Consider the following 72,089-nt stretch of genomic DNA (forward strand, 5'->3'; position numbering starts at 1 on the left):
TTTCAGTATTTTTTTTATGACTGGAATGCTGCCTCACCCTGCAAGTATCTTAGAACATCGGTATCCTGCATGTGCACCTTTGGAGGGCACCCGCCAATATATCTCCCTGCATTTTTCTTATGCCAGCCCCCTGCCTTTTCCAGGCATATATAATTAGTTGAAAGTATTTACACAAATACAGACACACCCATGAGCAGACCACCCAAACAGAACACTGGTCACGCCCCCACATTATTAGGAGCTGGCCACAACCCCTATTATTGTGCATAATAGGCCATTGATAATTTTCAGCTCCAGGCCCATTTAGACCTTAATCTGGCTCTGATTACAGGAGACTCATTTTTCAAGAGTCTCACACCCTAACTTATGCAATTCTAGATATACAAAAGCATATTATACAGTATCAGCGCGTTAAGAAAAAAGGGAGGAGTCGCTATCCTTATCCAAAAAGATCTTAATTTTGAGGTAGATTTACAAGTAACAGATAAGGAAGGAAGATTCATAATAATAAAAGGTAAATTTAACAACAAAAAAGTTACAATAGCTTCAGTTTATGCCCCCAACACCGCCCAAATTACTTTCATAAAGACTTTTTGGAAAAAATTCGATGCAGGAGCAGAGGGATCAAGATTTGTACTTGGAGACTTTAATATGGTAAGAGACCCAAAGATAGATAAATCAGATGTCGGAAAATTGAAGTCTTCCCGAGAGATCAATAAATTAGCAGAGGATTTCAACGAGGTTCTTCATAGGGTTGAGATGTATGATATCTGGCGAGTCCTTAACCCGACCGCCAGAGATTATACTTTTTTTCAAACACGCACAAAACATATTCAAGAATCGATTTCGTGTTTACAGATAGGCTTACCCTTCAGAATGTAAAAAGAGCAGATATTTTGCCATTGACCTGCTCGGACCATGCTCCCCTTGTAGTTAATTGGCAACAGAATATTTTTAAGGGGACCCCTAGAATTTGGAGATGTCCAAATGCACTGTTTTCTTCATTGGAAACCAAGAATCTCTTAAAAGAAGCATTAGATGAATATCTGTTACATAATAGCGCACAACAGACCAATGCAGTTAATCTATGGTGCGCCTTAAAAGCAGTGATACGCGGTAAAATCATACAGATTAGCGCTAGAATAAAAAAACAGGAAGCACAACTCTTTACAGATCTAGAAGATAAAATTAAGGCACTCGAAAAGGCCCATAAAACTTATCCTACCAATGAACAAATATTAAAAGATCTACGTAAGGCCCGGGAGGAACTAGATGCGGTAAATATGAAACAAATAAACCAGCAACTGGAGAGATTTAAACAAAAATATTATGGTGAAGCCAACAAAGCTACAAGCTACATGGCCAAAAAAATTAAAGGAGCCAAACTCAAAAACTCAGTAAAAGCACTTTATAATCATAAAGGGGAGAAAATAACGAACCCCGCAGACATGTCGAATATTTTTTCGAAGTATTTGGGGAAATTATATAAATTAGCTACAGATGATGATATTCCCCAACCTACCCTCTCCGATATTGACCAGTTTTTGACCAAAATAAACGTACCTAAAGTAACCGAACAACAAATATAACACAAATTTAAAAAACACTATTAGAGTGGCCATGAGCCGGTCGGGTTCAGACTACATGCTGGGATTATTGAAGCCAGTACTGTTTTACAATGGCTGGCCCCTCCCCTGGGACCAGCCACGAATGAGTTGAGGTCTTTTTATAGTTGACCACTCTCTGGCTCCCATGCTCCTACCTTCTCTATCCAGCTCATCTCCTCTCCTCAAGTACTGCCCGTTATGTATTCTATCTTCTATACTCCACTCCTCTTCTCTAGTATTCTATACAAATTGTGTTCTAGGGAACAATTCAGACCTGTTTGCATGGGCTGCAATTTCTCAGCTCATCCAATAATCAAACAACTGAGTATGTGCACAGTTTCTAGCCTTCACTTTCTGCTCCCAGTGTGATTGACACCCTGTGGGTGTTTGTTGGGTGTGCTGCCGTCTTTTTCCGGGGCGATAACCAGAAAATGCAGCCAATCCTCGGCTGTCGGGTGGGAAGGTTGCTGATGTCATCAGCGTCTTTCTTCTCCCCATGTCCTTCACGGTGCCCATTGAGTCAGTGGTAAATAATTTCCCCCCATGTACACGGCTGCGTTGGCGTTCTCAGCCATACACAGGGGCAGGGAAGTGTGGTAGCTGCAAGAAATGATCCCCGGGGGTTGGTGAGTATAAAAATCAGTGGAGGGGGGTCACGTCACGCAAGGTAGATATTCACAATGGGGATGGGCAGTGCTGAACTTCCCATTAGGCACATGCCTGGGGGCGGCACTTGGATGCTTGTAATAGTACTGTCAGCCTGAACTGTACCATATTCTGGGCAGGATGCACTATCATCCCATTACTGGTTACCGCATAAATAATTTTCACCTATGCATTAACATATGCGATAATTATTGCAAAGGACAGCTCTTGTGTTAAGAGCTGCCCTTTGCTATGTGCCCGGCGATGTGGCAGAGGCTCCCCTTCCTAGCTTACTTGGCCGGCTGCCGTAGGAACCAGGGACTCTCTCCTGTCGGGGTAACCCGGGTTTTAGTGCATTTCAAAATCCAGTAAAAACTCAGATAACTGGGTTTTACTGCATTTTTGCGTTAGTGCATTCCGCCTTCCATCTTGCATAGAGTGTAAATGGATAGGACATGCATATACTGCCCCTGTAAACTGTCCTACATAGGAAATATGTATACATAATAAAATAAATAAAAATTGTCACCGTTAGTGGCTTTTTTTTATTAATCCATTAAATTTGCTATTATCAGATGAGGGCTTAGAAGTCATCAATAAAAATAATACAATTAGGGGTGGGGGGCTGCCGTTATTGTTGTGCATAGGGGTGCCCTCACCCCTAAATCCGCCCCTGGAGATGGGGTTGCCGGTAGTAGCAGTAGCGGCGCATGCACAGTACAGCATCAGGGTATTTTGGGGGAAAAATATCCTGATGGTGCTGCGGAAACCCATCGCAGGGACATAGCTTTATCGCAAGCTCTGTCCCTGCATGCGATAATTGATACATCCACATGGTTTATCCAATTATCGCATTGCCAGTTTGGCCGATATTATTATTACATCGCATCGCATCCTCCTATCCGTACACGATATCTACTAATGAAAAGATAAATAAAATAATACCAATATTAAAGGAGTCAGTGAACAAATAATGCACACTGACTGCTCCCAAATATACTCAGGGGGTTATTCTGGTTGATTTCGCAAGGCTGCAAATTCACAGCCTTGCGAGTCCACCAAACCCCGCCTTGCAAACGGTGGCCTGGTCGCCACCCATTCCCAAGGGTCATTCCCTCGCAGGGCCTGCGAATGGATGTTACACAGTAACATCCATTCTCAGCCTAGTGGGATCCAGCGAATGATGGCGAAGGTGCACGCATATAAAAGTGACTCTGAAGTCACTTACATATGCGTGGATGCTCGGGAAGTAGTGGGTGGGCAGCTGCGATCCGGTGATGTCAGCTGGCCGACTCCCGCACCCGCGTCATTTGCATGAGTACTCCAATGAAACGCTGGGCATTACCATATGCAAATAGCCCTGTCTGCCACCCCCCGCCCGCACACTAGGGTGCATGTGCCCCGCCTACACCCTGTTCGCCGTGGCCGCACGCACCCGACGTATGCACATGCGCAGAAATGACCCTGCGCATGCGCACACGCCCACCATCAGACCCCTTGCGAATGACGGGGTCCGGACGAACAGACCTGAATAAGGCCCTTAGATTCCCAAGCTCAGATAAATTCCATGTATGTCTCTGCAGTTTCTCAATCACATGTATTCAAGAAAAAGAAAGACCACATAATGTAATACTGTATTGATTCAATATTTCATCCCGTGGCATACATAATCACCATATGGACACTAAAAGGGTTGTAGAAATAAATAATATCCCTTTATTGTAGTATAGAAAAGGAAGCCCAAAAGGCAGAGGAAAATAGATATTCCGTGTTCTCAGTGTGGGTATACTTCCCTCTCGGTAATCTGCTTACTCTTTATCCACTTATGTTGGAGCTCATCAAATAAACCCACTGTCGCTGTCAAAGATATGGAGCGCCTATCTTTCTCCGTCTAGATGTTCACTCTCACATGTAAAGAATGATGTACTGTATCGATGGGAGAAGAAAGGAAATGAAGAAGAAAGCAAAAAAGGAAACTAGCCTTTTATCCTTTTTCTATATCGCAGTATTTTAATAAGATTTACAGTAAAACATATAGTATGTCACAAAATACACAAATATCTGGAACCCCTAATTTATACCAGATAATATAATAGATGTTTTAACTAGGGATGTGCACCGGCCACTTTTTTCACGTTTTGGGTTCTGATTACCTTCAGGTTTTGAGTTCTAATGGGTTTTGCCAAAACAACTCCTAAACGGTTTGGGTTTTGGGTTCTGATTTAAAAAAAAAAAAAGCATAAAAACTGCTAAAATCGCAGAATTTTTTTTTTTTTTTTTGCTCCTACGCTTTAATTAACCTCAATAACATTAATTTCCACTCATTTCCAGTCTATTCTGAACACCTCACAATATTATTTTTAGGCCAAAAGGTTGTACCTGTTGGCAATTGAGTTTTACCCACGCAGTCAGGATCACCTTCTGTATCAAGCTTCATTCAGTAGACACACACTGGAAAGGTCTTTGTGGTATGATTGGTTTTATATAAACTGGAACTGGTCATAACATGAACTTGTAATGAGAACAAGGTAACTGTACATGAATATCTTTCTCTGCATGCTGCATCTGTCTTTCTCCTTCATGTAACCTTCAGACACAGGAAACAACAACAAACAAGTATATACATACATCACAGACTGTAAGACACACAAACACAAATGTGACAGCACCGCCTGCTGTCCCTCCAGTGTAATTGCAGCTTAAATCTCATCTGATGCATTTATTCTCAACACCCCTTCTCAACAGATGAGGCTTGATCCACGAGACCCATCTTTCTGGATAGTCTGTGATGTCTTTCTCCAACCAATGGCTTGGTGAGAATGTCCGCAGTCATCTCTTCTGTTGGGCAATATTCCAAGTTAAGAAGACCTTGTTCCTGTAGATCCTTCAAGAAATGGTATTTCACATCGATGTGCTTGGTCCTTGGATTTACCCGTTCTGTTTGAGCTAATGCGATACATCCTTGATTATCTTCAAAGATTTTTGTAGATTCTACTTGTTTCTGTCCCAAATCAGCTAACAATTGTCTCAGCCATATTAGCTCTTGACTTGCTTGAGCTGCTGAAACATACTCTGCTTCTGTTGAAGAAAGTGCAACGCATGATTGCTTCCTACTTGTCCAACTGATCGGTCCTTCACCAAGTAGAAATATGTGTCCACTTGTAGACTTTCTGTCATTAGAGTCTCCAGCCCAATCTGCATCCACATATCCAATCAGATCACAATTTCTGCTTGCTGGAAGATTAAGCACTAAGTTAATGGTTCCCTTTAAATAACGTATTACCCTTTTCACAGCATTCCAGTCCATCTGACTTGGCTTGGAGACCTTTCTGCTTAGAGTTGATACTGCTGTAGCGATGTCAGGTCTGGTAATAGTGGCAATGTACAGCAATTTTCCTATTGCCTTTCTGTATTGGTGATTATCTGGTAATGATGTACCTTCATTGTACATTTCCTTTATGTAATTGGTTTCCATGGGAGTACTTGCCGGTTTTGCATCTTGCATCCCAAACTCTTCAATGGCTTCCTGTATCTTTTGTTTCTGGTTTAAGGTAAAGTCGCCGTTTTCTTCTCTTGATATTTGAATACCTAAATAGTGTGTTATATTTCCTAGGTCTTTTGTTTCAAATTCCTTATTCAGGATCTGCAGTAATTCCACTTTATCCCCTTCTTGCTCGAAACATACTAGAAGATCGTCCACATAGATTAACAGGTAGATCCACCTGTCAGTTATCTTCTTGACATATAGGCAGGGATCTGCTTTGCTTCTCATGAAGTCTTCCTGTATGAGGATTTCGTTTAATTTTGTGTTCCAGGCTCTTGCCGCCTGCTTCAGACCATATATACTTTTCTGGAGCTTGCACACTAGGTCTGGACTTTCAGGGTCTTTGAAACCCGGTGGCTGTTCCATGTAAATATCCTCTTTTAGCTCGCCATGTAAGAACGCTGTCTTTACATCGAAGTGTCTTACTTGCATATCCTTTGCGGCTGCTACTGTAAGCAATGTCCTGATGGTTGTGTGCTTTACTACTGGAGCAAATGTCTCATCATAGTCCTCTCCATATTTTTGTGAGTATCCTTTGGCTACTAGTCTGGCCTTGTATCGCTCCACTTTTCCATCTGTGTTGTATTTAACTTTGAATGTCCATTTGCTGCCTATGGTTTTCCTTCCTGATGGCAGTTCTGTTAGTATCCATGTCTGATTGTCATGCATGGATTTAATTTCTTCTTTTGCTGCTTCTATCCATTTCTCAGCTTCCCTTTCTGGTAAGTTAGATATTTCTTCCCAGGATGTGGGTTCACATATACTAGTGGTGCTAGCTTTATATGAGAGACGCACTGGTGGTTTGCCTTTGTTCTCTCTGCTCGAGCGCCTTACTTCACCTGTTGTGCACTCTTCCATACCTTTGGTAATTGGTTCCAGACCGACTTCAACCTCTTTGATGGTATCTGTTGTGGTGGTGTCACTAGAGTCAGCGTTGTCTTCTTTATCCAGATCGGCTGGAATCATTACTTAATTTCTTAGTTCCTCCACAAAGGTCACGCTGTTGCTTATGGTTATCTTATCTGTCTTTGGGTTCAGAATTCTGTATCCTTTGGAACATTCACTGTATCCAACGAAGATTCCTTCTACTGCGCGATTCTGCAGTTTACTTCGTTTTTCTGCTGGAATGTACATAAATGCTTTACATCCAAAGACTCTTATGTGTTTCACATTTGGTTTCTTGCCATGCCACAACTCATATGGTGTTTTCTCCACTGTTCTTGAGAATAATCTGTTTTGTAAGTACGTGGCTGTCATTACGGCTTCACCCCAGTATTTGTCAGGTAGTCCTGAATCTGTTAACATGCATCTGATCATTTCTGTCAGAGTCCTATTCTTCCTTTCAGCTACCCCATTCTGTTCCGGTGAATAGGGTACGGTCTTGTGGTGCTCTATACCGAGCTGTCTCAGGAAGTGTTCTATTCTGTGACCTGTGAATTCACCTCCATTGTCGCTACGAAACACTAGTGGATTTCTTTGAAATTTATTTGTAGCCATTGTTATATAATCCTTTAACTTGTCCAGTACTTCATCTTTGCTTTTGATGAGATAAGTAACTGTGTATCTGGAGTAGTCATCAGTGAAAGTCACTATATATCTGTTACCGCTTGGTGTATGTACTTGCATTGGGCCACACACGTCGCTGTGTATGAGATCTAGAGGTCTCTGGGCTCTGTTCTCACTTTGTTTGACCTGTTGGCAATTGAGTTTTACCCACGCAGTCAGGATCACCTTCTGTATCAAGCTTCATTCAGTAGACACACACTGGAAAGGTCTTTGTGGTATGATTGGTTTTATATAAACTGGAACTGTCATTCTTGTGGCTTTGGATTTTATACAGCATTCACACCTCATGGTTGTTGAACAGTCTGATACTGTGAGATCCTTCGTTAGACCTCTCTTTTGTAGTTCCTTAATGCTGTCTGGATGCCTATGTCCTAGTCGTCTGTGCCACATGTGAATACAGTCGTTGTGTTCGTGTGTGCTTAATCTCACCTGTTGTACTGTCGTGTCTAGGCGATACAGGTGTTTCTCTGCTTTGGCTGTGGCTACTGTTTCTGTTCCATTCTGGATAAGACACATCTTGTCTTGGAATTTAACAGTAAGTCCTTTATCCGTTAAGCACTTTACAGATATTAATCCGCCTTCCAATCTGGGAACATATAGTACATCTTTAATTGGTATTGTTTTGTCACTTTCATTAGTACTGGAGCATATGAGCATACCATGCCCTTTACCTTCTGCAGTGATATTGGTACCATCTGCAAGATAGATTGCTTCTCTATGACTTGTGTCAATCTCGGTGAAGAAATCTCTGTCGCTTGTCATGTGACTTGTTGCTCCTGAATCTATGAACCAACTAAAGTTTGTATGTGTTACTGTCGCTTTAAAAGTTCCATTCCACTTATCTGTGCATATATCTGTGAGTGCAGCTTTCACTTTCTGCTTGGACCCTTTTAAAAGTAGTTTCTGCTGTTCTTCTTTCCATATGGAACACTGTCTTTTTAAATGCCCGATTTTCTTACATCTAAAACATGCTCTTGTTTCTTTGTTATGCACCCTGATGTCTGTAACTTTGAGAGATTTTTCAGAGTCACTGTCCATACAATCCTGTGTGATTTCTTTCCTGCGCTGATATTCATCTATAAGCCTATTTTTCACAAAGTCTAGTGTGAGTTCTGTTTCAGGTCTTGTTTCCAAGGCATTTATCAGTGCACTGTATGTGTCTGGTAGACTGCACAGGAGTATGGCTACTATGTGACTGCATTTCAGCTCTTCTCCTATAGATCTGAGCTTTGCTACCATTTCCAGCAATTTACTTATATGCTCTTGCATAGTCTGCCCTTTGCTAAGTCTCATCTGGTACAGTTTTCTTAGCAGGAATAATTTGCTGTTTAAACTGCTTCTTTCATGTAGCTTCTGCAATGTCTCCCACATGCCCTTTGCAGTGTTTTCTCCATTTAAATGGACTAATTGATCATCCTCAACTAATAAGCCTATAGTTGCACGTGCTTGTCTGTTCTTCTTGTCCCATTCCTGGTAATTATCACTTGGTCTGTCTGTAGTTATGACTTCCCACAAATCATCTTTAGTCAGCAGCATTTCAACTTTAAATTTCCACAGTTGGTAGTTATCATTAGACAGCTTGGTTACTGCAAGTCTAAGATCTGTGCTGCTTGCCATCTCTTCTGCTTATCTGCTATTCCCCTTGAGTTATACTGTAACACTGGGTTTACTCACAGTTGCTTTGCAGATCTCTCAGAGATGTTTCTGGTGCCTTAATCCTTGTAAGATTTACTCCTGGTAACTGGGATCCTCTTGTCTGTGTCTGGGCCCATAACCTGTTGGCAATTGAGTTTTACCCATGCAGTCAGGATCACCTTCTGTATCAAGCTTCATTCAGTAGACACACACTGGAAAGGTCTTTGTGGTATGATTGGTTTTATATAAACTGGAACTGGTCATAACATGAACTTGTAATGAGAACAAGGTAACTGTACATGAATATCTTTCTCTGCATGCTGCATCTGTCTTTCTCCTTCATGTAACCTTCAGACACAGGAAACAACAACAAACAAGTATATACATACATCACAGACTGTAAGACACACAAACACAAATGTGACAGCACCGCCTGCTGTCCCTCCAGTGTAATTGCAGCTTAAATCTCATCTGATGCATTTATTCTCAACAGTACCGAGGTAGCTGGATAACTATGTTGAGCCACACAAGTGTGCGGCACAAACACTAGACTGATATGGCACACTTAGCATCACCCCTGGACTGATACTGAACACTTAGGATCACCCCTGGACTTATACGGAACACTTAGCATCACCCCTGGACTAATACAGCACATTTGGCAGCGCCCAGTGAATTATACGGCAGACTTGGCTCACCCCTGGAATTACACCGCACACATGCGGGCGCTCCTGGACTGATACAACACACATAGCATCACCGCTGGACTGATACAGCACACTTAGCAGCATCCCATGAATTATACAGAAGACTTGGCAACAACCCATGAATTATATGACGGGCAGTATGGATGGTGTAATGGTTAGCATTACTGCCTCACAGCACTGAGGTCATGGGTTCAATACCCACCATGGCTCTAACTGTGCGGAGTTTGTATATTCTCCTCGTACTTGTGTGGGTTTCCTCTGGGTATTCCGGTTTCCTCCCACAATCCAAAAATATACTGGTAGGTCAATTGGCTCCCAAAAAATTAACCCTAGAATGTCTGTGTGTGCATGTACATTTGGTAGGGAATATAGATTGTAAGCTCCACTGGGGCAGGGACTGATGTTCAAATATTCTCTGTAAAGCGCTGCAGAATCTGTGTGCGCTTTATAAGAAACTGCTAATAAATAAATAATTTGGCACACTTGGCTCACCCCAGGAATTATGCGTCACACATGCGGGCACCCCTGGAACCGTCACATGGAATTATACGGCACAGATGGCGGAACCCCTGAACCAACTTCTGACCAACTTTTTTAAACCCCTCCACACCTCCAACCATCCAACTTGACAGTCCAACTAAAAACAGTTCCCCACACATCTAACCAACTTTTCTTCCAAACAGCAAACTTTTTTTTTTTAATAAAATATTATTAATATGGTTTTAATTCGCAGAACATAGTTTAACTGGTAATACACAATCTTTCCTGGACATATTTCGCATCTATATGTTCCGTCTCTCATGCGCAGCACTCCGGTCCTTGTTAAAAGTTCGCAAGTCCTAACGGCCAACAGTTATGGATTAATTCCATAATCAATGGCCATTTTGCCATGTGCTCTGAGAAACCTTAGGAAATCAGGCTTGTAATCTGTATTCTCTTATTTCTGTAAACCCCCTGTTGTCTGCTAGTGGCCTAAATATATGATACTGGGACTAAATTCCTTTATTTATCATTAAGTCTTGGTCTTTATTCGCATTAAGCGACAGAGGGTAATAAGGAAATTGTCCTTACATTTGTACTCAAGTTTGGGTGCTAAGTACAGCGAAAGGATACCGCTTTATTGGTATCGGTAAACATGTGTTGTAAGGTTCACTACGTTGCGTTACGCTTTGTACGCTCGTAGCTAGGAGTAAAAGGTTATCAGTTTACGGACACAGTACGTAAAGTTCGCACTTCACTTATTATCCAACTGGTTATATTTTTATCGGTATTGATTATTCTCCCACTCCTCCTCTCCCTGGTAACAGGTGTCACAGGCAGCCCCCTGGACAGGACACCACCGGACAGGACACTGGACTGCAGATTTTGATGTCCGGGGGTCTTGTCCTGGTCCAGTTTTTATCCATATCCATAGAAAACTATCATAACTTTTTTACATCATGCAATAAGCTAGCGCCTCGTGCAGATGTACTTTTTTTTTTATTTACGACTGGCCAAAATCATTATGGACTTTACAGTGATGTCCAATCATTCCGTACTCATCATTTTCCTCTAATGCTTATGTTTCCTCTTTGGAATTGATAGTTTGTAGAAGTAAAAGTTACGGTTAGTTCTCCATACATACCACCATAGTCCCAATATCATACAAATCAGCACAACTTTTATTGTTAAGGACATGTGATCTTGAATGATATAAGGAAGCGCACTACTATGTATGATAAGAATATGCATTCTGTATGGATTTTCCAGTTAGAAGCTAAACAGAATCGCAGGTGGTAATGGAAAAGACCTGTAGGGATGTGCCGTTTCTGGTCTTGCTCCCACACACATGCGCAAGTGTCCATTTAACCTGACAACATTATCTAGACTAAAAAGAGTCGTCTGTCTTTACATAATGCCATGGGAAACTTGATACTATTCATTTAAGAAGCCAGGCAGCAGTCATCATTGCGGTGTAGGCGCAGCGGCTGGAAGGAGCGGCGGCAGCTGGATTGGCGGCGGCAGTGAGCATCTGGACCACGCTGGAGGCTGCAGAGGTACCTGGAAAAGAAGGCGGACACTGCTGGTTAGTGTCCGCCTACTTATTGGGTAGTTGATGAACAGTTCCCCCACACATCAGTATGATCAGCTGGGAAAAATCAAACAGGTTTGATTTTTCCCAGCTAGTTGGAACGACAGTTTTGGGCTGTTTATCAACATTTTTGGCCGTGTGGGAGCAAACGGCTGATAATCGTTTGCTTCCACACACATAGAAAGATTATCATTCCAACCAGCCAAAAGTTGAACGATATATTTCTGATGTGTGGCCGGCATTAGCAACACCCATTGAATTATACAGCACTCTTGGCTCACCCCTGGACTGATACAGCACATTTAATAGCCCTTGCAGTAAAAATAAAAAACACACTTTTTTTTTTCTTTTAATTATCATTTTCATTCATCTGATCTGATACGGGACACATGGGGGCATCCATATAATTATAAAGCACACATGTGGGCACCCCATGACTGATAAGGCACTACTAGGCACCAGCAGACAGGTAGTATATATAGAGAATGAGATACGACATTACTAGGCACCAGACAGGTAGATACGGCAGTACTAGGCACCAGCAGGTAGATACGGAAATACTAGGCACCAGCAGAATGTTATTATAATAATAATTATATTGCAGTAGGTACTGGTTGGCAGGGCACCAGCAGTCTGGAATTTATTAGTTACAGCACTGCATGACAGGTATTATTTATTAATTAAATATAATAGCCTAGTAGGTACTACTAGGTAGGCAGTAGCACTGGCAATGGCACCAGTGGACTAAGTAGGTACTGGCAGCCTCTATTCAGTGCAGGCTCTAGCAGGCAGCACCAGTGGACTATATATATATATATATATATATATATATATATATATATATATTGGACAGAGCAGAAATCTTGAAAAAAAAAACAGCCCAAAAGATGACTAGAAAGCCATTGATTGGCTGAGACCTCTCTCAGCCAATCAGCGATTGGCTGAGAGAGGTCCCAACCAATCAATGGCTTCCTAATGGCGTTTTTTCCCCCCAGGTTTTCTGCTCCTCCCGCCGCTGCCCGGCAGCCAGCTTCTTCTACTGCCTGGTGCCCTGCTTTCGCTGGCACCACAACAGCTTCCTCACCTGCCCGGCTTCCTACACAGCCTGACCCTGCTCCCTCTGCCTGGCTCTCTATTAGCCGGCATCCCCCGCCCGCTGACGTCCCCCGCACAGCTCCCTGCTGCAGCTCCCCGGGGACTGCATATGATAAATCCATGCAATTTATCATATGCAAAACTTGGCACATCAAGTGCCTAATCATGTGTCCCCCTCCCGGGCAGCTGCAGGGGAAATCAGGTCTGATTTGTCCCTAGGACAAGTTGGACTAATGTATGGGGGCCTTTAACCTATCTTTGACTAAATCTTTACTTCTAAGAGCAGAACTTTTGAACAAACTGTTCTGAATTAATTGTATCTGGGAGTGGGAGCCCATTTCGCTTGGCCTGGGAGTGGTACGCAGAAGAGCTGCTGTCGCAGGGAGAAGGTTTCACTGAGGAAACCCTGAACTGTACCTGCATGGCACCATATACTGTACACCCTTACCCCACAGGCTTATTAAAGGATACAATTAGGCATCTGGAGGATGTCTTTTAATATTATTATTTATTATTGTGGATTTGGGGTAATTTACAGAAGGTGGACATTTTGGGGACAGAAACGAGCAGGAATTCATATACTCCTTTAGTAGTGACCTATGCTACAAGACAACCTCAAAGAATCTTATAAATTCTTGTTTTTTATTTTTGGAAACTGTAAAAAAAACTGTTGTTTTTTTGGGACATTGGGCCTGATTCAGAGAAGTACACAGTATGCAGAACTGCTGTATACATATATACTACTGCTGCTTGAGGTGTGTGTGCCTCCTGCAAGCTTCTATGATTCGTTGCCGTAACCAAGGATGCAGCTGACCAAGGATGTTCACTGTTTAGTAATGTATGAATGAGCAATATTGAATGCTCACCATTCACTCTGGGCCCATGTTACAACTATACTGGCCTTGACCTTCGTTTGCTTAATACACTCTGGGCCCAATTCCCTTCATCCTTTTCTGGATCATAGTAAGTGGACAATTGTCATTGTTAGTAGACCCATCCTATATACATCCCCTTCTTTTAGTCAGTAAAACCAAGAGGAATTAATGACATTTCTTCTTTTTGGTTTCCTAATTAAATTTAGTTCTCAATTTTACAAAGATGAAGATCTTAACATCAGGGTTATTTTCATTTAAACTGATCTTGAGGGTAGCCATAATGTACCATTGCCTAGAGTAGCTCTATCTCAGTTTAATTAAGAATGTGATGACATCCAGTGAGCATATAGAATTCCCATCTTGGCATAAATGTATTGTAATTATTCCATCTAGATGGGGCAAGGTGAATATACGAGCCCCTTGGGACCATTTTGGATGTAATATTATTCCCAGATAGTATAATTGTATTGCACATATGACTTTAATTAGTTCTAGTCCTGATGTCTTACTCCATGTTCTGTATGTAATTATTTTGCAGTTGTTTTTTATTTTTTTCACTTTGGGGGGAATTTACTTAGAATACAAATAAGACTCAGTCAAATTTGTTTTCTTAATACGACAAAATACGACTGGCATCGGCCGTATTTTGTCTAAAATACGATTCATAAATAGGGTGGATTTACTAATCTGCCAGAATTGCAGATGAAAAACATTGCTCTACAGCATCTGACATTTCCTCTTTGGTGACTCAGAATCAGGCCAATAGATTGGTATAGTGCCAAATATCTGACATCATGGAGGGGGACCCAACACAAGCCACCAAGGGATCAGGAGGACCGTTTACAAAGCTGGGGTGGACCGCTGAGATGTGGAACCTGCCAGATCCCCTCTTTAAAGTTATAGTCAAAATTGAGTTGCATGCACAGTCTATTTTGTCTTGCAAGAATGACCTGGCAGGGCCATGCATCGGCATTGCAAACTGTATAGACACTGTGTAATATGCACTAATGTTTCTTCCGATTGACTATATAGTGAAAATCGAAAGTACATATTGCACAGTGTGTTTGCACCTTTAAACCGACATACAGTTTGGGCCCCATGGCTGCGGCGGTGTAAATGGGGTCAAGCCGTGTCCATTTACACGGGGGGGGGGGTTGTGTGGAGAAGCTGTCATGCTGCTGAGGGGGGAGACAGAGGGGATGCTGGCCGCGGCTGCTGCTGTAACTCCCCCCTGCAGCCGCGGGGTCCCTACGGCAAATGGGCTATCAGTGGCGGGGTCCCTGCGGCGGATGGGAACTATTAGTTCCCATCTGCCACAGGGACCCCGCGGCTGTACTGGGGAGTTACAGCAGCAGTCGCTGTCAGATGCAGCACAGATGTCAGCGGCGCTGCCCGCTCGGCTCACTGTCTTACAGCCTGAGCTGCGCCACTACCCGGTGCCCATTGAAATATACACAGACTACTGGCTGCTGTGTAAAAGGGTGTGCAGGGGAGCCAGGCACAGTGCGCTTCTGCTTCCAAACACAGCCCCGCATCAGCCTTCTCTGAGTCCGTCCCATCCACAATAATGCCCATCCTCACCTCCTCCTGTTGCCCATGGCTGCAGTCTTCCACTTCCCTACACGCCTCCCCAGCCCGCATCGGCAGTCTCCCCGGCCCTCGCCAGCAGTCTCCCCACACACACTCCTCTCGGGCCCACGGGCACAGTCTCTCCCCCCCTGCTCACGGCTCTGATGTGGGTGAGAGCCACCCCAGGATCACCCCCGTGTAACCTGGCCTCCTCCAAGACACCTCCATCCAGGTAACTGCTCTGGACACTTTTGCTGCTATGTGTATAATGTGTGTGTGTATATATATATATATATATATATATATATATATATATATGTGCAGGTTTGTTGCTCGGCACTCAGTTACTTCAATTATAGGTAGTAGGGTGCCGGGTGCCTTCCCCAAAAGGATAGATACATGTAGGGTGACAGGCGGCACTCTCGGACCTTCAAATGTGTGAGGTATCAGAACAAAGACCTCACAGTCAAATGATGATACTATGTTTTGATGTTTAATCATCTTCAGGTACCTGAAGACGATTAAACATCAAAACATATCACCACTTGGCTGTGAGGTCTTTTTTTCTGATACCTCACACATTTGAAGGTCCGAGAGTGCCGCCCGTCACCCTACATGTATATATATATATATATATATATATATATATATATATAGTATATATATATATATATATAGTATATATATCACCATACTAGTATGTTTCCTAAATACAACTCTTTTTGACATGTTGAAGAATAAAACTTGAAAAATTATTTTATCAAAATCTGACTTTATTTTGATAAAGTGGCGAGTGCCTGTGTCTCTGCACTAGAGAAAATTCGGTACTCTTTACTTAGCACGGCGCCCACGATTTTGATCGCGGGCATCGCAGGTAAAAAAATCGCGGGCATTGAATGCACTAAAAATCGGGTGGGACGCGACCGACGCGATGCCCGCGATTTCCCATAGGGAACAATGTTAAATGTCTCAATTGACCCGATTTTCCTGTTCAGTGCCTCAATTGACCTGATTTTTCCATAGGAAACAATGTTAAATGGCCCACAGAGGCCAAATAGCCACCCTGAAGTGTGAAATGGCCCCCACAATTGTTAACGCCACCCCATGATCAACGTCAACCCGAAGTGTGGCGAGCTCAGCGAGCCCGCGAGGGGCGGCGGTACGCGTCCTACGACCTTTTCATACCCCCACTATCCACGTCGGCGTGGAGTTGAGAATAGAATAGTGTGGCATGTGCAGCGAGCCACCGAGCCCGAAGCGTGGCGAGCGCAGCGCGCCCCGCGAGGGGACGCGGATACTTTCACAGGTAAACGCGTCCCTTCGCGGGCTTCACAGGTATCCGTGTCCCCTCGCGGGGCTCGCTGCGCTCGCCACGCTTCGGGCTCGGTGGCTCGCTGCGCTATTCTACTATTTACTATTATTACTATTTATTCTACTATTATTATTACTATTTATTCTACTATTCTACTATTCGCTGCGCTATTCCACTATTCTATTCTCAACTCCACGCCGACGTGGATAGTGGGGGTATGAAAAGGTCGTAGGACGCGTATCGCCGCCCCTCGCGGGCTCGCTGCGCTTGCCACGCTTCGGGTTCACGTTGATCGTGGGGTGGCGTTAACAATTGTGGGGGCCATTTCACACTTCAGGGTGCCTATTTGGCCTCTGTGGCCCATTTAACATTGTTTCCTTTGGTAAAATCTGGTCAATTGAGGCATTGAACAGGAAAATCGGGTCAATTGAGACATTTAACATTGTTCCCTATGGGAAATCGCGGGTATCGCGTCGGTCGCGTCGCACCCGATTTTTTTTGTGCATTCAATGCCCGCGATGGCGGCGATGGGCGCCGTGCTAAGTTAAGAGTACCGAAAATTCCTATAAATTGGAGTTCGGAGCATGCTCTGCACCCCTTCACAGGACACCCCACCGTTGACTGTAATTTCCCTTAGTGAGAGTGCGGTCCACACCCACAGAACTATATATATATATATATATATATATATATATATATACAGCAGAGTTGGATTGAGGGACCTGGGGGGACCCCCAAAGAAACAGGCGGCACTCGATTAGCTGGATGAGTAGAATCCAATTTTTATGTGCAGATTTTCAAACGAATACAAGCATGTTTGCCACTTGTATTCGTTTGAAAATCTGCACATAAAAATTGGATTCTACTCATCCAGCTAATCGAGTGCCGCCTGTTTCTTTGGGGGTCCCCCCAGGTCCCTCAATCCAACTCTGCTGTTTGTACATCCCTTTGAGGAAGGCACCTTGGCATATACCCCAGTGAGGAGAGTGCCAGTCAAACCAATATATTATAATATATATATATATATATATATATATATATATATATATATATATATACCAAACCAAGAAAGAGATGTCACTCCGGGTCTTTTGTAGAAAGTGCAAAAAACTTTACTGTTGAATGCCTACGTCGTTTCGGGACTCGCCCGTCTTCAGGACATGCACAGTACATAATGAATAAACTGACATATTTATACGTTACCAAATCAGAGGCTGCCCGCTCTCTCATCCGCCCTCCGGTGTGCACGCTGTGTGACTTCCGGGTTCACCTGCCGGACGTGACGTGGCGCCTTCCCAGGGGGGCGTGATGATTGACCGGCAACTCTGCAAAAACAAATGTGCAAATTTTACATAACATACAAGTTACATATATTAATACCAATATTACTCTATAATGCAAGTTATATTGTTAATAAAAACAGTGAATTATCACCCTGTGTGAGTGTTTTGCATTATCTATGCGTCGTGCATTGAGTATGGCAGTGACCACTAGGTGGTATCTGCAAACCGTGTATTCCACTATCTTGTGATTATGTGCAGACACCATCGATATCGATGTTGAAAAATATATATATGCGTTTAGATTCTGCTTGATTAACGTTTCTTTATACAAGTCCCCTTGTATAAAGTCCCCTTATAATGACATCCACAAGGAAAGGCAGGGCTGACCCAGGTCCAGTGTAAATGGTGCATACCCTGGCCCAACCCAGGTCGAATTGCTGTGTAAATGGGGTATGAATCAGGTTCTGACCCTGGAAACACCCGTTTTCAAAGACCAGGGTTTTTGGTGTAAAAGGGGTATTATTCTCTCTGCACAAGTTACCAACATAACCCTCTCCAGGAGGGACACAATGCTCTGTTCCTGGACTTCCCTGGCAATGTACGATTACCATCACCTGTGTTGAAGCATTTTTCTTATCCATTAACTTGTTTAAAACAGGCAATCGTACATTAAGAGGTAAGTCCAGAAGCAGAGCATTGCGTCCCTCCTGGAGAGAGTCATGTTGGGAGCAATCACTTTACTTTACACATTGCAGTAACAGGCTCCTACTAGAGCAGGGTAGCTAACTCTAGTCCTCGAGAGCTACCAACAGTTCACGTTTTCCTGGTCTCCTCACAGAATCATAAGTGAAGTAATTATCTGCACCTGGGGATCATTTATAATGTGTCAGTCAGTAATGAGTGCACCTGTGCACCTGCAAGGTGATCTAGAAAATGTGAACTGTTGGTAGCTCTCGAGGACTGGAGTTGGCTACCACTGTACTAGAGCTTCTTTTCTGGATGTGTTTCTTAATGCATGTCGGCGGTCAGAATGGGGTCTTCGGCAAGATATTGATTTGATCCATTCCTGCAACAACAACAAAAAAAGAAATAATAAATGAACTGCAATTGATTGCAAAACTAAAAATCACCTTCTCCACTACGAATGGAATAAAATCTATATTTATATCTGGAAAATAATATAAATAAATATATATGCTGAGCCGAGCAGCGAGTGACAGGGGGGACTCCACACCATGGGACATTACCAGCCATGGGTGGGACAGTGGTGCAGTCCCAAAAAAAATGGGACTGTCCTACAAAAATTGTGTCTGTTGGGAGGTATGTGTTAGCAACCTTAGCTATGCATTCTTACGCGGAGCGATAAACTATGTGTTTTGAACTAGATTGCATTGCATCTAGTTCAAAATGCATGCAATGGGCTAAAGCACCGTGCGTTTTGTACTAGATACAATGCAATCTAGTTCAAAAAGTACGGACAGCACATACTCTATGTGATTTGTGATGTGCCCATGAGTGCGCATCGCACCGCACATGTCTGTTGCACCGTGTATGGGCGGCATTACAGAACACTGCAATATTTTTGTACATACAAATTTATGTCAGTATTCATCACTGCTACTTTCAATATATACCCCTAAATATGCAATACAAAATTGCTGCTACCTGTATTCAATGTACTTGACTACTTCATTATGCACAGCACTACCACAGCTACTGCATTATTATGAACAACACTACCACAGCAACTGTATTATTATGCACAGCACTACCACAGCTACTCCATTATGCACAGCACTATCACAATTACTGCATTATTATTATGCACAGCACTACCACAATGACTGCATTATTAGGCACAGCTCTTCCACAGCTACTGCATTATTACACACAGCACCACAACAAATTCATTATTACACGCAGCACTACGATGATATTATGCACAGCACTACCACACCTATTGATTGATTATGCACAGCATTTACACAATTACTGCTTTATTATGCACAGCACTACCACAGCTGCTGGATTATTGCACACAGAACTAGCACTCCTCTCATTCTATAACATACTACCCAACTTCTTCCTTCATTGAAGATGGACACACACATCTGAAAAGGTGTTTTTCTCCCTCTACATAGCTTAATAGACACTCCATTCAGGCTTGGGGGGCTCCCAACCATAAGAACAACCCCCGCCCCCCCCCCACCACGGAGGTTGGGATCATTAGGTCTACAGCATGATGGTAGACACCATTAGGTCGACATGGGAAAAGGTTGACATAGGGCTATGTCGGCTTGGGAAAAGGTCAACATGGTTATAGGTCGAAAGGTCATTAGTTCAACAGGTCGTTAGTTCGACAATGTCTAGGTCGACAGTCAAAAGGTCGACGGGGTTTTTCACTGTTTTTTTTTACCTGAATGTCAACACAGTCGACATGGACACAGTTTAAGGTGCAACGCATCTCCTCGCATCACTCGCTGTGCTCGCAATGCTCAGCACACTACTTTATTCTCCCAACATGCCCTAGTGGATGGTAGGGCATAAAATAAAACCTGTTGGCACATATCGGCTCAAAAACGGTGAAAACCCCACACGTTGACCTTTTGACTGTAACTCAGGGGTTCCCAATCTTTTTCGAATCACGGCACCCTAGAGTATTAGAATTTTTCCACAGCACCCCTAGGCCCAAAAAATATATATACAATCAAGTAGATTATATTTATATGTGTTTCTTAGGTTCTGTTATGTGGTAAAGGGCAGGATTTGGTTCTGATTGTACACATTTTATGATTGGCAGCCACCAGCACTGGTTTTGTCCATAAATAATTGATCATAAATAATTTGAATTGGTCCTGGACCACCAACCCGTGGCACCCATGCAAGTGTCCCGAGGCACCCCAGAGAGCCACGGCACACAGTTTGGGAACCACTGCTGTAACTAATGACCTGTCGAACTAACGACCTGTCGAACTAATGACTTTTCAACCTAGAACCATGTCAACCTTTTCCCATGTCGACATAGACCCATGTCGACCTTTTCACATGTCGAACTAATGGCGTCGACCTAATGACTGTCGGCCATCTTGCTGTAGACCAAATGACCGCATCCCGCCACGGGACACTGTAGTTCGGAGGTATGATATACAAACTCTGCACAGTTAAGCTGTGTACACACGGGGGCGATAGGGGCTGAAATCGCTGGAAATATGGTCACAGGCGACCATATTGACAGTGATGGGAGTGTGCCCCGGCGATAAATCACCGGGTGCGTGCTCCCGTTTTCAGCCCCATTCTAATCGCTGGTCGCAGGAACATGCTCCTGCGACCAGCTGATTTCCACTGCCGGGCTCCCCCCGGCAATTTTTTTTTCATCAGCGACCATCTCTGGTCAATGATGAAAAGGAGAAACTGAGCAATATATTGCTCAGCCATATATTGCTCAGCAATATATGGCTGAGCAATACATCTCCCCCGTGTGTACAGGGCTTAAGAGCTATCGAATAAATGACCTCAATGCTTTCCAGTTGTCTATTAAACTCATAAAAGACCCTCATTATTTTCAACTCCTTATTTGTTACACTGGAACAAACCAATATAATTTACAGATCATAATGGACACAAATCTTGGATTTGTCTATATGCATGATTGAAATGAAATATAATTCTAGATAAAAATTGTTAAGGTGCCCATACACCACACTTGCCTACCTGACCCTCTCCATGCGGGAGAAAATGCTCTGTTCCTGGACTTCCCTGGTAATGTATGATTGCCATCACCTGTGGTGAAACGCCTTTACCTAGCTCCCCACAGGTGATGGCAATCATACATTACCAGGGAAGTCCAGAAACAGAGCATTTTCTCCCACATGGAGAGGGTCAGGTAGGCAAGTATGCCATACACATTGCAATAATTGCATGTGTTTTGAGCTAGATCGCATTGCCATCCTAGATTCTTTTGTTATGTGTTTTTTATTAGTTATACCACTTTCAGACATGCAACCCGGCAATTACCCAGCATTTTGAGTGCCGGGTCATTTTGCTGGGTGCAGTCTCACCCCCTTTCACACTGAGCAGCAATTTATACAGTTGCTAAAGACTTTGATTATTAGCAAGTTCTTAGCCTGAAAGGATGCAGCTGAGTAGCCATGTGGGTAGAAATGGGAATTAGACCCATTAGCCATTGCTTACCTTGCAAATAAAGCTTTATATGACAAGTTCACTGGCGTAACTAAGCTACCGCAGCCCCCGCCATGGCGGGGAGGCGCAGAGTAACTATGGGCGCCTGGGGGGCTGCGGTGCTATAGTTACCCGCTACGCTGCTGCCCGGCCGCATCTGCGGTCACTGCCCGTCACTCGCTCCCGGCGCCGGCTCCTGCTGATAATGAAAAGTGACACTTAGAAAATGGCTGCCCCCGTATTGCAGACAGTTTTGGCAGCCATTTTCTAAGAGTCACTTTTCATTATCAGCAGGAGCCGGTGCCGGGAGCGAGTGACGGGACAGTGACGCAGATGCGGCCGGGCAGCAGCGCGACAGGTATGGGTATGAAGGGGGGGGGGGTTTCGCAGTCGCGCCGGGGGGGGGGGGGGCGCGCCGGGGGGGGGCGCCGAAAAAATTTGGCGGGGGGGCGCAGAATATATAGTTACGCCACTGGACAAGTTTGTATTTTTCTAAACAGATGTTTTTCCAATTTTTTTGTTGAATTTCAAGGAATAAGAAACAGGAAGTTAATAATATATATTACAAATTTCCTGATTCTCTGGGTTGAATTCCTATTGGATTAATTACAAGAAATAGATGGAACGTGGATCCCTCCCACGGCCATAACCAGCCCCAGACTCACAGAGCCGGTCCTGGTTGCAAAATATCAGGGAACAATTTGTGTAGGGTTCCCCTTCTTTTTTACAACCAACAGCAAGCCCAAGGGCCAGTCCTGGTTCCAAAAATATGGGGGTTAAAACTAGTATGGGTCCCCAGTATTTTAAGACCCAGCAACAGGCCCAACCAGCCAGCAGGGTAATGCCACAGCCGGGGGGGAGACTTTTTATACAAATCCCCCCGGCCAAAGCATTCAGCCCTCTGACGACTTGTGGCCTAGTGGCATTCGGGAGGAGGAGCCACCGGAGGTAAACAAACATCCTCCGGGTGCTCCTCCAAAGTTCGTTATGGATCGCGTTGTCGTTTTACTTTTTGCCAAGTCCCCATGGATGCCTACTTGGACTGAAGAGGACATGATCTACGCCGGAGGACTCATGTAAGTATAATTTGCTTTCACAGGTACCCCTATGGATTACTTCAGGACCAGACCACGATGGACAGAGGGCTACCTACGGGCTCAACATAGGTAAGTATCTGTATGTAAGGGCTCTGTGTGTAATAAAGTTTTATTTTTATTGGGTGTCTGTCTGTTTATTTAACTATTTGTCTTGCCGTGGAACTAGAAGTTCCAGAGGGCCCTTTAATGCCCCACATGCTGGGACTTGTGGTTCTCCAAGTCCCTGCATGGGAGGCTTGCTGGGACTCCTAGTTCACAGCAATATACAATAGGTTTATTCTATTTTTACACCATTTTATCAACCCGATGCCCACCGCTCCAGGGGCATTGGGGACAGCCCCAGGCTTCAGCCTGGGTAAGGTAATTCTGGGGACCCCTTCATTGGGGTGTCCCTTACCCCAGGACCCCTGCCCAGGCTAACCTGTCAGGGGGTGAATGCTTTGGCTGGGGGGACTTGTATAAAAAGTCTCCCCCCGGCTGTGGCATTACCCTGCTGGCTGGTTGGGTCTGGTGCTGGTTCTTAAAATACGGGGGACCCATACTCGTTTTGTCCCCCATATTTTGGGAACCAGGACCGGCACTTGGGCCTGGTGCTGGTTGTAAAAAAGAAGGGGAACCTTACACAAATTGTTCCCTGATTTTTTACAACCAGGAAGGGGGGGGGGGGGGGGGGGGGGGGCATGCCGGTTTTTAAAAATAATAATATATTTCTTTTTTTTACACTTAAGCCGATACAAATTCATATTTTTAAATACGAATTCTATCGGCTAAAATAAAATGGATACGCCATCGGAAAATACGAATCAGTTGTTTCCTCCGGAATAGTCGTATATTAGAGTTGTCTGATTAACTACATATTTTGCGTGCGTATTAAGTCGTACGCTAGAGTTGTCTGATTAACTTCATATTTTGCGTGCGTATTAAGATTACGAATACGATTTTTCGTATTTGTATTCTTAGTAAAGTTCCCCCTGTAACTCTAGGCAGTTCTATATATGTTACCAAACAATGGTTCTCCTTAATTTTCTTATTTTGGCATACCATGCAAAGAAAGACAAAGGGCAGTTTTCAATGCAGCCGGCAAGAGGGTTAAATGGCGGGAATCGCCAAAAAACAAGTGAACCTCGCAGTTTAACCCCTGCGCCGGCTGGAGAAATCGATGGGACACCCTCAATTTTTAACTTTTGCTATTCTGAGGGGTGCCGGACAGTTTCCCGACAGTCGGGATCCCGACAGTTATGACCCCAACAGCGGGATCACAACAGTCAAAACCCCGACACTCGGGGTCCCGGCGGCCACCAGCTATTCTCCCTTGTGGGGGTCCACGACTCCCATAAAGGGAGAATAGAATAGGTCTTCAGCTTAGTGAGCCACCGTGCCTTCAGCGTGGCGAGTGCAGTGAGCCCGCAATGGGCTTTGTTGTGCTCGCCCCACTGTCTGAGTCCGGCCAGTCGGGATCCCAATGTCGGGCTAATGACTGTCGGGACCATAAACCACACCCATTCTGAGAGCCCACGCAAAATATGAAGTTAAATAGACAACTCTAACCCATGCCCCAAGCAGCACAAAATCTTATGTTTTAGGTGACTTTTCTTAAAATTGCTTCAAATGCTATTTAAGTGAGTGCACATTTTTTGTTGCAAAGGTGGGAATTGGGATCAGTAGCAGGGCATCTGAGCAACATATTACTTCACTGGACATTATGGGTTATTCAAATTCAATCCGTCCCCTGAGTGTTCACTGCAACCGTCTGCAACCCAACCGCTGGGCCCTGACCGTTATCTGCACGGCATGCAGGGCTGGCGCCATTACTAGGCAGCTTTAGACATTTGCCTTTGGGGTGCCGCCAGGTGAGCGGCTGCATCCCACGCCCCGTAGAGCGAGTGAGCGGTGGGTTGGTTACAAATCCCCCCACACCCCTCATGGAACATGGCGGCCGCAACTCTCCCCTATGGAGCGTGTGTGCTGGTGAGTGGTGGGGCAGCCGGACTCCATGCCCCCCCGGTGGAGCGACTCACCGTAACTCTCCTCCCACGCTTCGAAGGCCGCATCACACCCTCCCCCCCCCCGGGGTACTGCAATACCTTGCACCAGCCCTGACGTGCCAGCTTCTGGCCGTGCAAAGTTTTGCCATCCGGCGTCAGCCGTATAGTGTGAAATGAATAACGTAATGGCTCTCATAGGAATGGAGTGAATGAAATATCCAAAGCTGCGTGTACCTAGGGAAGAATGTGACTCGGATCATCCAATAAGGAAACAGGAGAGGGCAGAGTTAGCTGGGATATTAGGGACAGGGAAGGAGGAGTCATCCTCTTTTCCCTGTGGAACTTTGGGGACAGCAACACCACCTGGAAGGGTGGCGGTCAATGTAGAAGGTTGAGCGGATACCGCTTGGTCGTAGGGAATGTCGTGGTGACTTAGGTCAGTTTTGGGGTGGACCTTAGAAGAGTAGCCATTCTTTCTTGGCCACCATTAATCTATTTATTAGAATGCAACTACTAGCTTAAAGTGTTTTAAATAAATTCAGCTAACAATTTCTGCCAGACCCAAGTCTCCGAGTCGTTATTTCAGGTTTAGAGTTAGGTTAAGTAAGTTGTGTTGAAGGTTTAACTAAACACATGCATGAGATCACACATCAGATGCTAGGATGTTTAAGCCTTTAGGTACAGTAATGAATCAGCAATGCTCAGGTTACACAGAACTGCTGGCAGCATGGAGCAGAGCTGAACCAACAGGAGAAATCACAAAGCAGGTAAAACACCAAACAAACTTGAATGTTGTGATAGCAGAGAGAGGGAGTCTCCCAACTCCACCCCCACTGTGGGACACTGCAGTTCGCAGGTGGGACAGAGAGACAGTACCTGAGGAATGGGACTGTCCTGGCAAAATTGGGCCGGTTGGGAAGTATGGGTAAGTGATGATCATTGGCAAAATGCCTGCTGCCATATTTCCTATAGGCTAATTTCTGCAGGTGGTTCTGTTCCTATTTATAATGTTCATGATGAAGCTTGCATAAACAGAATATCTTTTTAAATACAAACTCATCTCTAAAATGGTAATCTTTTGTCTTTTTACATATGTTCTGCAGGTTCTATTGGATTTACATAACTGTTGGTAAAACCTGGATTTGTATTTTTGTGTATGTAAAATAATTGATGGTAGGTCCAATGGTCTTTTGTCATTTATGGTCTTCTAAAGTTAGGGTACTTGTTTCCTAGCACGGCCACACCGATTTACATCGGGGTGGTCGTGTCGGAAAAATCGGGTCGATCGCATCGCATGCGATGCGATCGACGCGACCGACCCGATTTTCTACCCGATTTTTTGATTGAATGAAATGTAAATCGGGTCCCTGGGACCCGATTTTACATTGGATTCAATGTAAAATATTCCCTAGACCCCCAAATTTAACGACGTAAACCCCACCCCACGATAGACGCCAACCCGAAGCGTGGCGAGCGCAGCGAGCCCGCGAGGGGCAGCGGTGCGCGTCCTCCGACCTTTTCATTCCCCTACTATCCACGTCGGCGTGGAGTTGAGAATAGAATAGTGTGGCGAGCGCAGCGAGCCACCGAGCCCGAAGCGTGGCGAGCGGCCGCGTATACCTGTGAAGTTATACGCGTGCGCTCGCCACGCTTCGGGCTCGGTGGCTCGCTGCGCTCGCCACACTATTCTATTCTCACCTCCATGCCGACGTGGATAGTAGGGGAATGAAAAGGTCGGAGGACGCGCACCGCCGCCCCTCGCGGGCTCGCTGCGCTCGCCACGCTTCGGGTTGGCGTCTATCGTGGGGTGACGACGGGGACATCTATAATGTGAAATGGGTCATATTGGCCCACTTCACATTTTTCACATTTTTTTAAAGGTGAGATGGACTTAATCAAGTCCATCTCATCTTGTGCCATTATAATGGCACAAGACCGACGCGATCCTCACGATTTCAATGTTAAAAAATATTTTAACATTGAAGCCTATGGGGAAATCGGGGGCATCGCGTCGGTCGCGTCGGGACCAATGTTAATGGTCCCGACCGACGCGATGCCCCCGATATTGTACCTTTGCCGGCAAAATGGACCTGATTTCAAAGGAAATCAGTTCCATCGTGTGGATCGTGTACCTTAACTTAAAGGTACACGATCCACAAGATTGTGGCCGTGCTAGGAAACAAGTACCAAAGTTAGTGTTATTGTATGATTTGCCTTTAGTAAATATATACTGCTCAATAATCGACACTTAGTAATTTCACCACCTTGAAGTTGAGTGAGATCTACTTTACCAGCAATAGTAAATATCTGAATGGGGATACGATGGATAAAGGGGAGGGGGTAGTTTATTTTTTTAAAGTCTTAAAAATAATTAATTTTTCATGTAAAATAGACTGAATAAAGCATGATTCATGAACAGTATTCAATCTGGAAACATAAATTAATAGGCATAAATCTATTTCTCTACATTCACACATGAGCAAAGTTACAGCAGAAGGACAGACTCCCACACAGCTATAAATATTCAGCTGCAGAGACAGACAAGACGCTAAACACACCTACACAGCTTTAGCAAAGGCATATGTGGCAGCAGACACACACACACACCCATACACACACACACACACACACACATTACTATTCCAAGCAGTGTGCCTTTTTTATCAGATAATCCTCATGTTATTTGTCCCAGACAACCCTACAATATGGCCCTTATTCTGATCTAAGCGGTAACGGCCGCTTGCGGCCGTTCCGCCGATGTTTTCGCTCTGCGCATGTGCAGAGGGCACTCTGCGCATGTGCAGGCGAAATCGCAGCACATTTTTTCTTACCGCCGCAAAGGGGGTGGATAGGGGCGTGAGGGGCTACTTAGCCTCATTTCCCTATGCATACGCCCCACGTTTCATGGGCGTTCCCATGCAAACGCGGGGCGTACGCATGGTAATGAGGCTGTGACGCATGTGTTGGGGGCGGGCATCTGACATCGCCGGATGTCAGCTGCCCGCCCCCATACATGCTTTCACACGGACAAGTGTCCGTGAGGTCTATGGGTGCGGGATCTGGTGGAGCGTGCGGCCCTGCCTTCGATGGTCGGCGATCATCGAATGCAGGGGGCTGCTCCAAGATGGTGGAGGCGTATCCCCCGCCATTTTCATGCGGACCGCCACATGTCCGCGTACGGACGGCCGTGGCGATCCGTATGGAAGGCGGGGATTCGCCTGCACGGTCGGAGCCGCATATGCGGCTCCGGCCGCACCAACCAGAATAAGGGCCATTTTAACATTATTTTCAAATGGGTCAATGGAATTTAGCTGTAGTTCAACACACTGCAAGTAAGTACGTCTGTTTGCCTTACTTAGGGTACTGCCAGACTTACTGATCTGTGTTCACAGTCCCATAAGTTTGCATACAAATATCTTCAAGTCCAGGGTGAGATCAGGCTGAAAGGGGAACAAGTTGAGGTGCCATTGCCAGCTGCAATGAAAAAATTGCCCACTTCGCTGTTAATTGGGTTGATCCCTAATAAACTGATAGACCCTACAGTATATTAATCTGTTCTATTGTTTTTTTTCTATATAAAAAATAATTAATGCTGTTGATATCATGGATTTACCCTGTCTAAACCTATTTGCTGTTGCCTACTGTCATCTCCATTGATATCTATTAGGATTGCGGAATCAGGAAATTATCAATGGATGAAAAGCAAAACTTTTCAATAGTAGGTAACACATTCTGTAATAGCAACACCTGTACCCATCAATGGGGACCTGTACCCATCAATGAGGACCTGTACCCATCAATGAGGACCTGTACCCATCAATGAGGACCACAGAAGCCAGAATTGCATCAATAGGTTCCTGCCCCTTTAAAAAACTACTAGATCGACCACTATTGGTTGACAGTGCTTAAAAGGTTCACACAGGAAAAGGTAGGCACTAGGTTGATATTGACAAAAGGACCTCAAGCAAAAGATTGAAAAATAAATGGTTAACACATGAAAAGGTCAGCATAAGTATTTCATGGTTTTGGTTGTCGATGTTGACATCTGTCAACATGGGCCCCCAACTAGTGTAAGGTGTACCATCGCATGTCGTGCTTCATTCTCAATTGTGGTCCACATGTATGGTAATGTAAGTAAAAGTAATCTGAAAGGAAAAAAAATAAACACCCTGTGCATGCATAAAGATTTAAGAGGTGAGGCCGCAATGCCAGATCTTTCAAGCACGACCCCTCCAAGATGGCTCCAAGAGCAGAGATCTTCATCTGGCTCACATATGCTACATGCTGAGAACAGAACTGGAAGCCCAGGAAACGACAGTGTTATTGCCATGCAACCAGCCCAAATTTTACTCTGGGGCCCAGCGATTCACTGTTTCAACCCTTGTCCAAATCATCTAGTGGTTTACCCCCCTTAGCAGCATCATGTTTTACATACTGTAGCATTTGGAAGTGGGGGTGGCCACCAGAACAAAGTGGGAGCATGTCATCTCAGCTTTGTAGGCCTGACAAGTCAGGGTCTGTGTCATTGGTCCTGCACCCAGAAGAAACTTTCCCATGGCTAGTCTGAGTAAGCTTTGGGATAAGTTCTGACACCACCAGACATTAATGGGCCTGGACAAATTCAATTTGTAAGGCCATTTGGATTCATTAGCAATTTTTTGATTACTGAATTTTTTAATTGTCCAAAGTTTTTGCGGCTTCATTTTCACAGTATATAATTACTATAATAATCAATGTGATGTGTAAGAGGTGATTGTTTCAGTTACATTGGCTAATAGAATAGACAAAAATACCTAGATAGGTTAATCAGGGGCAACTTTTTGAATAACTAATAATTATAAATTAATAAATATATCTCAAGTCCACAGCTCAGATAGCGGCTCCCAAAAAAAGACTAATAAATCTTTGCAACAAGATAAACTAAAAAAAGAGGAAGAGAGCGCACTGTGTTGATCTTTTAATTTGTTATTATTTTACTCAATAAATGTTAAATTCAAGAGATAAACAATAAAATCATATCAATAAAAATACATATATTTAGACAATAAAAAATAATTAATATTAGACATCCGACTGTAACCACTTAGAGCCTGATATTAAACTTTTTGGCCATTAAATTAGCCTAAATTTGATATAGAAAGTTCCCAAATGGATTGTAATGTCACAACAGTTTCCTTAATTTTGGATAAATTGTACCAACTGCCCCTAATATTGACACTGTTCCTGGTGGAAATATATAGGTATAGGAGGGTAGATGCGGCGGTGCTGCTTTTCAAGTGTCCGCTACTACTGATGTTGCTCCGATGGTATGGGAGACGGTACCGGGAGCAGACACGGTGTAGTCCTGGTGGCGGCTGGTCTGCTGGCGACCAGCGTAGCTCCGATGTTGAGAGAGCTTGCGTTGGGAGCTTACACCGCTACAGGATGTTAATCAAGCCCGGGCATCCAGATGGAAGGACGTCTCTCGCCGCACCTTTACTCGGCTGCTATCACAGTCGTCACATGTTTGGATGGATTGGGTCAGTCCGGCAGTTGGTTTGGAACTTGGCAATGGTTAGAGGCAAAGTGGAGGTCTTCAGGCTGAAGTGGATGTCAGATGAAGATAAAATCTTGACTCGTTTCTCCGTCTACTGCAATCCTGACGGTTTCCTCATCTTCTGATAATAATAGATTGATAATAATAATAATAATAATAATAATATATAGCGTACGCATGCAGGAGGCTATGCTGCCATAAAATCCTGCTACTTTTTTTTTTATCGCTGACCATTTGCAAGGGGATTGATATGGCGTTTGGGGGGAGGAGTAACTGCCCATTTTCTGGGAGTGTCAGGGAAAATGCAGACATGCCCAGGTGTTTTAGGGGAAGTCGTGTGACGTCAACTCAGGCCCTGATCAGCCTGTTTCTATCGAAGCCACCAAGTAAGTCCCAGGCTACTCACAGCCTGCACACACTGGGAAAATCATTAGATTCTGGCTTGTGAATGGATTGGCATCTATTTGCAGGCCTGCAATATTTTTGTAAGCTGTGATAAGTAATTCACAGGCTTGAACAGGGCGGGATATCACTCTGGCTGGGTGGGTAATGTGGCCTCTGCACATTAGAAGCCGAGCAGCCCTAATGTTTTTGGAAGGATGCCCAAGTTATAATGGAATACTGTATATGAATTCTGTATGCAAATATTAGCCAATGTAAACTAAAAAAAGAGGAAGAGAGCGCACTGTGCTGATCTTTTAATTTGTTATTGTTTTACTCAATAAATTTTAAATTCAAGAGATACACAATAAAATCAATAAAAATACATACATTTAGACAATAAAAAATAATTAATTGCACTGTGAATTCGCACCTGTCCGATCAGGTCTGAATTAGGCCCATTGTCTGAGTAACATCTATGTCACACCTTCTGTGCACTCTTCAGCTGTATTAGTTCATTTTCATATACCATCTATAAAACAAAAAATATATTTTTTCATATATTATGTGCATAAGGGGAGAATTCAATTGGCGGTGACTTGCTCATCTGGTTAAATTCACACAAAACCTGATGCTCTTAACTGTGGTGGGATCAAAAGTGTCCACTACCCCAAAAGATAGCAAGCACTTTTGAATAAAAAGAGTGAGGATTGACCGGGCAAGGAGTGTAAATCAGGCGGCCATTGTTGGTGCTTAAATGATTATGCAACAGTAATTTGCTCACTTTGCCCACAGTTGAATTCCACCAATCCCACAATAGATTGCAATTATGCATGATCCCCAATGACCTTGAGTAATAAAAATGTCTTTCTTCAATGCTGCCTAATCTATTAACAAACTAATCAATATCTGCATTAATAAGTGTGCCATCACACTGAAGAAATAGCGCTATTTGCTCAGCATTGCCATGTTTTCCAAGCTTGTAAATGATGTGTCTCATTACTGCAAACTGCTCATTGTCATTCATTTCTATCTCTATGGATGCCATCTACCTTTCATTATCTCCTTCGTAATTTGAAAAACGAAAATAAACCAAAAGAGAGAAAAATAGAGGGATGATAGGTATATCATGCAGTTGGAAAGAATTATAATGTATGCAGTGCTTCAGCATGCGGCAAGGAGGTGAAATCTGATAATTGGTAGAAGGGAGAATAACACGAGCAAATGTGCAAAAGGAAATAAACTGCAAAAAATAACACCATATAACTGTTTTACGAAATAGTAAAGTTTAATTGGAAAAAGTCTTAAAGAAAGGCATTTGAAAATCAAAAAAAAGAACTCAGCAAGTGCGAATACAGAATAAATAGAAGCATTCCGCCCTAAAACAATTTCACGGTTCATCTACTCAGACTCTTTGAGCAATACATCTGATTTTGAATCGAGCATGCCTAGTTCAAAAAGGAGAAAGGCAACTTAATGCGTTAACTGCTGCCACATTGCACCCCCACCCTCATCATTAATGTTAACGCACTCCTAATGCACTGATCCCCCCTCACTTAGCTATTATTTGTTGGAGAAAAGTGAGAGAACTCTGTGGTCCTCTTTATTTTTACTTTTACTTATATTATTTTTTTGTCTGCAATATTAGTTTATGTTCGCTAAATAAAGCATTTAGGGCCTTTTATTCAGACCTGTTTGCTAGCCTGCGTATGTTCGCAGCACAGCAAACAGGTAAACACTGAGGAGGAAAGGAAGTAGTGCTAAACCAATGAGGAGTTTTAAAAATAAAATAGCATTTAATAGTGCACATATAATAACATAGAACATATAGCAAAAACAAAATTAGTGCTGCCCTAAAGATGCCACTTGAATAACTGAAGGAAGGTTGGATCCCGCCAGGGGTTCATGTAGGTTGGAGGAAGATGCCATTCAGATCACATAAGTTGGTACAATTTCCAAATGGGTTCAAGCTGTTAGAGTAGGGTATATTTACCGAAGCAGTTCACCTGGGAATTTTTATATCCTTTTAGGATTGCATTGCAGCGATATCCTCCTTTGGTGGTGATAATAAAGCCACTGTAGGCCTGAGAAAAATGATGAAAAAGTCCTCCAAAGTATGGCGGCTGGTTGGATCCAAATAAAGTGCAATGTGCAATAAGGTGGCAGAGGGGGGCAGGTAGATGCTCAGCTCCTGACACGTTTCGCTATCATAAAGGACAGCTTTTCAAAGGTATGAGGTAAACACCACCCAGCCCTGCCGAATGCCCCCCCCCACCGCCGTTCGTATCCCCTCATTAGCATGCGAATGGTTGTGTACACTAACACATCCCCTCGCTTATGCCCACAATGAAGAGATCGATGGTTGCTCACCAACCAATGATTTCTCTTGTCTTCAGTAAAAAAGTCAGCCTAACTTTTCTAGCGCTTGCTATCCACCAAATTCGGGGTAGGTGCTGACGACATGAGACGTCAGCCATCTTCCCCAAGCAGGCATCGACACGCCTGCGACTGCAGGGAAACGCAAAACGTTTTTATGGACACAACCACAAAATGCTGGGAGTTCCCCTGCTTCTGCACCCTGCCCGCCCTCTTCCCACCACTCCTGGAGCGAATGGCCTGGCGAGTGTGAAACTCACCAAAGCCGTTAGTGCCCTGGGTTTGCACATGCGCATATTCTTGCATACGCAAATCCTAACCATCAGGGATGGGGCCAAATTTGTCTCTCAATGAATGGTTTTGAATTGACTACTTCGGTGGTGTGCCTGGAAATTTTCAGTTGCGCTGCCACAGTGGGCTATCCTGGAAAATTTTCGGGCATACAACCAGTATGTAGGTGTGCCTCCAGAACCACTGGTGCACCACTTCTAGGGGCACCCCCCATTCATCACTCCCCCCTTCTTTTGCTCTCCCATGCCCCTCTTCTCTGGCAATCATTATACGCTGGAGCTCCCTTGCCGCTGCCATTCGCTGCAGTGAGCAGCGCTCGGGAGTTCAGGCACCCAAGTCCCCCTGAGCCGCCCCGAATATCCTGAGCCTGCCGCCTGGTCACTGTTGTAAATGGCGGCAGGGTGAGGAAGGAGAACCTCTACCTGGTAGGTATTTCTGGGGCAGGAAAAACCTGCCCTGGTAGGTTTGTACTACCCCAGAAAAACCCACCACTCAATCAGAATCAGCTTTGTTGACCAGGTATACTTGCACATACTAGGAATTTAGTTTGGGTTGCAACAGCCAGTCAGGTACAGTTAAACATTAACAGTACAGATATACATAACACATACAGGTATAGGCTAGATGTACCCTGGGGATTATAGATGCAGGGAACATATATTCGCTGAGCTGCACAGCGCCAAGGCAGCCATCAGCGGTGCCACTGGTCATTGCATCAGCCAGGTGGGTAACAAATATAGGCAGAGACAGTACAGTTATCACACAGGGAACACATACCTGCCATGCTGTACAGCTTCTAGGCAGACAAGTGAGTCTGTGAGGCCGGGGGAGAGTCAGGGGGGGGTCTGTGAGGCCGGGTCAAGGTGATGTAGCTATACCTCCTCCCTTTGGAGCTTACACCTGGAGCTGGTACAGTCTGCTGGGGGGCCAGCAGGCTGGAAATCCCTGCGTCTTTTGCCTGTACCTCCTCGGCACTCCCGTCCATGGGGAGAAAGGACGATGGTGCTGCCAGGGGGACCAGCATCCTGCTCTAGGGGCTGTCAGCACTCGCTGCCCGGGGGGCCGCAGCACTGTCCGTCCCCTAGTTGCCCTGCATCAGATCATTCTCCTTTCCGTTTCTGGGGGGGGGGGGCACAAGGCCGATGGTGCTGCTAAGGGGGCCACGCTGCTTGTTTCTGGCCATCCTGCGCCAGGGACACTCAGCGCTCGCTGTAGGGGGGCTGCAGTGCTGCCTCTGCCCTCTCCATCACCTCTGCCACCACCATGATGCACGCTGCTCTGGAGGCCCGGGAATGGTGGAGCTCTGTGGATGGGGAATCGGAGCTCCATGTGCAAGGGGTTAATGTCCAATATCATACAACTCCTGCTGAATAATTTAAATATCCAGTCACATCCAGTCACAATAACCCATGCCGATTACATTAAGACTTGTGCCATTCAATTTAAAATGATCTCCAGAGAAAAAAGATAACACAACCTAACAAACCCAACAATCTGTAATTGCTGAAACAATATATAGTAATGGTGACTAAATACAATTTATTACAGATCTTCCCATAGAAAATACAGTACATGCTATGCTAGCTGTGGCATATTGAGACGTTATGCAGGGAATAATTATATAACTAGCAACATTTTGTGCTTGATTGTCATTTAACAATGTTTTCACAACTGCAAATTTAAGCTTCCCCCACTGCTGGAGAAATATGGCCCTGATACAGATGTCAGTGAATGCCTTAAGCTTCACGTGTATCAGTGCTTAATAAGTCTATGAAAGTTATGAATTAATTAATTTAAGTAGAATTCAGCACTCAGTCAATGGACAGCTCCTCCTAGCTCTGCCTTGTAAAACTCAGCTTAATGCAGGGGTTCCTAAACTTTTTCAGATCAGGGCACCCCAGAGTATCAGAATTTTTTTCACGGCACCCCTAGGCAAGAGTTTCTCATTGAAAAAGTCAGAAAAAAATATAAAGTTAAGTATAATGTGTCTATATCTCATCCTAGTGGTTATTTATGTGGTAATGGACAGGATTTACTTCTGTTTTCCAACAATTTGACTATTATATTGGCGATAAATAACTTGAATTTGTCATAGACCACCAATCCAAGGCACCCCTGCAAGTCTCTAAAGGCACCCCAGGGTGCCACGGCACACAGTTTGGGAACCACTGGCTTAATGTAATGCTGCCGATACACTTGAGATATTGCATGCAATCATATGACTTCGACCACTTCTGGCTGATAAATCAAAAGATTGTATGCATTTTTTTTTTATATATATATATATATTTTATTTAAGAACTGTACAGTACAAGAATAAAATTTATACTTTAGCATATTAATATAAAAGGTCAAAAAGTCAACATTACAAGTATGATATGCAATGAACGGTAATAAATATTGTTTTTGGACATCAAATACGTGGTTAAGTCTTTTGTTATAACAATAGATATCACTCATAAAATACACTATACTTCACACGATCTATCTTTAAAGTAAATGCAATAAGGCTAAGAATTCGGGAACATAGTATCTGGCATGTAAATGATGGATTATATCAAAAGGGAGGAGTATTATTTTGTAATGTTGCTAAATTATACCAGGATGTTAATTGAACAGCGTTTCTGAGAGCATTTTTAGTGGTTTAAGGCAGAGATCTTACGTGTGGCAACCAGATTGCAAAGAATTTTTTCGCTTTAGCATCTTTATTAAGAGACATTTCCAACCAGTCCATTTGGAACAGGTATGAGATCCATGGTATTAATAGCGAAATGGACAATGTGTTAGACGAAATCTATTGCGACAAGATGGTTTTACGTGTTGCAGCGGCTAATTTTGACATAAATATTCTCTGCCCTGCTGATTGATGAACCATATGGGGGGTTGGGTATATGTCCCACAAAGCCCATTCGGGAGTTGCAGTAAAGGTTATGTCATAGTGTGTCTTAACGTATGCACATACCATATCCCAGAAGGGTTTTTGAGAAAGAGAAGGCTGTCATTAGTGTGGCGCACTGGTAAAGAGAGGTGGTTTTAATAAAAATTAACTTTTAATTATTACATCTTAAAATGGCGATATATAAAACACATAACATACATGGGTAAAGTTTTGACAAGGTAAAGATAAAAAAGGAATGAATCCTTGCTTAGTGTGTTTCGATATCCCTTAATGAAAGTTATGGACAGTGGTTGTATCAGTGCCACACTCGATGGGTGCACTGATCACTGCCTTCAATAATATCACAAGTATCCCCACTGTTCGGGCCCCCTCACATTTATTTTATGATGATTTGGTGTGTCTTGTTCAAAATCGCCTGGTGTGTATCCACACGTAATTTCGTATGCAATAAATTGGTTGGATATGGAGTATTATACTTCCTCAATTAAATAGCATTATAACAGAAAGATATGCCACTGTAGGTGTATGAAAGAGGCCGCAGTGAGGTTGGTGAGGCGGATTCGGGTATTTTGCCTATAGCATATGCTGCTCATACACTACCAAACTCAGGCTTTAATAAATACAGTTGGTTGGTTGGCTGTGGATATGGTGTAAGACCAGAGCCGAATTTCCCATTAGGCACGTGAGGCACCGGCCTAGGGGCGGCACATGTTTGGGGCGGCACTTGGATGCCTGTGATAGTACTGTCAGCCCAAAATGTACCAATAACTGCAAAATATCCACTGTACTGTACTATATTCCATCTTAAATAGAGTTTAAATGGATAGGACATGCAGATACTGCCCCTATAACCTGTCCTACTTAGTAAACATTATTGTTGTGTCCAGGGGCGCCCTCCTCCCTAAATCCGCCCCTGTGTAAGACACTGTTTATGATGCGTTTAGTTCACCAATCATCATTGTATTGTAGAAACAAGTGTGTGGATAATATGCCGTGGGCCCCTACTGGGTGAGTCCCCTTAAAATTATTATCATGTGATTAAATGCGTCTTATCACAATCACCCAGTGTGTACCCACAATGGAGATTGGTACAATAAATTGGTTGATTCATACATTCGAATTTTTACTGAATATTACAGTTTATTTATTTGTGTTAGGTAGCACTTCGGCTGTAAATACGTGGAGGAGCTCCTAATGGCGAATGAGGTCGGCAGGAGTATTGCTTATAGCATGCCGCTCATACGCCCAGGTTCTCTCTGTACATCTGGCTGTTCTCCGGGTATACACACGGGCAGTGTTATTGTAGTTTGTATGCCGGTGTTACACTGGGAGACACCACAGTACACACTACATTGTATTAGTGTGTAACCGGAATACAAAGTTGCACTGATAGGGGGAGCCGCACTGTGACCATCCCACTGCAGTGTCTCCCAGTGTAACACCGGCATACAAACTACAATAACACTGCCCATGTGTATACCCGGAGAACAGCCAGATGTACAGAGAGAACCTGGGCGTATGAGCGGCATGCTATAAGCAATACTCCTGCCGACCTCATTTGCCGTTAGGAGCTCCTCCACGTATTTACAGCCGAAGTGCTACCTAATACAAATAAATAAACTGTAATATTCAGTAAAAATTCGAATGTATGAATCAACCAATTTATTGTACCAATCTCCATTGTGGGTACACACTGGGCGATTGTGATAAGACGCATTTAATCACATGATAATAATTTTAAGGGGACTCACCCAGTAGGGGCCCACTGCATATTATCCACACACTTGTTTCTACAATACAATGATGATTGGTGAACTAAACGCATCATAAACAGTGTCTTACACAGGGGCGGATTTAGGGAGGAGGGCGCCCCTGGGCACAACAATAATGTTTACTAAGTAGGACAGTTTATAGGGGCAGTATCTGCATGTCCTATCCATTTAAACTCTATTTAAGATGGAATATAGTACAGTACAGTGGATATTTTGCAGTTATTGGTACATTTTGGGCTGACAGTACTATCACAGGCATCCAAGTGCCGCCCCAAACATGTGCCGCCCCTAGGCCGGTGCCTCACGTGCCTAATGGGAAATTCGGCTCTGGTCTTACACCATATCCACAGCCAACCAACCAACTGTATTTATTAAAGCCTGAGTTTGGTAGTGTATGAGCAGCATATGCTATAGGCAAAATACCCTAATCCGCCTCACCAACCTCACTGCGGCCTCTTTCATACACCTACAGTGGCATATCTTTCTGTTATAATGCTATTTAATTGAGGAAGTATAATACTCCATATCCAACCAATTTATTGCATACGAAATTACGTGTGGATACACACCAGGCGATTTTGAACAAGACACACCAAATCATCATAAAATAAATGTGAGGGGGCCCGAACAGTGGGGATACTTGTGATATTATTGAAGGCAGTGATCAGTGCACCCATCGAGTGTGGCACTGATACAACCACTGTCCATAACTTTCATTAAGGGATATCGAAACACACTAAGCAAGGATTCATTCCTTTTTTATCTTTACCTTGTCAAAACTTTACCCATGTATGTTATGTGTTTTATATATCGCCATTTTAAGATGTAATAATTAAAAGTTAATTTTTATTAAAACCACCTCTCTTTACCAGTGCGCCACACTAATGACAGCCTTCTCTTTCTCAAAAACTGTATCTAATCTTCTGTTCTAGTGGCAGCACACCCTAAAATAAAGATTTATTTAAAGTCTCATCATTATATAAAAGGGTTATATCACATACACAGATATCCTCACCTGTGCGATTGGAAAAAAGCCTTTTTTTTGTGTTTCATATCCCAGAAGGCCCTCACCTCTGGACAGCTCCACATGCAATGCAATATATCTGCGTTGGGCGCCTTGCATTTGAAACAACAGGAATCAGTGGCAGTGCCCATTATCAATCTCCGTTTCGGCGTGTAGTACACATGGGCCCTTATTCAGATCTGATCGCAGTACAAATTTGTTCTCAAAATGGGCAAAACCATGTGCACTGCAGGTGGGGTAGATGTAACATGTGCAGAGAGAGTTAGATTTGGGTGGGGTGTGTTGAAACTGAAATATAAATTTCAGTGTAAAAATAATGCAGCCAGTATTTACCCTGCACAGAAACAAAATAACTCACACAAATCTAACTCTCTCTATACATGTTACATCTACCCCACCAGCAGTGCATTTGGTTTTGTCCATTTTGAGAACAAATTTGTACTGTGATCAGATCTGAATAAGGGCCACGATGTAGCAGCTTATATTGCATCTCCATGTATGAGGCTGATATTATCGTCTTGTTCAGTCGTACAAAAGCTGATAGTAGGGAGGGTAATGATACATTAGGTAGATCAGTGGACCATTTTGCTAATCCAGTATCTAGAGTGTCTAGATCTAAACGCTTCTTAAGATGTTAATACAATATAGAGGTATTGCAGTGGCGTAACTATAGCGCCGCAGCCCCCGCGGTCGCGGGGGGGCGCTGTGCATGTGGGGGCGCCGGGGGGCTGCGTTGCTATAGTTAGCACCCTCCCGTCCGCCCATCCACCGCTTGCCGCCCGCTCATCGCCCGCCAATCCGCCGCCCGCAGCCTTACCTGTCTTCAGTTCTTCTGCTAGTGAGACGGACCACAATAAAATGTCCGCCCCATATAGCAGCCAGTTCTCCGAAACTGTCTGCTGTATGGGGGCGGACATTTTGTGTTGGTCCGTCTCCATAGCAGAAGAATGAAGCCAGCAAGGGAGCCGGGACCAGCGGCAGCAAGACAGGTAAGGCTGCGGGTAGGGGATGGGGGAGGGGGGGTGCTGCGGAGGGGGGGGGGCCCATTAATGGCGGGGGGGCGCCCAATTCATAGTTACGCCCCTGAGGTATTGCAAGGTCTATTCTTTGCATGTTTAATCATAACGTCTAATCCTGCGGTTTTGTCAGCAATCGGGATTCGTTTGAGTTGACTAGCTACATAACTTCTCAATTGAAAGTAAACAAATAGAGGAATAGTTACCTTTGGGTATCTATCACTAAGTTGCTGATAGGGTAATATTGAGTCACATCCTTCATCCATAAAATGATATAATAACCTAAGACCTTCCACTTCGCAGTGTTTGACCAGTCTATTGTTTTGTATTGTTTGTTCATTGGTGCATGTATTATATTGAAGCGAGTTGAATAGGGTAACATGTGTGGATAATCCCAGCCTAGAGCGTGAATTTCGCCATGCTTTACAGGTCGTGGTTATCAATAAATTCCCAAAAATCTCAGGAGGATAGTTTGATGGTCTCATGTGTAGGAAGCTAGCTAGTGGTATCTCAGGGCAGAATGTTTGTTCCATGGCCGTGTTGGCATAGTTGCTAGTGGAATGTATCCAATCAACCGCGTATCGGAAGTTGGCCGCTAACATGTAACTCTTTATGCATGGTAGATTGATGCCTCCTAAGGAAGCGTTCTGTGACAATCTGAACATGGATATTCTAGGCTTTTTGCCATCCCATATGAACTTACTAATTGCCAAATTGATAATGTGCAAGTCTGAGTCTGTTATCAAAAGAGGGAGCATCTGTATGGCATATAACAACCGGGGGAAGGAGATCATTTTGATCATATGACATCTGCCCAGATATGACAAGGGCAGGGATCTCCAAGAACGGAAATCAGCCAATAATCTCGCTATTAATTTGCAGAGTGTAAGTGTGTCTACTGGTATTGTGAGACCTAAGTACGTCAATGACCTATCCACCCATATAAATGGGAATTCTTCGCACCATCCCAATGCCGCCCCTCTATGTAATGCCAGTGCTTTGGTCTTTGATTTATTTATCAAGAAACCCAATATTAATTCAAAGTCTGCCAACGTACGTAAGAAGCCCATAGGTGTGCGCAGCCTATTTTCTTAGGGGATGCACCATGGAAAGGGGCGTGTCCATCACTCCTATTGGCCGTGTCCATCATCACCTATTATTAATACATAATGCCACATACTGTAATGCCCATTATAAATAATGCCAAGCACAATAATGGGCATCACATACTGTATGCCACACACAGTAATGCCCATTCATAGTACTGTATACCAGATTCCATAATGCCCAGTACACGTTATGCCACACACCATCACTTATATGAGCCTCCCATCCATTCTGGGACTGTAGGCAAGTATAACACACAGTATACATACAGAAAGCTGATACACACACAGCATGCACATATATACACACATAGTATACATACAGGCACAGCATGCACACACAGAGTTGTACTATAGTATACACAGAGCCCCCTCCCACACACACACATAGTATACATATATAAAGCCCTTCTATACAGTATACATACAGACAGCTGACACACACTCCCTCACTCACACACACCTTTTTGACATAAAAATAAAAAGTAGCTAGCATCATTAAAGACCAATATAAAAAAGTTCCAGCATCATTAAAGACCAACATAAAAAAAAAACTTTTTAAATCCCCCCCCCCCCCCAAAAAAAACACAAAGTCATAGACTGCCCATATACTGTAACATACCTGTACAAACCCCCTTGTTCCAGCATCTCCTGATAAGCAGCAGCCCTGCAGCACATTCTAATTGCCAGGCACTGGGCAGGAAGTCCTCCAGCCCTCACTTAGTAAGCAGTGAAAGAATTGCCTGAGACAGGTTGAGAGGAGCTGTGCACTTCAGCTCCCCATACAGGCTGCCATGGTCATCACTATAAATTTAGTGTGTATCCTGCTGCGGGCTCTGCAGCGTCTTTCACTGCAGCCAGCCAGGAAAAAAAAAACACTGTTCGACAGATTTCAGCCCTGGCTGCAATCGTGCGCAGGGTGCCCATCATTAGGAGGTGCCTGTGCACCCCTGGCACCCCCTGTGCGCACGCCTATGAAGAAGCCAGGAAACGCTTCCTGTGGGTTAGTGAAGTAGAGTAGGTCATCAGCATATGCTGAGACCTTGAGCTCAGACCTTCCATAGTGTATTCCATGCCAATCATGCTGGGAATAAAATAGTCTAATTAGAGGATCTATGGCCAAATCAGATTGTATGCATTTTAAGGGACCACGTGGCGTAATGTGTGGGCACACCATTAAAAGTCGCGTCAATAGATATGTGATGCACGTAATATCTATCGAATTGCAGGAGCGATCGCATGTACTTTTTTAACCACATGCTCTAATGCAATCCGTGGGTGGGGGGTGGAGGAAATGCTTTCATTGGTGTGTGGTTTGTGTACAGGGGGCCGGGGGGAGCGCTGGTGGCATGGGAGAGAGCGGGCAGAAGGTGGCGGAGTAGCGTAGCTCTAGAAATAGCGCTAGGGGATGGCGCGGGTCAGTGGTGGTGGCAGAATTTTTTAAACCCTGGGCAGCCCTCTGATTGGACTGCTGACCACCAACACCCGCTAGCACTACTTTTAGTGCTATGCTACAATGCAGCCCTCTACCCACCCTCTTCCAGCACCGATGTGCTATCTCAAGATGGCATGCGACATCGGGTGCTGAAAGGGGGCACTTTTTGCACCACAAGATGCGATCGGATTCGATGGACATTGCACGCCGATGTCACATCGATTCCGATCACAGAAGTGTATGGGTAGCGTAACACACTGAGGGGGTGATTCTGATTGACACGCAGCGCTGCGAAGTTCGCCTGCGACCAGCAGGGATATCCCCCCCACCTCGTGCGCTACAATCCCTGCATGGCTGCAAATGGATGTTTTGCATAAAAATCCATTTGCAGCCCATGGGGCGACACCCACATCATTCGATGGTCACTGAGCATCGAATGATGTGGTGAGTACATGCAAAACTAAAACACCAGGTGTCTTAGTTTTGCATGTGTCCTATGGGAGGACAGGGTGTGCAGCTGACATCCGGTAATGTCAACTGCCCGTTCCCGGCACCCGCATCATCGGGGCATTTGCATCCGAATGCCTGTTCCACATCCGCTGCCCGAACTCTGTTTGCCATGGCTGCTCACACACAGCATATGCACATGCACAGAAATGTGCATGCGCACATTCGCATGGGAACGCATAAATCAGGATCACCCACTAAAGCTGTAGAAAAAGAGCTATGGGGTTAATGGTGTGCTTAACTCTATGGCTGAATGTTCTACTGCATTTATCAGACTTGCTGGGAATGTTCTATACAAAACTACTATCAATAAATACTTTCCCCTCTATTTGGCTGCATTCAGATATTTCACTGTCATCCTCTTGCTTTGTAGCTACTGAAAATCTGTCCTGTGAGCAGTATGCTCTAAAGCCTATTAATGCAGCTTCTGGACAATCTGGTTACTTGAAATGGGTATTTCAGTCATGATGAACCAAACCCAGGCCACTCCAGCAGTCTCTAGACCATAATTATCCTTTATTTATATGGCGCCTCAAGGGATCCGCAGTGCCCAATTACAAAACACACGCTCCGGGTGCCAAAGGGGCACAGGGTGCTGCCCCCCCCCCCCTCCGCAAATGAGCCAGGAGTAGAGGTGCTCTCCCTGCTATACATGATACATCCCCTGCTGTCCTCTCTACTCTGTGGCTACTGCTGCGCCTGTCACACTTGCTGACAGGCAGCAGCGCCGACACCACTTCCCTCCCTGTTCCCTCCCGGCTTCTAAACACCATGGTCAGACGCAGAGGGGAGCTGCGGCAGGGACATAAAAGGGGCGGGGCTAATGGACAGAGGGGCACAGCTACACAGATGGAGGGGGCGGGGCTATACGGGAGCAAGACTGGTGGAAAATGAAACAGGAAAGAATCAGCTGCCAAAAGCCTGAACTAGGTGAGTAACATGGGAGTGTACTACAACTGGTGTGGACATATGTACAGGCAGCACTACTAGTGTGGGCAACTGGTGTGGGCATATGTATAGGCAGCTCTACTACTATCAGCAACTGGTGTTGGCATATTTACAGGCAGCCATGCTACTAACGTCAGCAACTGGTGTCGGTATATGTATAGGCAGCGCTACTACTGTCAGCAACTGGTGTGGGCATATGTACAGTCAGAGCTACTAGTGTCGGCAACTGGTGTGGGCATATGTATAGGCAGTGCTACTACTGTCAGCAACTGGTGTGGGCATATGTACAGGCAGCCACGCTACTAACGTCAGAAACTGGTGTGGGCATATGTATAAGCAGCTCTACTACTGTCAGGAACTGGTGTGGGCATATGTACAGGCAGCGCTACTAGTGTCGGCAACTGGTGTGGGCATATGTATAGGCAGCACTACTACTGTCAGCAACTGGTGTTGGCATATGTACAGGCAGCCATGCTACTAACATCAGCAACTGGTGTGGGCATTATGTAAAGGCAGCACTACAACCGTCAGCAACTGGTTTCGGCATATGTATAGGCAGCGCTAATAGTGTCTGCAACTGGTGTAGGCATATGTACAGGCAGCACTTCTAGTGTCAGAAACTGGTGTGGGCATATGTACTGGCAGTGATACTACTGTCAGCAACTGGTGTGGGCATATGTACAGGCAGCACTACTACTGTCAGCAACTGGTATGGGCATATGTATAGGCAGCGCTACAAACATCAGCTACTGGTGTCGGCATATGTATAGGCAGCGCTAGTAGTGTCAGCAACTGGTGTGGGCATATGTACAGGCAGCGCTACTACTGTCAGCAACTGGTGTGGGCATTTGTACAGGCAGCACTACTACTGTCAGCAACTGCTGTCCGTATATGTACAGGCAGCGCTACTACTGTCAGCAACTGGTATGGGCAGATGTACAGGCAGTGCTACAACCGTCAGCAACTAGTGTCAGCATATGTATAGGCAGCGCTAATAGTGTCGGCAACTGGTGTGGGCTTATATACAGGCAGCGCTATTACTGTCAGCAACTGGTGTGGGCATATGTACAGGCAGCCACGCTACTACCATCAGCAACTGGTGTGGGCATTATGTATAGGCAGCACTACTACTGTCAGCAGCTGGTGTGGGCATATGTATAGGCAGCGCTACTGCTGTTGGCACCTGTTGTGGGTATATTTATAGGCAGCGCTACTGCTGTTGTTAACTGGTGTGGGCATATGTATAGGCAGCCACGCTACTACTGTCGGCAACTGGTGTGGGCATTACGTTTAAGCAGCGCTACTACTGTCGGCATTTGGTGTGGGTGTATGTATAGGCAGCACTACTACTGTCAGCAACTGGTGTTAGCATATGTATAGGCAGCATTACTACTGTCAGCAACTGATGTGGGCATTATGTTTAAGCACCGCTACTACTGTCTGCAATTGGTGTGGTGATGTATAGGCATCACAACTACTGTCGGCAACTGGTGTGGGCATTACAGTATGTATAGGCAGTGCTACTCCTGTGGGCAACTGGTGTGGGCGTTACGTATAAGTTGCACTACTACTGTCAGAAACTGGTGTGGATGTTACATGTAAGCAGAGCTACAACTATAATATATATATATATATATATATATATATATATATATATATATGGGTTTGGGGGATGGGGGGGCGCACAAAACATGCCCTAGCTCCAGGCACCATGGCACCTAGCTACACCGTTGGCCAGGGGCGCGGAACGTGGCTGATGTCACCAAGCCCTACCCCCATGCCAGTCAACCGCGGCAATCCCCGCATCCACGAATTGGGGAAGGGGCTAAAATTATGTGAAATTGCACAATTTGCAACATTTTAGCCATGCCCCCTCACTGCTGACCTGCAATATCTGGTATTTGATATGAGCGTGGCAGAACTCCGAAGGATTTGGTGTCATCAAAGATGGTTTAAGTAAGAGAAGCAATATTGCCCTGCTCGGGGGAACAGGCATTATAATAGCACCTATTTTGGGTGATCCTTTTATGTATTTATAAATTGAGATTCAACTGATTGGGAGACACCCCAAGTTCCTCCATCATGGTACTACAATGATCAGCATATCCTCCAACTACTGATCTTGCCCATGCCTTTCAAAGCAGTGATACATAGAATGGTAATTTCTAAACTCAATTCTTTGGTCAGCAGATAAATATTTATGTGTTATTATGCCTTTGTGTGCTTGTTACATGCATATTTATTGTAAGTATTTTGTTGCACAGTGATACTAACTGTCTTTTATTATTTGTTCCACCTCTTTGTTACAAATACATCTGAGTTTCAAATCCTATTGAAGCCTGTTGCAGAGTAAAATATAAGATTGTTGTGACTAACAGAGAATCTTTTAACAATTACACCCTATGGGGGGGGGACATATGTAGATAATTGATTAAGAATATATTCTGAAGAATGGCTCATAAATAAGCCTGCCTTTTTAACTGAATGGTTTGGTAAACTTACTGTAGAGGTGTTGTACTAGAACGATGGGGCAGGGAACAGTACAAAAATAGCCAATGGAGCTGTATGAAGCAGTAAGGTGCACACGCAGCACTGTAGGGATCAAGTTGGCAGAAACCCTGTGCAGGAATATCCTCTGGGGGCGATTTTGTTCCCATGGAGACTGAGCTGTTTACTCCCCACATCCCACAACCAAATGAATATCAAGCTTGGCAAGGTGCCCTCCACAGGAGAGTGAGCACCCACTCCCAGCTCTAATATCTACAGTATTAACTCATTTCAGCCCAGATTTTGAATGAGGAAAGTTATTCTGCATTTATCCTTGCACAGCAAACATTAGATAAATAGATTGTGTTTTAGTATCAAAAAGTAGTTGTTATACTGTAATAATGGGTAAACTATCTGTTCATTAATATCTATCTACATAAATAAATTAAATAAAAAAAAATTATAAAAAAACTGTTTAAATATTTATCAATATATGAAAGTCAGCTGCAGGAACTTAAAGAATTTTTTCCAATCTATTCTTTACAATTTTCTTTTAAACTATTGGCGGAAGTAATATATACATTCTCAGAATTACTTATACCACTTTTACACCAAAATCCCGGATCTGACCTGGTATTTGCAACACGGTTCCAATCTGGGTCTGATCTGGGATTTTCCCCATTAACACTGCGGTGCCTACCCGGATAAAATTCCTGGGCTGGCACTGTTTACACTGTACACAGGTGCAGGGTGCAGCTCTTGATTGACTGCCGATCGCCATGCCGGGACCACCACACTGGAGGTAAGCCCAGCACCAAGGTAAGCTGCTGGGGTGCCTCTGGCCTCCGTGCACCCCCTAACACCCGAGGGGAATGGATGCCAGACACAGGCATCCATTCACCTTCTCAGCACTGGCAGGGTCAACAGCACTGTCACCCTCCCCCGCCAGTGGCAGCCCTTTGTATAATGATCCAGCTCCCGCCTCCCCTCTCTGATGCTGCCAGGGCTCAACATCACTATCTAGTGACTAGCCCCGGCGCAAAACACACAGCGCCAGTAATGTGTGGGAGACCCAGGCCAGAGCTGCATGTAGAGGAGGATCTCCATCGCCCAAGCAGTGGAATCCCAGAGCTGTCAGTGTTGATGATGACTCGGTATGGATGAGGAGACCCTCCCCCAGTGCACAGGTACACAGCATCAATCATACATAGTGGTGAGCGGTGGACAGGACAGCCTGAACTGGGGGTCGAAGGGAAGTTGAGAATACGTGATTAGGAGGTAAAAACTGATACATGTCCCCCCTCGTCTCTTATCTTTTTCTTCTCTGCGCTCTCTCTCCCTCCACCTCCTCTCTTTTTCTCCCTCCCCTCTTTCTCTTTCTCTGTGTTTGTGTTTTTATTTCAACGTTCTTTTTACAGGTGAACTACAAGTCCATGGGGCGCATTAACGCCCCACATGCTGGGACTTATAGTTTGACTGTAAAAAACAATGTTTTAAAAACAAAAATGTTATGGGTATCAGCCCGGCATCCACCACCTAGGAACGCCAAGGACAGCCCCGGGCTTCAGCCCTGGATGGGTGAAGTCATGGTGATAGTGTTTCCAAAGTAAATATGTTTCCAAAGCTGCCTAGCTTGCTTATATGCTTGTTGCGCAGAATCGGAAGGATTAGCCGAATATGATTGAAAAGCCACTGACATCGCTAGGTGAAGCTAGGTGTAGATTTTCATCTACAAAATTGGTCCAGTGGTATGTTAGGTATGATTTAAAGATAAACAATGGGGGAAATCTCCAAATACCATCTGATACACATTAAGGAGTGGTCGAGGGTGACCAAAACAGGGGCATGGTCTGAAATTACTATATCCTAGATATCAACCTGACATACAATACTCAACTGATTCGCTATCAGGATTTTGTCAATATGGAAGAGTGAACCATAAACCATTGATAGTAAATGTATTCTATACGTCGGATTTAGCAATCTCCATGGATCCGTGAGACCCAATGTAGCTCTCAAGGAAGTCCCTGAGAATCAGAGGTTCTCAGTGTATGTGGTGATCTATTGATAGAAGGGTCCTCCACCATATTGAAATCTCCACCTAGAATTGAGGGATAATGAGATCTACTCTGAAGCATGTGTTCTAGATCTTGAATGTAAACATGAGTGTTAACATTAGGGGCATAAAGATTGACCAGGTTGTACCTACTATTATATAGTTCAATGTCTAAGATAATGTAGTGACCTTCGGGGTCAATAGTCTCAGATAGAATGGACACCGGGGATCTTTCTCAAATAATATTGCCACACCTCTGGCCTTTCTATGAAAAAACGCAGAAATGCATGATCCAAGCCAAGGGGCTTTTAAGGTATTCAGATAATAATTTGAAACCCAGTGAGTTTCTTGTAGAAGAACCACATCAGGGTTATAATGGTTAAGGTGTGTTGTAACCCTTTTACATTTGACCGGATTATTCAAGCCACCAACATTCTGGGAAATAATATGCAGGGGTTTAGGGGGTAGGGTATCAGTGTGTGCAGAAGACGACACGGCTACTCACCCAGAGAAGAAGCATGGTGGCTGAGAGTTTTACAAAATGTGCATATCAGAAAAGTAGATTCCTTCCAATCCTGTGGTCTCATATACAAAACAAGATGTGAAACTAGAATTTGTTGGTTAGACAGTGATACATAAAATAACCACAATTGAAAAGACAATATAAATCCGTAATGTCTCACATTAACATTTTGCAATATTTCCCAAACAACCCAAAAAATTGTGTGCTCCATCCTTATCTAGGGGCTCACACAGAGAGCAATTAAACAGACTTCTTAATAAGCTATATAACTAGGGGGATCAACCCCAATTATGTCCATATAGTAAAACATTTCACTCCCGCCCAGGGGGAGTTATCCCCATCAACAAAATTGTATGTGTGTCAGGATAAAATATCATCTTACCGGGGATCTTCTCAGTGATTTATTGTGTATAAAGTGGGACTTTGCAGGCTCTGGATCAGTAAAGAGCAGTTGTGAGCCGTTCTCCACAACCTTCAGTTTGGCTGGGTATAAGAGCGCAAATCTAATATTGTTTCTGTGCAAAAAGGAACAGACTTGAGAGAAATACTTTCATTTCTGGGCTACAGCTGTCGAAAAATCTTTAAAATTTATATATTATGTCCTCACACCACTAAATCTTTAGTCTTACATATGCCACTAGTACACACTCTTTGGCTCTGCAAACTAAGTATCAAGCAATAACAGGCTGAGAGCGGTAAGAGGCGTTGTCACGTGTTGCTCCCAAGCCCATGTGCTCTTTCAATATGTGGTAATAAAATTTCAGTCAGTATACACAGCGCCTCAAGCAAATCTGTACTCAGAAATGAGGTAAGGACAATAAGAGAGATAGGGGGGCATTTACTAAGATCGGAGTTCTATATCACATAGGATGTTGCTATGGGCAACCAATCAGAATCTACTTCTTATTTATTTTGCACCTTTCAGAAGATAATAGATAGGATCTGATTGGTTGCCCATAGCAACATCTCATGTGAAATAGAACTCTTAGTAAATTTCCACCATAGACTCTAGAATACCTAGAAACCTTAAATTATTTCTATGCAATCTATTTTCTAAATCTTCAAGCTTTTTTTGAAGTTGTTGTATGAACCCCTCCTGAGAAGTGACTCCACTTTGGCAGGTCTGCGGGTCATCCTCTGCATCACTTATTTATCACAGATTTATTCCTTCTAAACTCTTGTTCCAATATATCTTGTTAATTTTGCAATCCCATGCTCTTGCTGATTCAAGATATTATAAGCCCTTGTTGACAGAACCTTCAGGAGATATCATCTACAATTCTTCAATTCATCATCATTAGGGAAACAGTTTTGTTGTCATAATGTCTCTTTTGCATATTCCTTCAGGCGCATTAGCAATCAAGGCATACCTCTCAACATTATGGTATGCAGACTCGGGACTCTCTCCGTGGCCCAGCTGCTCTCGGCATGAAAAGAGTCATGGCCTTGGATAAAAAGTGGGAGTGGCTATGCATAATTTCCACATTTGCAGAGATACTCCCCCCATCTTGCCACTGTGAGGGCATGGCTGGAGAGCTGCTGGCCATGCTCCCTCTCCCTTCTGTCTCATTGAATAGCTAAGCTAAGCAGAGCAGCAGCAGGCAGACTCCCTACTGTCCCCCCATCAAGGGACACTGCCGGCCTCAGGTGGGATGCAGGACAGTCCCAAATAAACAGGACTGTCCCACGAAAGGTAGGATCAAAGTTCTTAAAGTACTCTGTTTCACAACTGCTGCAAAAGTGGCATCACGCTCTTCACCATCATTTTTAGAATATCCCTTTTCTACTAAATTTGCCTTAAAAATTTACATTCAGCAACATTTGTTCTTAAAATACATTAACATCCAATTGCATTTTTTTTTCTGGATGTAGCTCTTTTAGATTCCATTTCCATATCTCACACAAGACATTACTAAATCTCTTATCCATGCACTCTTTATATCCTGCATTTATTATTGCAATAGTCTCCTAACTGGTCTTCCCAAGAACAGACTCTCACCACTGCAATCCATATAAAATACTGCTGCTAGGCTGTGTTTAACCGTATTCAATATAAAAGCCTTCTGCTAGCATATAAAGCTATTAACCATACTGCACCAGCATATATCTCTTTACTTATCACAAAATATCTCCCATCTTGACCACTCCGCTCTGCACAAGATCTGCGTATCTCTTCTGCACGGATCACTAGCTCCCATTCACTATTACAGGACTGTCTTTGGGCTGCTTCCACCCTATGGAATGCCCTTCCACACACAATAAGACTCTCTACTAGCCTCCAAACCTTCAAGCGTTCCCAGAAAACTCACCTCTTCAGGCAAGCCTATCATATTTAAGTTCCATACACATAACCCTCTGAGGCACTTATGTATTATTATGTATTATATATTAATGGTGCCTGTCCTTGTGTTTCCCTCCTATGTCCCTATAGATTGTAAGCTTGCAGCAGGGCCCTCTTACTTCCAAGTCTGGCTGTTGTTACCTAGTTTGTTACTTACCTTATGGCTTTTAAAGGTGAGACAATATCCAACACAGCCCCTAAATTAGTATTAAAGGGCCAGCTGTCACAGGTTTCAGGTAAATGAGCTGTGACCACACACTCAACATAATAAACTAATTCACCTTAATATACAAATAATGAAATAAATAATGGGGTTTTAGTTTATGAATTGATCAATGCATTTAAGCTTGTAGCCCATCGCCAAGGGACCCCATTTCACTGCAAGTCCTACACTAACAACTGGTTTCTTAGGTATCTGGCAACTACCGACACATCATAACTAAACTGAACATGTGTTTTTTTTTCTTGGATTAGAGCTCACTTGCCAACTACAGTACCTCATGGCTTCTAAAGGTGAGACAATCCCCAACACAGCACCTGAATTAGTATTAAAGGGACAGCTGTCACAGGTTTTAGGTAAATGAGTTTATCTAGGGTGCATGAGAAAGCGATGATCACGGTAACAGAGGTTAGTTAAAAATTAACCCAAATATATAGATACAGAAGTACCAACGCACTCGCCATTCCCATACCTCCCAACATGACCCTCTCCAGGAGGGACACTTTGCTCTGTTTTCGGACTTCTCTCTTAATGTATGATTGCCGTCACCTGTTCTAAACAGGTAAATTGGTAAGAAAGGTGTTTCCACAGAGGTGATAGAAATCATATATTACGAGGGAAGTCCAGAAACAGAGCATTGTGTCCCTCCTGGAGAGGGTAATGTTGGGAGGTTTGCATTCCTACGAATGAAGTGCAAACAGATCCCACACTTCCCAGGTTGGGGTGCAGTGGCCTGTGACCACACACTTTAGTAAATACAAATACAGGGGGCTCAGCACTCAGCATAATAATATAATTCACCTTAATATACAAATAATCAAATAAATAATGGGGTTTTAGTTCATAAATTGATCAATGCATTTAAGCTTGCAGACCATCGCCTAAGATGTTAGTGTAGGACTTTAATGAAATGGGGTCCCTTGGCGATGGGCTGCAAGCTTAAATGCTCTAAGAGTCAGTGGACAAGGAGGATGCTATGTGTGGCATCCTACAATATGATTGTATATACGTGTAAAAAAATGAAGAAACCTTTTATAAATGTACTAAAGATGTGTCTTCCTCGCAGAGGGGAGAATATTGCATTATTTATGTGATGTTTGGGAAGGACTTTATTGGATTGTCAGCAAGTGGCGATTATTGTGTTAAAGTGTCCCCATAGACTTGTCACAGTATACAGATGTCTCGCTGATGGCTGACGGTTGTCAAGTGGGAGATTATAAGAATAATAAAGTTGGCTGGAGTGTGGCTGGCACCAGGACAGCCGTTATTACCTGGCAGTTCCCCTCAGAGACTGGTAGTCAGCAGAGCTACGCAGCAGGCAGGGCGGATAGCGGTGCTGTGGAAGGCAGGGACACTGAAAGCATCCAATATGGGGAGGGGTGAGTGTTGAACCCTGCCCCGGCAAGCCCAGCACTGCCTTATATGTTTAGTGATGCCCAGGATTACCTACACCTTGAGAACAGCCAGCAGAAGGGGACTGAACCCGGCCGGCTTACCTGGCCTGGGGACGTCCCTACAGAATCGTCATTCTGCCATTAAATAAAAAAAGAGCACACAGTAACAAGCTAAATCCGGTGAAAACACCAGGGGACGCTCCAAACTAGTGCTAGTTATACTTCAGGAGACTTTCAGAGATAGAGAAAGGCTTGACACATTTAGCAAGAGGAGAGCTGCTATCGGTCCTATCTGAGTGGCAGGCAGTTAAAGGACAGTTGCAGCAGCCATTTTGGTGACACGGAGAGGAATAAATCTGCATCATCACACCTTTAGTGTTACCAGAAGCGTTATTAATAGATTGCTCTGGATGACCACAGAGAGTGCAGCATATCAGAGTATCCGACTAGCCTAATTTGCAGAGAGCCATGGATGCCTGTATAGATGTATAAAATATCTTCTGAAGCCGCGCTGAGTATGGAACTGTGTTAAATACTTATTAATTTCGAGGTCAGTAATCTCTACATCAACAGTATCTGCAGCATGGATATAATGTTATCTCTTCATTCAAAAGGAAAGTTTATTATTACAGGCTGTGCTGTATAAATCTTTAAGGAAGAAGAACTGAGATAAACTGTGACTCACCTGTAGTTGTATCCCGGATTGTTGAAAGGGGACTGTAACGTTGAGGACAGTGGCCACCGGGAGGGACTCTGTGTAAAACAAAAGCGCTTTTGAGTTGTTTAGGAAAGGTAACATATTATTGCGCAATAATATAATAGTAATTATTTAAAGGAGCAATTATAAGCAAAGTGCAACTGTGTTAAAGTAGATTCAGGAATTCAGTTCTAGATAGCTAACGTGAATTATATGCATGTTCATACTTTTGTCTTTATTATGGTATGTACGGTAAGTTAATATATTGTTAATGTGCTAAGAGGACTGGAACCGGAGCGGAGCCCGGAGGAGTGAATTCATGTTCCAGTAAAAATAAATCGGTTGTGTTCTTGTGAAAGTGCTCATTTGTTTACTCTGTTACCTTATGAAACAGTACCAAATTGTAATTTGAGTGTTGTAATAAATACAGTTCAATTAATCGGTGTTGCTGTATTTCACCTGAGAAGAGAAGATCTCCGGAATCCATACTGACCTATCCTAGGAGAATTCTACACCTACCTAGAACGCTCAATAAAATTGAAGATAATACTTACCAACCCGAGGTAAGGTCACATTACTCTACTCTACACATACTCTACATTGTGGTGATATACCTCATTCAGTGATTACTACTTTTTAAAGAGGCAGTGTTACCTTTCTACCTTTGGGTACTGTCTATTTGGGCACACCTAATATGACAGGTGTTAAAATTTCCGGATGAGAAAGGAACCTCTTTTCTTATGACCATTTTAAAAGTTATACTTTCACCTGTTCCTTGGTCATTAATTTGATTTTAAAGCATATATTGTGTAAAAACACACCCATCAATGTATAGACATCAATATATAGTCTTTTATGCCACACCCCTGATGAAGTCGATATTTATGTTCATTTATATATTTATGTTTTTGATATCTAAAGTTTAAAAAGTAGTGCTTCAGCCCACAAATGGCCTCTGGACTCTCTCTGTCCCTGTGTCTGTCTTTGCTGTCTCTCCCTTACGCTGTGTCCTCGCTGCCACTCTCCTCACTGCATCACCAATGTCACTCTCCCCATCCATAAGCCATGCCCCTTTTCATGAGGCCACACCCCTTTTTAGTACACATGGCTTTGATGCACACTTATCCATACTACAAGAGTATTTTGGTCTGCGACCACCCATTATCATATTTCTAGATTCACCTATGGTTATATCTTGTTGGCAGAGCCAGATTAAGGCTTCAGGGGGTCTGGACCTGGCCACCACCTGCATGGACTACAACTGGGAACGGTAAAGTGAGCTGAGCAAAGGGTACGTGTTACACTAATTGGGGGTCTATGTTGACAGGTGTCGACAGAGACACAAAAAAATTGTGAAAGATTTACATCAACCTTTTCATGGGTCTACCTTTTTTCATGGTGACCATTCGACCATGTCAACCTTTTCCATGTTGTCCTTTTGATCCTGTACACTTATTGTATATTAACCTTTTGAGGACTTGGTGTTGAAGGATCATTGGCGATTGAAGCTGTGGTTTTGACAAAGATCCTAATACAATCGAAATGTTAACATGTCTCAGTAGGAATAAAAACCTTAGAATTTTTTTTTCATCATAATGGTGAGTACCCTCAATATGTTTTGAGATATATATATATCGCTTATATATTTGCCCAAAACTGTCACTTTGTGACTGTGTGTATAACGCTGGGTGGAGTCATGGGCAGAGTTATACACATATTCTAGTTCACTCTTTCTGACAAAATCCTTCTTAGATGGACAAAACCATGTGCACTGCAGGTGGGGCAGATGTTACTTGTGCAGAGAGAATTAGATTTGGGTGGGGTTTTACTTCAAAGTGAGATCTATATTGCAGTGTAAAAATAAAGCAGACAGTATTTACCATGCACAGAAATCAAATAACTCACCAAAATCTAATTCTCTCTGCACATTTTACATCTGACCCCCTACAGTGCACATGGTTTTGTCCATCTAAGAAGGATTTTGTCAGAAAGAGAAAACTAGACTAAGGCCCACAGTCACAGAGGAGTTTATTCTGGTTGGTGCGTAACTTTCCGAATTCTTTCGGAGCGGACCGTACGCCACGCTGTGCGTTCATTGTAAGAACAAACGCCCACAGGTCCTCCGCATTCGGACGGACTCACTCTCTAAGAAGAGGGTGTGTTTTCGGACAACATCCAAACCGTGCGTGTGCGGTGGCCACACAAAGATTCTGCACGGTCTTACAGCGTCAGAACGGACGGGAAGCTGGCCGTACCCACCAATGCGGTGTATTTCCGCAAAATTCACGACTATTATGTGAACTCATAAATCTGTCACATGACACACTTATGCAATTAGGCTACCTCATAAAAAAGGGATTGTTTGTAATTGTAGTGACATTTAAAATTATATTATTGGTACCAATTTCTGACCATTACTTGCAGTGTAAATGTGGGTAAAATAGCAAACATGCAGTGGTGTTTTAAATTATCTTTGTGTCTTTAAGTAATGGTCCCTTTAGGCAGCAATGCTTTCAATTGAAGCAATGAAAAGAGTGTAATTAATGAGTAATGAGTAGAGGAGTGGATTGTATTGTGTTCAGCTGACAGTGCTTCAGGTGCGGGTGTATTAATTGGGCGAACCGAATGCCTAGCACATGAACAAGTGCTCTCCGCAGAGTGAAACTTGCTTATGAAGACCGCATATTTCATGCGTGTTGGTTCGTTTGCAGTCGGTGTGCTGTCCGAATGCACGCCTACAAGAGTTTGTGCACTCCCTCGTGTACGCCCATATTTACGCCCAGTTTTTCCCACTTTGAAACCACGCCCTTGTGTAAGTCCGAATGACGCTCAAAAACGCCCATATTTCCCGAGTCAATTCGGTGGACATTTCTGTACGGTATTAGTGAGAACGAGTATGGAGACCATGCATGGCACATGCGCATAGCGTTGCCTACGCATGCGCAGACGGCTAAAAAGCGACCTCCGAAAGAATTCGGAACGGACCGCATCGACCAGAATAATGCCCAGAGTGAGCACAGACAGATGACAGGCAGCAGCAAGGCAAGTTACAGCATTGCAGGAGAAAGCACTGCAGCCCAATCCTCCTGGACGGTCTTCTCTCCCCTCAGAGGCGAGTGTAGTGAGAGTGGCAATGCCTGAAGCAGGTGCCCCCACTGCTGCTGATCGCAGCAGCATGTAGCCTGCTTCTCACAGGCAGATGTCAGCCTGTGAGGGAGAAACTCTGACCTGTTATCATCAGTTCCTGTGGCTCCCTCTCTGGCAGGTTGTATTACCTCCCTCCCCCACTCTGGAGTCACCAGGGGACACATCTAAACCTCCCAGCAGCTCAGCAGCTTCCTCTATGCATTTCCTCCTACACGTGTTACTCCGCCCCAGATCTCCTGCTACAGCTCCTCTGTTCTGCTCCTCCCCTGCTTCTTGTGAGTCTAGAGTTAGAAGGATATCCCAGCTGTGCCACTGCTTCTACCTACCTCATGTGTGCCCCTGCCCACCCCATGTGTGCCCCTGCTCATACCCAGCCTGTGTGCCCCTGCTCACCCCATGTGTGCCACTGTCCACCCCATGTGTGCCCCATCTCCTACCAAACCCATGTGTGCCCCTGCCCACCCCATGTGTGTCCCTGCCCACCCCATATGTGCCTCTGCCCACCCCATGTGTGCCCCTACTCCTTCCCACCCCATGTGTGCCCCTACTACTGCCCACGGTATGTGTGCCCCTGCCGACACCATATGTGCCCCTGCCCATCCCATATGTGCCCCTGCCCACCATATATGTGTTCCTGCCCACCCCATGTGTGCCCCTGCCCACACCATGTGTGCCCCTGCCCATTCCATGTGTGCCCCTGCCCACCCCATGTGTGTCCCTGCTCCTACCCACAGCATATGTGCCCCCACCCATCCTATGTGTGTCGTTGCCCACCCCATATGTGACCCTGCGCGCCATCCCAACCATCCCGCAAACAATTTAACCACCCCCATCTCTACATCTTACTCTCTAAGCACTCTTCATACCAACGAAACAAGCAAAACCCCATCGACAATCATACACCCTTTTCATCTACAAAATGTCACCTCTACTAATGTAGCAATGCATCGCATCCTCCATAAAATACAAACAATATTTCACTCAATACAAAACTTTCACAGGTTAATGGCCGGAGCCCCTTTACGACGGTGTGAAGAGTGCCCACATGTATGGCAAAGTGGACAAAGTCATAGAATGGGCAAAAGCAGGGGGAGTGGGCAGGAGTAGGGGCACACATGGGTTGGGCAGGGGCACACATGGGGTGGGTAGGAGCAAGGGCACACATATGGTGGGCAGGGGAACACATGGGGTGGGCAGGGGAACACATGGGGTGGGCAGGAGTTGGGACACACATGGGGTGGGCAGGGGAACACATAGGATGGGCAGGGGCATATATGGGGCATGCACAGCACTCTCCTAGCAGCTGGACAGATCCCTTCGTACACTCCCTTCCTTCCTCCCTGCACGGCATCGCTGTAGCAATCCCTGGCTGATCTGGTGATCTCTGTCTCCCCCCAAATGCTCCCCCGCCTCTCCCCTCAACTGCCCCCCCCCACCCGCCGTACATTACAACCTGTGGGAGGGACAGCAGGACAGTATCCAATTAGTGAGACTGTTCTGCCACAATCGGGACAGTTGGAAGGTATGCATTTTTTTATCAAACCACATACTGTACATCTGTTGCATTAGATCTAGACACTTGTGTCCCTTTAACATATTCTAATGTCAATTTATCATCTGTATCATCTGGTCCGGCATCAAGTGCTGTTACAAGCGTCTCATAGCTGTCTGTGAGACCACTGAATAACAGGGCTGATATATATGAAAGTTTTTAATTTCTTATCCTATCCAATACAGACATTTACTATTTGTAGTGTAAATTTTTTTTAGTCCTGCATGTACTGGCATGTAAGCAATTTAGTATGGTAGAACATTCTTATTCAATACAGCCCAGTGCTCAAATTAGTTCTCTTTTCTGCAGCACAACCCACATTTCTCTTGCAGAGTCACAGTTACATATATGCACAAAGCATACATGCCTACCCTCCCGCATTCAGCGGGAGGCTCCCGCTATTTGCATTAACCTCCCGCTGCCCCGGAAACATACCGGCACCTCCCGTTTTTTGGGGTCCATCCATAAAATCCGGACTGCGCGCATGCGCGGGTCCGGAAACATAGGGGGCGGGGCTTGCGTGGCAACATCACTGCCGGCCACCGCGGTGATATGAGTGGCCGAGCTGCTGCTGCTGTCAGGAAGTCGGGAGGAGCACTGCAGGAGAGTCAGCATAAGCTGCAGCCAGAGCTTCCAGAGTTGGCTCCGCCCACCACACTCCGTGCCTCAGCCCTACTCCTGCGGGTCTGCCTGCTCCTGTCACCGGCTGCCCCCTCACCCCACTGCCTGCTCCCATCACACACACGGTTCAACACAGCCAGGTGAGTGCTGTGTGTACTGGGGAGTGTGGGCTGTTATATATGGGAGAGAAACTGTGTGCACATTGTGCACTGTGTGTGTGTGGGGGGCGGGTGTTTATAATGTAATATAGGGGGATGTATTAAGGGGTGAATGTATATAATGTACTATAGTATCAGGGAGTTGTATATAATGTCATATGGGTGAGTAACTATGCAAATTGTGCAATGTGTGTGGGGGGCTGTGTAATGTAATATGGGGGGCTGTGTATAACATACCTCCCAACTTCTTGGGAGCCGGAGAAGGGACAGGGGACTGCGCGCCGGAAAACTTTAGGGGTGTGGCCCATTTAGCCGCTATGGGGGCATGACCCAGAGGCTCTGTGAACCTCTAGCCATGCCCCAGCCCCCTGGCTGCGGGAATAGACGTTGTGCTCATGTGCACCGCTGCTCACCAGCCGACAGGGGCGACTCCCAACAGCCCCCCCCCCTTCGCCGCGAGACACTGCCGGCCACGGGAGGGACGCGGGAATGTCCCCGAAAACCGGGACATTCCCGTGGAAAGTTGGGAGATATGCTATAGGAGTCTCCCTGAAACTGGTTTTCAAAAGTAGGCAAGTATGGCACAAAGTGATCATCATCATTTACACTGATAAATATTGTTCTCTGGGCTTTCTCATTTCATCCCTCTGTGACTGACTCTCTTTTTTAAAATTTCCATATACTTTCTCTAATAAGCAACATCTTGACAGGGTATTGTCTAATCGCTGTGCCCAATTATCCACCCAAAAATGACATGACTCTCCTGTTGGATAAAATTGGCCACAGCAGCCATCTTTATTGAAACAATACAATTTAACAATAACCAAAACATTCACACGGAAGGTGGTCCCCGAGGCCCTCAATAAATCTATCCACACCTCTAAGCACTTCCAGGAGTTCTTACCCCCAGCCGATAGCGATTGGCTCGAGGGCACCAATTGTCAACACCCAGTGCTCATTAATTAACCTCACCCAGGGGAGTCCAGCCCCCTCATGGGGCCCTCCCCGCCGCATAATTAAGCCTCAATGCCACTAACCTCGAGGACCCCCCTCCGCACAGGCCACTGTGACAAAAAGACATCCTATCAATTATTCTACCTAAAAACTATAAAAAACAGGGAGGGTGGGTGGGAGCTGTTAAGAAAAATCTCCCAGTGACCCCTATTTCCCGCCTGAACCCCGCTTATAAACCCCTCCAACACCCCGTTAAGCCCCTCCCCCTATGACCCTCTCCTTAAACACTCCTCCTATGACTACACTGCTAGTCAGCTCCCTACAAACCCTGTCAGGGGAGCCTACCCCCAGGCTCCGCCTCCAGTCCAGCTCCTACATGACAGGGTATTGTCTAATCGCTGTGCCCAATTATCCACCCAAAAATGACATGACTCTCCTGTTGGATAAAATTGGCCACAGCAGCCATCTTTATTGAAACAATACAATTTAACAATAACCAAAACATTCACACGGAAGGTGGTCCCCGAGGCCCTCAATAAATCTATCCACACCTCTAAGCACTTCCAGGAGTTCTTACCCCCAGCCGATAGCGATTGGCTCGAGGGCACCAATTGTCAACACCCAGTGCTCATTAATTAACCTCACCCAGGGGAGTCCAGCCCCCTCATGGGGCCCTCCCCGCCGCATAATTAAGCCTCAATGCCACTAACCTCGAGGACCCCCCTCCGCCACCAAGCACGTGGTTAAACCCTTAACCCCGTGCGCCCCCCCACATCCGGAACGCTGTTTCTATCCCTTCTTGTAGTCCCAAAGACCAAACATCTATCCCCACAGCATTCAGATGCACACCGTCCCCTCTCCAAAATGCCCCGGCACCAGACTCAAGTTCCCTGTGCCTCACCACAACAGCCCCGTTCCTGGCCATAAAACGCCCAATCGCCCTGTTAACTTTAATCCGTGCCTTATTGAGCTTGTCAGCCGACCTTGCATCCCTCCAATAATGGCGTGGCACGATATCCGACCAAACCGTGATCAATTCCGGAAACATTGCCCATAAACGTAGGAGATCAAACTTGATATCCCGTATCAACTCCCTAAATGGTCTGCCCCCAAGGTCATTCCCGCCCACATGCAAAACTAATATGTCGGGAACCCTATCGAGCCGAACAAAACGGTGAAATTCCTGCAGCACTCCACTCCATACCATACCGCGCTTCCCCAGCCAGCGGACCAACGCCTCCTCTCTATTCAAACCTAGCTGGCGGCCATTCGGTCTAACATCAGCCCGTAAAGCTCCCCAAAAGACATATGAATGTCCTAAAATCCAAATCAGGCACGGAGGCTGCCCTAAAAACAGAAAAGAACACAGTCAACCTCAACAATCCCCCAAACGAACATAAGAACGAAAACGAGACGATTCCCACCGCCCAATACGCTTAATTAACTCATCCCCAAATCCCATTCTAGCAGCCTCAGTTGCGGCCCCAATGCGGAAAGAATGACCCGCGTATTCCTCCCCCTTGAGGCCCAACGTCCGTAAGACTGCTCTAAACACACTTGTGAACTGGAACCGTGATAAAAAGGAACCATTTGCATGCATCAACAAGGGATCCCTTTCCCTGCCCACTCTGACTTCCTTAAATATCCTTAGCCGTGTCACCGGGCACATATCCGACCCTGGTACCGAGAAGAGAACTACCTTCTTCCCCTTCCCTAACTGATCCGTCTTTGACCTCCTCACCACTAGCTCCACCCTATCCGAGTATAAATCCACATCCTCCTCTAACAACCCCCCTGGCCTGGACACGCTTGGACTCACTAGCTCCCCTATCCGCAGTGCCCCGAAGAAGGCAAGCGAAAAGGCTACCCCTAACAACCTTTCCTCGAAATTGGAACTACAGACCTCCCCTAGCTTCATGCCCATATTCTGTAACAACTGGAAGGACACCGGCCTTCTCTGATCCTGCACCACGCGTCCTTTCCTCCAACCTTTCAAGGCTTGCGCAATCAGGAAATTTTTAGTAACATCAGGCCTGCCGCCTGCACGAAACCCAAAAGCCAAACCCGCCATGCAGCGCGTGATTTTTGCCACTGACCAACCAATCTCCTTACAATGGCCTATATACAGTAGGACAGCCAACTCGTCATCATCCTCCTTTAAACCTACTACCTCACGCCATTCCAACCAGCTCCGCCATTCCTGATTGTATGCTGACCAAGTATTCGGGGCCAAAGATTCCCTGATGAGCTGATCGACTACCCGTCCAGCAGAGCCCAGAGCCGACTCGGGAACCCGGTCCCCTCCCTGTCCGCCTCTGGTGCCGACTCCCGGAAACGTTCCCACTGTGAACGAGATAAAGAATCCGCAATGCCGTTAGAGACACCGGGGACGTGCCTAGCCACCACCCACAAATTCAAAGCCAGACATTCTAATACTAACTGCTGCAAAATAGTGACCACTGGCGGTGAAGATGCCGACAATTGGTTAATAGCCATGACAACGCCCAAATTATCGCAGTGAAAACAAATCTTCTTATTGCGGAACAACTCCCCCCAAACAACTACAGCAACCAAAATAGGAAACAACTCCAACAACGCCAAGTTTTTTACCATGCCCCTCTGCACCCAAGACTCCGGCCACCGGCCTACACACCAATGTCCCTGGCAATATGCTCCAAAACCGACACTCCCGGCCGCGTCCGTGAAGAGGTCTAGCTCAGTAGCCACGCATGCGTCTGACATCCACAAAGCTCTGCCGTTAAAAGCTTCCAAAAAAGTTGCCCACACCCGCAAATCCCCTTTCAACTCACTACCTAATCTGACAAAATGATGAGGAAGAACCACCCCCGCTGTCGCTGCTGCCAGCCTCCTGCTGAAAATGCGGCCCATAGGCATAATGCGACACGCAAAATTCAATTTACCCAACAAGGACTGTAATTCCCGCAATCTAATCTTCTTCAACAGCAATGCCCTCCGTACCTCTGCCTTCAAACCCAGCAATTTCTCCTCGGGCAGGCGGCACTCCATATTCTCGGTATCAATGACAATACCCAAAAAACTGATCACAGTCGCAGGGCCCTCCGTCTTACCTGGTGCAAGCGGGACCCCAAAGTCTGCCGACACCCTTTCAACAGTCCTCAATAATAAGTCGCAGACACCGGTCCCCCCAGGACCAATACATAAGAAGTCATCTAGGTAATGAATAACTGAACTGCACCCAGAAACATCCTTAACCACCCACTCCAAAAAAGAACTGAAGGCCTCAAAATAAGCACACGACAAGGAGCAACCCATCGGTAAACATCGATCAACAAAAAACTCCCCGTCCCAACAACAACCCAACAAACGCAAACTGGTTGGGTGAACCGGCAGCAAACGAAACGCCGATTCAATATCAGTCTTTGCCAACCGAGCCCCTTTCCCAAACCGCTTCACCCACTGAACAGCCGCGTCAAACGATGTATAGACCACCGAGCAGATGTCGGGGTCATTGCCATCATTGACCGACGCCCCTTTTGGAAAAGACAAATGGTGTATAAGACGAAACTTGTTCGCCTCCTTTTTTGGCAACACCCCCAATGGAGAGACTATCAAATCTGGCCAAGGTGCCGACCCAAAAGGTCCAGCCATACGACCCAGCTGCACCTCCTTAAGCAACTTTTCCTGCACCACCTCTGGATGTTCCTAAAACCCCCTGAAACCTGCACATCGGAAGGTATCTTAAAACCTTCCCTAAACCCCTCCTCCAACAACACGGCTGTCTGCTGGTCAGGATACCTACGCAGATAGCCCAGCATCCTTTCCAGCCGAACTGGTGTCTCCCCCTTTAGAATTACCGTCCCGGGACTTCCCCCTGAAGCATTTATTTGCACCATGGGTCCCTCCACACGAGGAACATTCGTGCTTAAATTTGCATTTAGCCCCAAACCGGCACGACCCGTCATTGAATGCAAAGCAGAGTCCTTTCTGCATGGCCGTCCCACTAGTGGCCTCCCTCGGCCCCCTCCCCCTTCCCCACGAAAGGGCTGCCCACTTTTCATGGGGGCCGTCACCTTTAACCATAAAGCAATATCTTTGTGGTCCCAACGTATGTTAGGGCGCACAGCCTTCCTCTGTCTAAACTGCTCATCGTACCTGAGCCAAGCCAGGCCCCCATACACACGGTACGCCTCCCCAATCGCATCCATGTAACAAAACAAACCTGAACAATTGTCAGGTGCCTTCTCTCCAATCACACTAGCTAAAATAGCAAATGCTTGCAACCAGTTCGTGAATGACCTCGGTATCAGCCGATACCGCCGCCGTTCCTCCTCCTTCTTCTCCTCCTTCCGGGGCCTATCCAGATTAAAACGCTCTAACGGGAGCAGTGAAAATATATCCACGTATTCCCCTTTCCAAATCTTATCCCTCACCTCCTGCTTCAGGTGGGCCCCCAACGGCCCCTCAAAACATACATACACCTCCCCTTTTGCAGTGTCACTGAGCCTCCCACTCTCCTCCTGCGTCCCCACACTGCCCCCTTCCGCCCCCGCACTACTGCTGCTTTGCCCACCGCCAGATACCGGCACCCCGCTCCCCACCGGCGCCCCATCGTTAACCGGCACACTATTGCTGACGGGCACACTATAGTTAGCTGGCGTGCCCGAAGTCTGCGGCGCCCACGCCGCCGCCGGGGACGGCTCCGCCCCCTGTCGCAAACCTACTAACCAATCTGCAAAACCACTCAACAAATCAGTAAAGCCCCTGCTCATCTCCCCTTGGAGGGCTGACCCTCCCCCCCCTGACTCCGCGCTAAAGCATTAACAAACATAGAGACAGACTCACCAGGCTGCCTGGGGGCTGTGAACCCAGCAGCCGCAGGTCCAGTGTCCGGACGAGCCCCAGCCAACGATGATGGACCAGGTACTTCTCCATCCTCTGCTGACGCTGACATCTCTCTTCTCCTGTCATCCTGACCCTCAGGTACAGCACCAGCCGGCGTGACCTCGTTGGAGGCGGAGCCAGCTGTGCGCCGCTCGCTCCGTGTACCAGGCCTGCGTTCCTCAGCCTGTACTTCTGCCCCCCTGGCACGACTCACCCCGCGCTGGGCAGCAGCATGCCCCGCATGCCCCGCCGCTCCTGGTCCAGTACCTCTCACCGCTGGATCTTCTTGCATGGGGGGGGGGATCCCCCCCGCGCGGAGGGTTCCTGCCTGCTGGTCGGATTCCTCCCAGACCTGGTCCTGCGGGCGGGCGTTGCCTGGCCCGCAGCCAGGCCTGGAGGGTCCCTAACGGGGCTCCGTGAACGGCGCTGAACCCTGGGGGACACAGATGGGCTAAAGCGCTCCGGAGGCCTAGACCTCCGAGGCCGTGCACGCGCTGGAGCAGCCTCTTGCGCTGCTGCTCCCAGTCCCCCCCAGCAGACCTGACATCTGCTGCTGCAGCCACTCTGCCCCTCTGGTGCCCGCTGCCTCCCTAAGGGCAGCCAGCGCAGCGGTTACCTCCGCATCAGCGTTGCCTGGGGAAGCCATGGGAGATGCCAGTGATGTTTAGCTGTTAAGAAAAATCTCCCAGTGACCCCTATTTCCCGCCTGAACCCCGCTTATAAACCCCTCCAACACCCCGTTAAGCCCCTCCCCCTATGACCCTCTCCTTAAACACTCCTCCTATGACTACACTGCTAGTCAGCTCCCTACAAACCCTGTCAGGGGAGCCTACCCCCAGGCTCTGCCTCCAGTCCAGCTCCTACATTACTTTGAATTTCCATATCTGATATTTCTCGTCAGGCTCATTACTTTGGATTGGTAATTTGGTTAAAGCACTAGTAGCAACAGCCATTTCCTCTGGGCTAAATCTTTTCTGTCACTGAGGTTCTGACTTTTATAACCTTTCTGTTCTATCTGCAGATCTGAGCCCATAACATTTTAACAGGTACAGTATGTTATATCAGAGATGCATGGTGCACAATTAACATGCTGCTTAAACATCCTAGCATCTGATGTGTGACCTTGTGCATGTATACAATTTACCACTCAGATTAATTTATCTAAACCTGAAATAAAGACTCGGAGACAGGTTTGGCAGAAAGTGTTATCTGTATTTATTATTGAAGCACGTTAAGCTAATTAATTAGATTATAATTAATTAATTAATGGTGGCCAAGAAAGAACAGCTAATTATCTAAGCTCCACCCACAACTGACCTACCTAATCAAACATTCCCTAACAACTAGCGGTATCCGCTCAACCTTCTACATTAACTGCCCACCCGTCCGGTCCGGGTGATGTCGCTTTCCCCGAGCGGGTGATCCAGTGAAGGCCTATAGTCAACTATATACACAGGATCATAATTTAATGAAGACCTTAAATCAATTAACCTGCCATTCTTTCCCGGCAAACAGCCAACGCAATTAAGCACCCACCCATCTTTAAATAAAAAAAGGGGGAGGGGGGGCTGGAAACTTCAGGTAAAAGAGGAAGACTCCTCTTCTTCCTGCAACTAATATCCCAGCTAACTTTGACATCCACTGCATCCTTATTGGATGTCAAGTCACATGCTTCACTAGGTTTACACAACCTTGGATGTTTAACCCACTACATGCCTATTGCAGATATTCCGTTATTCTTCTATATGTTTGAAAAAATGAACACCTAGAATAGTCTGGATCAGTGGTTCCCAACCTTTTTTCTCTCCCGTACCCCTTGATTAGGCTTTTCATTGATGAGTACCCCTCCTCTCAATTTAAAATATAGACAGTCCTTATGAGTGGAGTGGAAGTGAGCGGTATGCCTATCCTTATGCATGTCCTTATATTAAGGAGTAGAGGACAGGAATCGTGCCCTTCCGTGTCTGGCCGCTGGTTGTGTATTGTCACCAGGGTTCCCACTTACACCTGTAGGATTAATGCTGCTGCTTCCTCCACCTGTGTCAGAGCTGGGCACATGATCGCAGATGTCTGAGGGCAGCATGGGAAGCTCCCAGTGGATTGCTGGTTGGGCAAAAGCACAAAGAGACACTGATGATGCTGAAGACCGAACCGTAAGTGACACAATATGGTTCTTCTCCATAGCAATGGGTCTTCTTCTTCTGCCATCGAAAGACTTTTTCATCTTCCGCCATTGCCAATATTATTTTCAAGTACCCCCAACTGGTCTGCAGAGTACCCCCAGGGGTACTAGTACCCCAGGTTGGGAACCACTGGTCTGGATGAACACTGTGCATACTGTAGCTAATCTTGTTTTTATTATTATTATTATCTAACTTTATTATCAACTAAACACTGATAACATCTGCATGTATTATAAACACAGTTATGTGATTGCAATATTAAAATGACACATATCACATCATTATATCTTCAGACAATAATGCAGCAGCAGGGCCGGCGCCACCACTAGGCAAACCTAGGCATTTGCCTAGGGCGCCGGCCACTGGAGGGCGGAAAATGCCGCCCGGGTACCTGACCTAGCTACGGCGCTGTCTATTTAAAGCTGGCGGCGGAGGCAGCGGGGGTCCCTGCAGTCTATTAAAAATCACGAGCGCTATCCGCCGGGCTATGCGGAAGCGCTTCTAGTGTGAAAACTCTGGCAGCCAATCAGCGTGCTGCCAGTGTTTTCACACTAGAAGCGCTTCCGCATAGCCCGGCGGATAGCGCTCATGATTTTTAATAGACTGCAGGGACCCCCGCTGCCTCCGCCGCCAGATTTAGACAGCGCCGAACGCCAGGTACCGTACCCCCCCCCCTCCCCCCCCCCCCCCCCGGCACCGGGGCGCCCCCAGCCCGACTCGCCTGGGGCGCTCCGGTGCCTTGCACCGGCCCTGTGCAGCAGTATTATATAACATGACAATACCTTTTTATAAATGAGTAATAAAAAAAAACTATGTAGAAAACATAGACTTTAAACTTAGACTCATTTGTTTTGAACATCTTTGTAGTTAAATTGCATGCATAATGGTTCAATTAATTCAATAACTCCTTGAAAATAAATGTGACCTTTTTTGTAGTCTATTGTAAAAAAATGTTAATAATTAAAGCTAATAAAGGTCTTAGGGACACAAACAGATAATAGATGCGATTTGCAGAATGAGAGAGAAGAAAGAGGATAACGACTACCGATCAGGGCCGGTGCAAGCCCCCGTCCGCCCCAGGCAAAACCCCCAGTGCCGCCCGCCGCCCGGATGGTGCGGATGATACTGCGGCACAGGGGGGGGGGGTACGGTTCAGCAGGTACGATACGGCACGGGGGGTGTGTGTGTGGGCGATACTGAAATCCCCCCAGCGGGGAGCAGGAAGCGGGCGGCGCGGGTGGGGAAGCGTTAATTAACGGGTGGGATGGGGGTCGGGGAGGGGGAGGAGGATTACCTACTTACCTGCTCCCCGCTCCATGCTTTCTGGTACCTCTCTATGGTACCTCGGCAGTTCAGTACCGCCCTCCAGTGGCCGGCGCCCTAGGCAAATGCCTAGTCCTGCCTAGTGGTGGCGCCGGGCCCTGCTACCGATTAGTAATCTTCACTGCAGCCTCATTGTAATTTAAACCGACATACTGTACAGTAAGCAAAGGTCCTGAAAAAAGGTCTTGATTTTCCCTTTTTATTGTCAATTTTATTTAGATTGTCATCAGTTTCAAAAGAAAGGGGCCTATTGAAGTACTTTTGCAGCTAATTTCTAAGAATTTCTGCATTTTTAATCCTTTGAGTGCCAACATTGCTGTGAGAGATCCTCAAAAAGCAGCTAAAAATACCAGCGTCGCTCACAGCGACCGTTCTTTTAGTATAAATAAATACAAACACAGCCAAGTCAATTAATTGAAGTTTAGTTAAATAATATTGCACCTAAGTGAACTTACACCCAGTTTTTTATGTTAAATTGCTCCTCCAAAGTATATTAGTAATCTCAAATAACCAATCTCCCTACTCAGTCCCTCATAGTATGGTTAACTATAATATGTAAATTGTTATTAATTATCCAATAAGGTGATTATGCACTTCCTGTCTGAAAGGGGTAAGCCACACAATGTTAGTCACCTTTGAGAAAGCTGCCACGGATGGCAGGGAAACGCGTCAGGTGCTACTTGCCCACATACTCATCATAGGATTGCCACTTGAACCAGCCTTGGGACTCCCTTTATTGCCAAACCCCAAAAGCAAGAAGCGATTTGAATGAGTTTTCTACTCTCTGTTTAGAGGGACTGCTCACCAACTTTAACTGGGCAGTACGGATGGGGTAATGGTTAGCACAGCACTGAGGTCATGGGTTCGATTCCCACCATTGCCCTAACTGTGTGGAGTTTGTATATTCTCCCCATACTTGCGTGGGTTTCCTCCTGGTACTCCGGTTTCCTCCAACATTCCAAAAATATACTGGTAGGCTAATTGCCTCCAAATAAATTAACCCTAGAATGTCTGTGTGTGTGTGTGTGTACATGTGGTAGGGAATAAAGATTGTAAGCTCCACTGGGGCAGGGAAGGATGTGAATGTTCAACTATTCTCTGTAAAGTGCTACGGAATATGTGTGCGCTATATAAATAACTGTTAATAATAACCGGATGCTATATATCACACACAGGAACAAGTGATTCTGACCACAACATACAAAGTGGTTACCAGTTTCAACTCACCTTGTGGCGACCATTTTGCTAAATATAACCTCCGGAGAACCCCTATTACCTCCATTTCACCATTAGCAAAAATTTTGGGGCAAAAATATTTATTTCCAAGCATACTAGGAACAAGCGACTAACCATATATCACGGTCTACCATAGACCTATATTGTGTGTTTTATGTATCCATTTTTAAATTTATTATTGATGGATTTTTTATAAATAACATTTTTGATTGAATAGTGGTCGCTGCTCTTTATGCTCACGTGTACTCCACATTTGCATAAGTATTTTTATCTCTTTGTTTATTAGTGAGGACTGACTACCCTCACGCTTAAGCAGTTGCTATTGGAGTATCACTCACACCAGCGCTCAGTTGTAACTGATGTTACACCCCTTTGTTCTATAAAGAATTTTGATAAATATTCAATAAAAATTATTTCTTGTTAGATGGAATGAGGCAAAGAGAAATGAGAGGACATATTACTCAAAATTATTAATTGCTCCCTAAGATGAAAAGGGTAATAAAAAAACCCTAATACAGTATCTTATTATTATTATTATTTTATTTATAATGTGCCACAAGTGTTTCGCAGCGCCATATAAAGGAACATTACAGGTAGACAAAACTTAACATTACAGTATATAAATAAAACAGAGTACAGATAAAAAGAGCGCAACAATTCAATACATATTACAGCTTAAGGACCTTATTCTATGGTCTTCAGTCCGCTTCTGTGCATGTGCAGATGCTGGGTGCGTGCACCCACAGAGAAAATACTATTCGGCAGGTGCACACACCCTACAGAGCTGGCGGGGGGCGGAGAAGGATAGCATATGGGAATACCCAGTGTTTCATGCTAATGAGGCCATCAGTGGATGTCAGCTGCCCACCCTGTCCTCGCACAGGGCGCCCACAGTTTAGAGACACCATAAAGGTGTCTCTGAATTGCGAGTGCTGGAGAAATCATTTTATGGTTGCCGATTATGTAAATCATTAATTTGCAGGCTTGCGGGGGAGTCGCACATGCGAGGGGGGGGCAGCTGGCACTGTGGGTGGCGGGTGGTGTCTGATGGACTTGCAAGGCTACGAATTTTGCAGCCTTGCGAGTCAATCAGAATAAGGTCCTAAATGTAAGTATTGAGGACTTAATCAATGTACTAGTGGCTGGCAGACAAAGATGGAGATGAAGATGGTCGCTGAGTGTTTGAGAGAGCTCTGGGTGAAATGTGAAGAGAAGAGGGCTTTGACAACAGGTTGGAAGAGGACCTATGCATATAAATAATATTAAATATTAAAGAAAAAGACTGATTAAACACATACTGTAGGGGGTTATTCAAATACCTGCTGAAAATGTACCACAAGTAATTGTATTGGAATTGGCTATACTATTGTCCCCAAGAGGGAGCGTAAGCCACATCTTATCCGGGATTTTGTTTCACTTGCCTTATGCAGTGTTGGCTTTTCAGGGATGTGAATGCGAGAACACACATGTTCATTAAAATATTTTATTTTTCTACAGTTTAACCTACCTAACCTAATGCTACCTGTTGTTCTGTGTCAGTCACAGAACTACAAGTGACAGCATACTGTGCTAGCATCTGTCTTGTAGGACAAACTTAAGTCAGTCTAGTCTGATTTGGGGCAATTTCACTCAAGAAATCAGCCCAAATCAGATGTGTTTGACATCCCATTGGGTCCAATGCGAATTTCTGTGCGCTTCGGACCGGAGTCGGAAGTTGGACCTCCAATATGGACACCCTCCTGATGGCGGGGAACGCTGCTGCATGCAATACATTGCATGTGAAAACATCCGATCCTGCTGCCCGGGATACCCATAATTTGTTGTGAGACATCGAAGTAGAGTACTGTATAGCCACCTTTAGACATGTAGATTC

The 72,089-nt window shown here is 45.1% G+C and overlaps 1 long non-coding RNA gene across 2 annotated transcripts; it reads right to left on the minus strand.

Annotated features, from left to right (window-relative positions):
• Positions 1-30,244: 30,244 nt before the first annotated feature.
• On the minus strand, positions 30,245-54,233 carry LOC146007128 (uncharacterized). Of its 2 annotated transcripts, none has more exons than XR_014444248.1 (3): positions 54,168-54,233; positions 31,521-31,619; positions 30,245-30,824 (listed from the first exon to the last, which is right to left on the minus strand). It is a non-coding gene; the product is annotated as an uncharacterized LOC146007128 (long non-coding RNA). The 2 variants fall into 2 exon arrangements; XR_014444247.1 differs by having other exon boundaries at positions 30,245-30,827.
• Between the last annotated feature and the right edge of the window lie 17,856 nt (positions 54,234-72,089).

This window comes from Crinia signifera, chromosome 6 (genome assembly GCF_055691185.1).
Source record: "Crinia signifera chromosome 6, ASM5569118v1, whole genome shotgun sequence".
NCBI classification, from domain to species: Eukaryota; Metazoa; Chordata; class Amphibia; order Anura; family Myobatrachidae; genus Crinia; species Crinia signifera.